At 35.4% G+C, this 72,089-nt stretch overlaps 3 protein-coding genes across 3 annotated transcripts; all 3 read right to left on the minus strand.

Moving 5' to 3' along the window:
* Positions 1-19,026: 19,026 nt before the first annotated feature.
* LOC123545533 (H2.0-like homeobox protein) lies at positions 19,027-28,018 on the minus strand. The gene is made up of 4 exons (XM_045331859.2): positions 27,236-28,018; positions 23,989-24,171; positions 20,241-20,428; positions 19,027-19,493 (listed from the first exon to the last, which is right to left on the minus strand). Exons 1-4 carry the CDS (start codon positions 27,747-27,749, stop codon positions 19,197-19,199), a joined length of 1,182 nt encoding a protein of 393 aa, XP_045187794.2. The 5' UTR covers positions 27,750-28,018; the 3' UTR covers positions 19,027-19,196.
* Positions 28,019-32,626: 4,608 nt separating this feature from the next.
* LOC123545532 (uncharacterized) lies at positions 32,627-38,769 on the minus strand. Its single transcript, XM_045331858.2, has 4 exons — positions 38,131-38,769; positions 36,243-36,480; positions 34,246-34,360; positions 32,627-33,746 (listed from the first exon to the last, which is right to left on the minus strand). Exons 1-4 carry the CDS (start codon positions 38,691-38,693, stop codon positions 32,776-32,778), a joined length of 1,887 nt encoding a protein of 628 aa, XP_045187793.2. The 5' UTR covers positions 38,694-38,769; the 3' UTR covers positions 32,627-32,775.
* A 21,384-nt stretch (positions 38,770-60,153) lies between these two features.
* Positions 60,154-71,535, minus strand: LOC123545530 (cholinesterase 1-like). The gene is made up of 6 exons (XM_053550752.1): positions 71,531-71,535; positions 67,457-67,558; positions 66,436-66,545; positions 65,429-65,612; positions 62,653-63,969; positions 60,154-60,861 (listed from the first exon to the last, which is right to left on the minus strand). Exons 1-6 carry the CDS (start codon positions 71,533-71,535, stop codon positions 60,630-60,632), a joined length of 1,950 nt encoding a protein of 649 aa, XP_053406727.1. The 3' UTR covers positions 60,154-60,629.
* Positions 71,536-72,089: the final 554 nt, after the last annotated feature.

Genomic DNA, 72,089 nt, shown 5'->3' on the forward strand with positions numbered 1-72,089 from the left:
CTAGGCCGAGTTCGAAAATGGGTCATCGGGGGTAAAAAACTAGGTCACTAGGTCAAATCGAAGAAAAACATTGTGTATGCAATAGAGGATGTATTTTTCAATTGATCTTCATGAAATTTGGTCAGAATGATTGCCTTGATGAAATCTAGGTCAATTTTGAATATGGGTTATCTGAGGTCAAAAACTAGGTCACTAGGTCAAATTAAAGAAAAATCTTGTGTATGCGATAGAGACTGTTTTTTTTAATTGATTTTTATGAAATTTGGTCAGGTTGATTGCCTTAATGAAATCTAGGTCGAATTTGAATATGGGTCATCTGAGGTCAAAACTAGGTCACTTGGTCAAATCAAAGAAAAAACTTCTGTATGTGATAGAGGCTGTATTTTTCAGTTGATCTTCATGAATTTTGGTCAGAATGATTGCCTTGATTAAATCTAGGTCGAGTTTGAACATGGGTCATCTAGGGTCAAAACCTAGGTCATGTCTAAGAAAATGCTTGTTTTATCACAAGAGACCAATTTTTTGGTCCAATCTTAATGAAAATTGGTCAGAATATTTGTTTCCATGAAATCACTAGGTCAAACATGTTTTACACTGTTATGGAGTGTTTCTTAGGTGAGCGACCTAGGGCCATCTTGGCCCTCTTGTTTCATAATATGTTGAAGATTTATCTAATGAGCATACTTGTGTATTCAATACCTATTGTATATTACAGTAATACTAAAATATCTCATCCGTGACTTGTCCTTAATTGCCACGATATCAGATTTGTGTCGGAAACAATTGTGATGATGTTGATGGGCTGTTTACGTAATAGCGCTTTTCTTGAAAGGACTAAAAACAGTATATTTCATTGACCTTTTTCATGTGATATCATCCTATCAAAAGATGCCTCACAAAGTTCAAACCCAAGTCTAAAAGTAACTTCTTCAAACAACGTTTTATTGTGTCGAGAGCTTGTCGATTTTCGAGCAAAAAAGCGAGCTAAGTATTGCTGCGGATTGTAAGAAGATTTGATAAAAGAGCAGTAAAACATATTAGTGCTTGACAGTAGTCTTTTTAAATTCCAATGGACATTCATTGATACGTAAATAAGGAATCACAAATATCAGTACAAGTGGATACAAATAAGCAGGATGAACCCGCCCCCCACGCCAATCATTTTGAATAACTGGGTGTCATTAACACATAAATACTGTCGTTAAGATACCGGTCGCAAATTGGAAACATTGTGAATTATATTCAAGTTGATGCCATCATGGCAAGTTTGAAACACCGCAGCCCATCGAGTGTTCTTGAATACTGAATCGGGAAGAAACACCAGCGAAAGATATTCTCCGAAATAATTTAGAGCATGTGATCATATCCGATGTCCTTCAGAAGAAACAGAATTACGCCAGTATGATCAGTTTTGAATGATGATCTCCAAAATGGCCCATTTGAAACTCGAGCCAAAACAAGGTTCTATCACAAATGCCAGAGGGTACCGGGATGAGAGGGTTGGTCGGAGGTATTAGCACCTAGTGATTGTTTAGTTATACCCGTGTAAGGAAGCAGCGAAAGGACTCCATTTTGAGAAATATTCCCAGAAATGGCTAAATGGATGCACTGTGTGAACGTTTAGTAAGTTTTCTAGAAGCATAAAGGACGCCATTAAGAGAAATGCGTGTATTCCCTGAAATGACCTATTGTTAGCATTTAAAACACAATGAGCATTCAGGAAGCTACCACATATATCAAAAAGCAATCTGTTATATAAAAAGTCGGTCCTTTTGTTGGACCGGTTAGATTCAAATAATACAGTTATTATGACTATTCGGAGACAATGTTTCAGGACACAAGTATTCGTTTCAGTCCGTCCTTCCGTCCGAACTTTGTGTCCAGTCTATCTTTCTTAAACCACTAGTTGTATGAAACTTTGGTAAAGTATTCGCCTCGTAAAAGCTATGTGCAGAACCGATGTCCCATACGCGGCGACCAAAGGCATTTGCACCAGACAGAAATATAATGCCACTGTACATAATACCTTATACCCCTGTGTATAGTATGATAGACATGGTCAAGAATTCAACTTCAATCGCGCATTTCTCACGTAAGACGTGCAGTTCGACAAACAGGTACTATGCATATTGAACAACTGGTCATTATCTTCAGTTAAAGATTTTTGCACAAAGTCCCATTGTTAACTCCCATTATTGTTCAATTTAACTGTTTAATTGTTGAGGATTTTGTCTCGCGTTTACTCGGCTTTCAGCCAGACATGTAATAGTCAGATTACAGTTCTGTTGTAGCTGACTGTTTATGTTGAGCTTTTAGGAATGTTAGATGGCCGCACACCGTGACCGTCCGTAATTGTTAACACTCTGGCACGCCCGTTTCTACAGAAATCGTAAACTTAGTCAAAATGTTTATGACCATGCGCTCTTGTTTAAATACGATTATGGACCAAATAGAACCACTAGGTCAAGAGTCATGGTCCTTATTTATAAAGAAAATGCCATATTTAACAATATTACACTACATAATCATCATCAGAATTAAATCGAGGTCCCAGTTCGATTTTTGGCCAGATCGGAGTAGTACGTGTTATGTGGCCTTGTTTCATAAAATGCCACATTTCACAATGTTTTCACTCTCATCAACCATAATTATATTTTAACATGCTTTGTCAAGTTTTAAGCCGGATCTGACCATGTGCTCTTGAGTGATGTGCCACTGATTAATCAGAAAATAGTTAATTTCACTACGTTAAAACACGGAACTTAGACATAACGTGAACTCCCGATTTTACCATGTTAGAACAGCACACCGAGTAACTTCATTTACGCAACTCCGATGTGTCCTGTTGGTTTACTTTGTGCCATTAAAAGTTCCAACTTGAAGATACAGTCAGAGTAAATGATTTGAAGTACTTTTATTGGTCCATTATGTCTGAACGTCCATACGAATCCCGTGTTTTATAGTTATTATGTACTAATAAAACACACACTAAAATCGCCGTGGGAACCTTCGTCGAGGAATGTGTAGAATAAGATTTTCTACTGCCAACATATGTGTACCGTATCAGTCCAGTGCCCGTTAAGAACTGAACTTCTGAGTGTATATTAAAATTAAGAAATAATATATCTCATTTAGTGATTTGTCGCTGAATAAATCATTGTTTGGAATGGCTGTGACTAAATACAGAGTTGGTGCACCTGTGATATATTACAGACTCCGGTATATACCGTATTAACTAAATTTGAAAGAAAATATCTTAAATGTATATATTTTGTAACCATGGTGATACTAACCCTAACCTCTAGTGAGTATATTATGCATTTGATACACTAGATGCGTGCGGACATGCAAAAAAAATGAGTAATTTTGCCGTGCGCTCCAATAGATAATAATTCCGCGCAGGCGCAGAACGGCTGCACCAACTCTGCAATGAGAAACATTCGTTTGGAATTCAGATGCGAAGGAATAATATCACGAGGGCGCAGCCCGAGTGATATAATAATACGCATCTGAACGACAGACAATGATTTTATTCAAGAGCAAATCACGAAATGAGATATATTATTTCGATTCTAACACGTTAAGTACATCCTTGACGGTATTCATTAAATATTTTCCCGTTTTCAATCGGCTTATTTTCTAGCGCGCCTCTATATGCCGTTTGACGTTATGACGTAATAATTGTGACGTCAGAACAGTGAATTGTTGTATAATAATTCACCGTTTTCGGCCTTCTTTGTTTAATAGGAAAATGGATCGGATCGTGTTAGAATATTGTTTATTCTTCGGAGATTCCGCCGTTGAGGTCACCGCAAATCGACGAATTTTACCGCACGGTCTGCGTTACTACCACAACTCTGCGTCGTTACCGGTTCCACATGTTAAAACAACAGGACCTTCCTGGTTAAAAAACATTTCATTTTATGTTTCCAATGTGTACTGATTATATGATTTTATCCACGGAATATCATCATTGAGTTTGCAATACTGTAAAGTGTGATAGATCTCAACGACTCACTGCACATTTTGACCCCAATGATATTTGTTAATGCCGAGATTCGGATATAGTTCAGATACGTACTACAAACGTCCACATCTGCCTTAATATGCAAATGAGGTGTGATAAAAATCTTTCAAAATTTCGTGGAAATCAGACGCGCCACAAGAAAAAATTTCATACAAAAGTATGGAACTGATCCAAATATACGGTAACTTACCATGTACCATTTCAATATACATCGTTGAGGATACTGTATGTGTAAGGAATAAAAACTTACATGATCTGATGAAAAGCTTTACATTTTAATGTTAAATAATTGCATTTCTTTCTCACGGAGTTTATGTGGTGACTTTATGTAGGTCTGTGCCCTTTGCTCTATTACTGCTGTGCTTCAAAATTTGTAACATCGGCATTTTAATATTTTGCAAGCCGCTAGGAATTTTGTTTCAGCTCACCTAGAATATTGTGGCCGCCCTATGTCTGCTGTCAACAGTTTTACTGTAGGTCACATTTTTTTGGTCATCTGGGGTCAGAAACTATGTCACTTGTTCAAATCATAGAAAAACTTGTTTACTTTCCAAAGACTATAGTTTTAACCAGTTTACACAGAACCTGCAACAAACGTTTGAATATACAATCTAGACAAACTCGTAACTGGGTCATTTTGAACCAAAAAACAAGCTCATCGAGTCAAATAAAAATATTATATTAACACTGACAGAGAATTTATCATGTTGGATCATTTAAAAGAATGGTAGTTATATGAACAATTGCTGAATTGGTAGTTAAAAGAAAAATTGATAGTTATAGGTTATAATGCAGTAATACGGTCAAAAATATGCTTCCGTGGCCTTCCGTGGTGTAGTCGAAAGAAGTCCCTAATAAATAGATCCTAATTTTTCCATTTTTCGCGCATTTGCGCGTAAATCGGGGGCCAAATGGGCACTATTTCACTCGTGGAATGAATTTTACATAAAATAGGACACTTTTCGCGCTAATATTCGCATGTTTTCGAGTTGTTTACTTGAAAACGAAAGTAGGGTGTTTATTCTGCGGACCGCTGTCTGAAATGCGGCAATATGAGGGTACCTGACTTCAGTTGACTTGCATTTCACTGCATACTATTCAACACCCCTTTTTCTTTTCGTTTTCTTGAAGAAAATGTGTGGATATCTAGTGGAAAATAGGTCTACGATGGAGTGAAAATCTAGAAACTGTAACAAAATTGTTCTGAAGTAGCTGAATTTTATATGAAACAAAGAACAATTTCTTTTATTGGTATATAGCCTATAACGGTCCACAATCTCCACCACAGTGTTACTTCCCCTTATCAATGGGGGTTGCAACAGCCTTTATGAAGTTGATGACGTCACTCCTTATTTATCAAAACTCCCCTTGAATGCTGAACTATTATAATTTCTTAAGAGTTAGTGATATTTACCCTTAATGCGTATTTATTCATTGCTTCCAGACTGAAAAGATTTGAGTAAAATCCCTGAATATAATTTGAATATATTTTCAATTTGAAAATAAGTTATAACCGCCATTTTGTTTTGTGGTGACATGGAAACAAAATGGCTGCCGTTTTTAAGCTCACCTTTTAGGGTGACCTATTGTGATCACCCACCGTCTGTCAGACCACACTTTTCTTCAAACGACATCCCTGAAAGCGTCAGGTGGAAGCCTTGATTAAACTTAGCCTTGATGTTTCTTGCATAGTCTTCTTCCAAAGTTGTTCAAATAGTTCCGCTTGGTTGCACATGGGCTAAAAATAGAAGAAAAAAATCTTCAAAATTCTCCTCTTAAACCATTTCTCCGATTTTGAAGTAATTTCACACACATAGTTCTTCCGTGACCCTCTACCAAGATTTTCAAAATATTTTGATTTGTCAAAAACATGGCCGCCTGGTGGGGGTCGTGGTTACTTTTCCTTATATGTATATTGTGGAAACTTTTAAGTCTTCTTGTATGTAACTGCTTTCCCAATTTTGAAATAATTTCACACAAACAGTTTTTGTGTAACCCCATACAAAGATTGTTCGAAATATTCCGATTCGTCAAAAAGCATGTCCGCCAGCGGGGCTGGTCACTTTCCTCTATTATTACTAGTATGTTTATTGTGTAGACTTTAAAAATTTTGTATGAAACTGCATACCCAAATTTTACGCAAGATTATTCAAGGTTTTCAGATTTGGCAAAAGACCATGGACGCTATAGGGCGTCGTCATTTGTCTCTATGTATTTCGTGGGAACTTCTTCTCTAAAAATCTTCTCGTATAAAGCAACAGACTCTGACAGCTTTAGAATAATTTCACACAGAGGTTTCTTTGGTGACCCTCTACAAAGATTGTTCAATTTATTCCGATTCGTCAAAAAACATATCCACAAAAGGGCCATGTCACTCTTCCGTATATGTATAAAGTGGAAACTTTAAAAAAAATCTCCTTTTCGGAAACCGCTGGCGTGGATAATCTGAAAACATCTGGTTTAGTGTTTTCTGAGAAACATGCTTACATGCGAAACGTTTTTAAATTTCTATTCAAAAGGGAGCATAATTTTGACTAAATAAAAGCTAGGGTTATGTTACTTGCAAGGTGAAATCATCTCATAATACAAAAGACAATGTCATGTGTGAAAGTATTCGGCCCTGGTAAGAAACTTGTCATGTTATGTCAACACAACAAAATTTAACCAAATTTCTGACTAAAAGGTGGCATTATTTTGACAAAATAAAAAATAAACAGCGAGCTACGTAACTTGTCCTGTAAGGTAAACTCATGACGCATTGAAACCTTAAAAGCATTTAACCGTATAGTTTTCAGCTCTACTATACGAAGTATGGAGAGCTGCCCTACTCGACCCGGCGTCTTCGCACTCTGATTTAAGTTCTGATGCACTTTCACTTTATCGCAAACTTAAAATATTATTCATCATCATCACCCACATCATTTAGCACAAGGGCCATAACTCTCACACCAATATTTCATGAATTATCCCCTCTCTTTACTTAAAATTTCGGGTTAAAATTTTGATGCACTTTCACGTTGTCTCAAGTATTACTAAATTGATTTAATTCAAACTTAGAATAGTTGTTCCACCTTATCGCCACAAGGTCTATAACTCTGGTACCAATATTTCATGATATTTATTCCCCCTTTTACTTAGAATTTTAAGGTTAAAGTTTTTATGCACTTTCACTCTTGTCTCACTTACTACTAAATGGATTTGATTCAAACTTAAAATAGTTATTCAGCATCATCACTCACATCACATGACACAAGGGCCATAACTCTTGCATCAATATTTCATGAATTATCCCCTCTTTTTACTTAGAATTTCAGGTTTAAGTTTTGATGCACTTCATATCTCAGTTATTACTACATGAATTTGATTCAAACTTAAAGTAGTAGTTCAGTCTTATCAACCACATCATATGACTCAATGTCCATAACTCTGGTACCAATATTTCATGAATTATATCCCCTTTTACTTTTACTTTCAGGTTTAATTTTGGTGCACCGTGCATCAAAATTTTAACCTGAAATCTAAGTACAAGTTTAACTCTTATATCAGTTATTATTGTGATCACGCTGTGTCCGTCGTCCGTCGTGCGTGCGTCCGTCAAGTCGTCCGTCCGTCGTCAACATTTGTGTTTAAACGACATCTACAAAATCAATGCATGGATTTTGATGACTTGGCCATGATGTTCCTTGGGTGGTCCTCTACCAAAGTTGTTCAAACGGTTCCGCTTGGTTTCACATAGGGGCTGCCAGGGCTAAAAATAGATAAAAAAAAAACTTCAAACGACATCTCCTCCTAATCCGATGGTCCAATTTTGAAATAATTTCACACAAATGGTCCTTATGTCACCCTCTACCAAGATTGTTCAAATTATACCAATTCGTCAAAAAACATGACTGCTTGAGGGCGTGGTTACTTTTCCCTATATGTATATAGTGAAAACTTTTTTGAAATCTTCTTGTGTGAAACTGCTGGCCCGATTTTAGAATAATTTTACACAAATTGTCCTTTTGTGACCCTCTTCCAAGATTGTTCAAATGATTTTGCTTCATCAAATAACATGGCCGCCAGAGGGCGTAGTCACTTTTCCATATATGTATAATGTGGAAACTTTAAAAAATCTTATATGAAACTGCTTGCCCGATTTTAGAATAATTTTACGCAAATGGTCCTTGTGTGACCCTCTACCAGGATTGTTCACATTATTTTGATTCGTCAAACAACATGGCCGCCAGAGGGCGTGGTCAGTTTTTCCTATATCCTTTCCGCAGCCTTAACGTACTAAAACGTATTAGCGTCTGATGGCCCTTTCACGCTTCCGTAGAAACAACATTTATTACACGAAACTTATTTTGAAAATATTTCTGAAATGTCTATCTCAAATACGGTTATATCTTACATCTGAGGCATATACTGACACTCTCAGACAACATCAAAAATGACATTTTGAGCGATTTGATGAAGTTCCAAAATTATCAATGTACCCTTAGTCCGTTACGGACCCCTGTAGGATTTCTGTTTATCCAGAGCTCAAATATTTTTTCATAGATTAAAAGCTGACATGCTGTACTAAAGCCCAGGTAATTTCAACTCGTAATAAAATGCTGAAAATTGGCTCCCCAATAGCAAAAAAAAAAAAAAAAAAAAAAAAAGAAAGAAGAAAAATGAAGTCCACGCGCATACATTTAGACGGGGTGACCCCTGCGCGTGACCCCTGACTATCTACGAATCAAAATGCGGCTTTCGTTTTCAAGTTTAGCATTTCTACTTTCATTTTATTTACTTCCGGAAATAGCTGAAGGTCGAGTGACGTCATTTTCTGTGTTGTCAAAAACATACATATGTCTGGCGAAATTGCATAAATATGTGCTGACCGTCCTAAGGATATGTAGATAGTGGAAACTTTAAAAATCTTGTTTGAAACTGCAAGCCCGATTTTCAATTATTTTTACACAAATTGTTCTTGTATGACCAAGATTGTTCAAAGTTATTCCGATTCGTCAAAAATATGGCTGCCAGGGGCACTTTTCTTCTTTGAATCAGTAATAGCTAGAGCCTTGAGATTTGGCGTGTGATACCAAATTTGTAATGTCTACCATAATTGTTCAAATTATTGCCCTAGGTTCAAAAATGTGTGTGACATGTATATAATATAGGCTAACATAGAAGAAACCTAACTCTGAACTTATACAAACACACTTGAAGCCTTGAAAACAGATGAGAGCTTTTTGAAAAACCTGCATACATGCAAAACTGTTGTGACGCAGGTGTGGACAGCTAAAGCTATACTGTTTAAAAAAAATCAAATGGTCGAGCTAAAAATGACTTTTACACAGCGGTTACTTTTCTGAGTTGCATTCTAACGTGACAAGGCTCCAGATCCTTCGACAACAAAGAAAAAAGAAAATTTTAATATATCATGAAATTATTGCTATATTTCTCAAACAGGTTTAAACTTAGTTTCTGACAAATAATGTGTTTCTATAGCATGCACATTATGAAGATTGACTTCATTCTTTATTTATACTGCAATCCAACATTTTCAACACATTAAAACCCCACCAACGCCGAATATCGTTTTAAAAGATATTTTTTTTTTGCATTAATTTAGAAACAAAAAGCAATGTTCTATTGTTTATAATATAACCAAACATTAATTTTGAAGAAAGGCCATTTTAAAGCCAAAACCTGTCCAGTCCTTGTAAGATCAGTATATAGCTTTTATTACAGAATCGATTTGCACACAGGAATAAAACACATTATTGCCATTGTGAAAATACGGCATCTTTCGCCAGTGCGTACACAAAACCACGCATTAATGGTTTCTAATCACTAAGATAACGTTTAACCCGCCGGCACATCATCAAAATGATACATTTCACATGGCGATAAAATAAACTTTGCAACTCACTGAATAAATTGCTAATACAACTCTGGGATTTTATTGCCGGCAAGATGGGGAGCGTCTTTCGACACTCCCGATACAGTGCGGTATCTAATTTGATTTTGGAGACGGCGATTTGCCTGTAAATAGATAATAATCTCCCGGATGATTATTGAAAATGCGTAATGAAGGGTTGTGGTTGACGGGATTGTTTATACGTATTCAGTAAGTAATTATCTATTAAGTGGTCCGTGTTTAGCTTATCAGTAATTAGATTGGGACGAGTCTTTAATCGATTATGCGAGGAATGGAATAAAACGGAGAAAAAAGATTACTATCCGGAGACAAATATCCTTTCTTTCAACATATAAAAGACTGCACAGTACAGTTTTAGTACATTATTTTAAGTTAAAAAAATAATAAGATTAAGATCCCCTAGGAAAAGCCACGTATTGTTGAGTCCTATTTTATGTTAGATTTCCTTTTAACAAATCTGTGTAGAAAGATTTTTCAAAATCTTTCAGATAACAATTTATGAACTTTATTTTTTTTTCACAAACAAGAGGGGTATGATGGCCCTGGATCGCTTATCTGAGTTATACCACTTGCTTGAACAGTCTAGCAGAGAGTTATGCAAGGAAAATGTCTATGAAACTATTTTGAAATGGTGCCGGTGATTTCTTACAGGATTATTGTAAAAGTTTCTTCTTGATAAATACGGGTGGGTAGCAAGTCTAACAGGTGGGTAATGACTGTGTGTGCGTGTTGGAGGGCGGGGGTGGGGTAAGAGGTTGGGGGGAAAGATGACATAGTTTTAATGTTTTTAAAGAAAAGTGACCATATCCCTGGCAGCCATGATTTTTGAAATTCTGTATTCTTCGCAATAGGTTACCCAAGAAACATCAGTAAACAGCTCAGAACGCAAAAATTAATCCAGCACCCATTTACTATATATTAGTTAATGAAAGGTGAATAAGTGCTGCATATTGGTGACCTTCGTTTCACACTCGGTCATTTTTCAACCAAAAAAGATATGGCCAAATATCCGCATGCCAACAATACCCATGGCATGTATCTTTCAGTTCCCGGGTAGATCATTTACATGTCTTGGTTTATTTCTGAGAAATAAGTTTTTAAACATTGACAAAATTTGACAGTTGCGTTAGTCGTAACCGATCGTGCCGATTCGAATGTCACGACTAAACACTTAAAACAGCCATACAAAAGCGTCTACAAATATTAAAATACAGCTACGTGCATATAAATTGTAGCAAATACTTAGTGCTGGATTTATTTTTGGGTCCTGAACTGTCTATTGATGTTTCGTATCATATATAGCTTCATTTTTGACCAAACGAGAGTAACGAATGCCTGTGAGTATAATCAATGTTTTGAGTTTCCCATTCTGCCACGGGTAATGACTTTTCCCGTGTGTAATAAGATCTGACAATGGTCAGGAGGAACGTGCTTTAGGATTGGTTATTGTGCTGTAAACAAAATAGATGCACATGTTGCTGACATAACCTCTGACCCTTCCTGTCACTGGTCGCTTTATTTCTCAAAAATTGCAAACGGCATTTTATTCCCTGTGCTGTAAGTAGTACCCGTGAATACTGTTTTGCAAATACTGTTTTGCATACTTGTCATGATATCCAAATTTTCTGTACTTTTCGTTTTTTTTACTCAAGGATCATAATGGCTCATTTTACTTTTATCTCGCCGCCTTAATGGTCTGTGAGCGCAAATGAAAACTTGTTTGTATACATTAGAGACATTTTACTTTCACAAGTGCATAATTATTTGTCATGAAATTTTGTTTAGTTTCTCTAGATCTTCCTTTATCACTGCAGATCTTTCGTCAGCCTGTGCTAACAAACGCTATGAATTTTCGTGCAGATAGGACGGTTCATGTCAGTATCATTATAGGAGGTTTTATCAATTAATTGCGACATAATTAATGTTCTATCCGCCGTGTTTAGTCTGTTCCATGTCTCGTGTTTCTTTGATGGTGCCGATTTGTATCAATAGTTATCACGTTTATAAAACATCCAATATATCACGATTTGAAATTATTAAAAGAGTGGACTAGGTTTCTTCAGTGCTCGGAGACAAGTCCCAGAATGCAAGCTTGCCATTGGTCATGAGTCCGGAAACCAGTCTCAGAATGCGAGAATGCAAGCTTACCATTGGTCACGCGTTCGGAGACCAGTCCCGGAATGCAAGCTTGCCATTGGTCACGGGCCTGGAGACCAGTCCCAGAATGCAACCTTGCAATTGGTCACTAGTCCAGATACCAGTCCCAGAATGCAAGCTTGCCATTGGTCACGAGTTCTGAGACCAGTCCCAGAATGCAAGCTTGCCATTGGTCACGAGTCCTGAGACCAGTCCAAGAATGCAAGCTTGTCATTGGTCACGAGTCCGGAGACCAGTCCCAGAATGCAAGCTTGCCATTGGTCACTAGTCCTGAGACCAGTCCAAGAATGCAAGCTTGTCATTGGTCACGAGTCCGGAGACCAGTCCCAGAATGCAAGCTTGCCATTGGTCACGAGTCCGGAGACCAGTCCCAGAATGCAAGCTTGCCATTGGTCACGAGTCCTGGGACCAGTCCCAGAATGCAAGCTTGTCATTGGTCACGAGTCCTGAGACCAGTCCCAGAATGCAAGCTTGCCATTGGTCACGAGCTCTAAGACCAGTCCCAGAATGCAAGCTTGCCATTGGTCACTAGTCCTGAGACCAGTCCAAGAATGCAAGCTTGCCACTGGTCACGAGTCCTGAGACCAGTCCTAGAATGCAAGCTTGCCACTGGTCACGAGTCCGGAGACCAGTCCAAGAATGCAAGCTTGCCATTGGTCACGAGTCCTGAGACCAGCCCCAGAATGCAAGCTTGTCATTGGTCACGAGTCCTGAGACCAACCCCAGAATGCAAGCTTGCCATTGGTCACGAGTCCTGAGACCAGTCCCAGAATGCAAGCTTGCCATTGGTCACGAGTCCTGAGACCAGTTAAAGAATGCAAGCTTGCCATTGGTCACGAGTCCTGAGACCAGTCCCAGAATGCGAGAATGCAAGCTTGTCATTGGTCACGAATCCGGAGACCAGTCCCAGAATGCAAGCTTGCCATTGGTCACGAGTCCGGAGACCAGTCCCAGAATGCAAGCTTGCCATTGGTCACGAGTCTGGAGACCAGTCCCAGAATGCAAGCTTGTCATTGGTTACGAGTCCGGAGACCAGACCCAGAATGCGAGAATGCAAGCTTGTCATTGGTCACGAATCCGGAGACTAGTCCCAGAATGCAAGCTTGCCATTGGTCAGTTTCTGAGAATAAAAGTTTTATGACTAGTCGCGAAACTGAGTTAGATCAATTCAAACAGGTATTTAGTCATACCCTAGAGTTTGAGGACTTACCTTTTCTGTACTTGCTTCTGCCGGCAAAACGTTTTTGGCAGTAGATTAATAAATGTGTAAATGCGTTCACCAATTTTTGCGCTAATGTTGCGGAGGTGCATATATTTTCTTTATTAGCCCTTCCCTGCTAAATTTCTAAAATGGACCGGTCTGTCATTCAGTTTGGATAGTACCACTTATTTATCAAAGGGGTGTTCAATGAAAATTTACTGACTGAATAGCGAACCATTGAGTGTAGACCTTGTCCGTGCAGGCTGGTCTTGGCTTGCACTGTTCGCAAAGACAGAACCACTGCTATAAGTTAACAATATTTATAGTGGAAATATTTTTAATATGCAACAGTAATTACCGTACGTATTTTCTTAAAAGAAAAAAAAGTTAACAGCGGTTTAAATAAGGACTTGTTATACGTCCAAAGGGACGTATTATGTTATACCCCCGGTGTCCGTCCGTCTGTCCGTCCGTTAGAAATTTCGTGTCCGCTCTGTAACTCTTGAACCCCTTGAAGGATTTCAAAGAAACTTAACACAAATGTTCACCACATCGGGACAACGTGCAGAGTGCATGTTCTGTATGGCTGGTTTCAAGGTCAGTGTCTCACTTACGGGTCAAAGGTCATATGAGTGTGTTTCGTGTCCGCTCTGTAACTCTTGAACCCTTTGAAGGATTTCAAAGAAACTTGACACAAATGTTCACCACATCAAGACGACTTGCAGAGCGCATGTTCTGGATGGCTCGCTTCAAGGTCAGTGTCTCACTTAGGGGTCAAAGGTCATATGAGTGTGTTTCGTGTCCGCTCTGTAACTCTTGAACCCCTTGAAGGATTTCAAAGAAACTTGACACAAATGTTCACCACATCAAGACGACTTGCAGAGCGCATGTTCTGGATGGCTCGCTTCAAGGTCAGTGTCTCACTTAGGGGTCAAAGGTCATATGAGTGTGTTTCGTGTCCGCTCTGTAACTCTTGAACTGCTTGAAAGATTGTAAAGAAACTTGGCACAAATGTTCACCACATCGAGACGACGTACTGAGCGCATGTTCTGGATGTATCGTTTCACGGTCAAGGTCACACTTAGGGGTCAAAGGTCATCGTTCTATAACTCTTGAACCCCTTGAAAGATTTCGAAGTAACTTGACACAAATGTTCACCACATCGAGACGATGGGCAGGTGGCTAGCTACAAGGTCAAGGTCACACTTAGGGGGTCAGAGGTTATACTTTCGGGTGTATATTGGTTCGCATTGCGGTGTTATTATAATAGTTTGGTGTTTTCGGCCGAATATTGTTCGCATTCATTTTACGACAACTGTTTTGAAATCGCATATTTCCTTGAATTTGCCAGGTGTTTAGATTTCAAAAGTCACACGCTGCTTTGAGCATCCGTGCCACGTCATTCGTGGTGATTATTTAGCCTAGCATCAATAGAACTTGACAAATTACGTAATATGTTTAGCCAAAACAAACCCATTCACTTATCATATTCTTTATGCATTAAGTAGATAAGTATAAGATATGATTATTTATGCGCAAATTTACATGGGAAATTCATCATTTAAGAAACGATCAGAGAGAAGGTGCATCATAAGTTATTAAATTGTTCCGACCTTTTTACCCCGTTCAAGTTTTGTTGTGTTGATATTTTCCTGTGCTAAGAGATAGGACTCATACGTGCTATACTCTCATTTCGTTTACTTTGCTATTTTGTGTGTATTGAAATATGGTGAATGTGGGTGCGAATTTTTGAAGGCTTTCGTGGACTACAGATTTTAAAGCCGGTATTACAATATGATTACTTTTTAACAAGACACTTTTTTTCTCTCTTTTAAAAAAAATAAAAATAAAACTGCTATCAAGTCACGTCATTTGATTAATAAATAACATACACCTGGCACTAGTGCTCTTCCGTATTTCAGTCGTGTCGAATTGCATTAATTTATATGCCGTGATACTGGGTATAAATGACACTCCGTAATAGATTTCAACACATTTTTTATTTTGACATGTGTCGTTTCAAGTATCGATAACTGATCAGTTGAAATTTGCTTGGTCTATAGAAGAGAAAGAGGGAAACAGAAAAAGCTAACATGTTATAAAAAGAATTTTGTATCATTTGAATTTATTAAACTCGTTGATTAAATTCAATATGAAAAGACAGACTTATGATATCTTCTGATATGAAATAAGGTACTGCCTCGATTGGGAATCGATCTGACATCAACTCATTCCATAACATTTGAAAAGAACTGTCTAATAACAGCACGGAAGGGCACATTTTTTAATTCGACAGTGAATATCTCATTCGGTATATCGCATGTTACCGCAGCGCGCAGGATCGATTCCCTATCAATTTAAAGGTAGATTTTGGAATAAAAACAACACTGCCCATATTGTATTGTATTACAGGTAATTTCCACCTCTTGGATAGGTGCTTTTATTTACAAGTGCTCACTACGTGTATATATACCATATATCCATATTTGTACGTGCAAGACGTTGCGGTTCGGACAAGTTATGTGGACGCTTATTAGGCACAAGGAAAAGCGTATTCTTCCAAAAAATCCGAAGTCAGACGCTCTGTGCACGTGCCGGAAGTACACATTTTTTAATTCGATGGAATATATCTCATTCGGTATATCGCATGTTACCGTAGAGGGATAGATCTCGATTTTCGTCGCGATCGATTCCCTATTATTGCCATGTTGTCTGTTACCGCTCTGAACTATATTATGTCCAGATGTCCCTGCCATTTTAATGTGGAAGATTATTTTTTTTATTTAAGTATATTTTTTTTCAAGTTTAGAAATATACTTTCAATAATTGTTAGTTATTGTCAATTAAAAGTAAAGGCAAATTGATCAGCGAGTTGTAGGCCGTATATGGTTGTAGCATCACTCATGTAGTGTATACCGTATGTAAAGAATCTTCTACAGCGTTACTAACACAGTAATTGTGTTCTGTAGACGTTATAAGTACATTTTATGAATACTGATATTACGTGTACATCTGGACGTAGTTGCTCACTTTTCAGTTTATCCACCGATTAACTTTAAACCGTATCAAAGACGATAATGAAATACACACAAATACTTAAAAAGTGTATTGTAATCTTTGAAGAGTTTGTGTGCCATTGAATTTTTACGTCATAGTCCTTGATTTGCAGAACATTTTGAACATGCACTGTATTTATTTTTGTATTATATGTGAACAACTTCAGTCAATAATTAATGCAATATTTTCCCTTGCAGCATGTTTCACGTGCATTATGTTTCTATCATCATAGCTTCCTCCATTGATAAGTGACTACATGGTTTCAAAGTGGTTTCACTCCTCAGATGTGATAGCTAAATGCCTTCAGTCTCGAGCCTGATATTCTCCAGCAATTAGCTGGGTGATTTGTCTTCTCTAGTATCTGTAATTTATTTTATCACGTTCTTACGATACTTGGATTGATTCGGCTTTTATGAATGATATTTAATCGTTGTTATTGAAATGTTTGCAAGAAATACTAAACGCTTGAAGCAGGAAGCGGTGTCTGCGTAAATAGTTATTTTCGTGAAAATTGACATAAATTCACAGCTTTATCTTACCCACAAGATAGCCAAATGCCATAGACATCTTTAGAAAATACCCGTAATGACCATTGACCGTTATTGCAAACAGGTCAACTCCGAATGGACGGAGTGTCGAGATACTGCAACCCTTTATTTAAAGACACCGTAACATATCAAGTGAATATTACTTTGTCATGTTAATAGGAATTGTTTTTGGAATGTGGCTGTTAAATAATATATATTCTTCAAATTCATCCAGTTTCTAAGAAAAAATACAAATTTCTGTATACCTCGTATAGATAATATCACTTAGTCACATGACATAGGATTATGTAACGGCGTTAACGTCATAATTATCTCAGTTAAGCGTCATCCACATGATGTTCTTTTTCAATGCGATGGTACACTTATAATTTGGAAAAGAAAATCACAACAACGAAACTATGAAAAATACATTCATGTTCTAAAATTCTACATATCAGTTCAATTTACTTCTTCATTAATGATGACAGTGATAGAAAAATATACCCTACGTCAAATATACTTCTTTGCCTATATATATGAATATCAATTTTTGTTGAAATGAGTTTCTCTTTCGAATGTTTGAAAAATGTATCCGAATAAAATATAACAAGAGATTTTTTATGCAAATGAATAATAGATAATAATATAATAAAAAAAAATACTGTGTGGTTTTTAAGAATATTTGATTGGAACTGAAATATATTATTCAGCTTAGCCGCTCTGTTCGATAAATTTGGAAACACTTATATATTTGATAGTTTTATTTGTGACCTCGTTTTTATATGTTTCATTATTATTTGCATTACCTCATTGGCATGCATTTAGTTGAATAAATAATGCTGAAAGTACCAGATTGTTTAGATAGAATTTACCAGAACATGTCGTGTATTGACTATATAAACAAAGTGATTAGGAACTGCAGTGTTCAAGTCAATAGAAGGCCCTCAGAGACCCATTTAAATGCGCATTATAGGTCCATTATCTTGCCAGCAGGCCCCTGCCTTAATGGATAAATAAAGATTAATTCATTATATTTGTTTAATCACAAACCAGTTATCATCAGTTTCTCTATAAAGGTGTCTAAATTCGGGGTCATGCCAGTTACGATGGCCTTGCAAAAACTTTAAATGTGTAAAAAGATTTTGATGTATTGAAACGAAAAGTGTTTATATTCAGATGAAACGTATAGTTATGTTTGCCACATTTTAAATTACATTCCGGCAAGAAATTTACATTGTGCTCCTAAATGATGTAACTTGTCACCATTATTTTAATGTCCACTGAGTTGAGAGTGTTAGAACTGTCCGTCATTTCCGTCCGTTCGTCACACTTCCTTGTGTACTCAATCCCCTTACAGTTTTCACCAAATTCATTTAAAATTTGTATTCGGCATCAGTATGAAGATGACATGCGCATGTTGTCCGATTATTGCTTGTTTAGTTATGCCTTTTTTTTGGACTTGTTACAACCAACTGAGCCTTGTGTACCAAACTTTTACAGGTTCCGTCCGATTCAAACGAAACTGGGTATTCATAATCAACAGAAAGTGGACATGCGCATATATTCGGGACTTTCATGTCCAGTTATTATTTTTTAATCCTGCCTGTATTTGGACTTGGTCGCTTAACTACCCCTGTACCTTTTGTTCTCATATTCTACAGTTTCCTCCAATAGTCAACTATAATATGGTTTACATCATCAACATGAAGTAGACAATAATGTCTGATTTATTTATGACTTAATCAAATTAAAGCTACACCTGTACTTTATATGCTCAACTCCCTTTGGTAACCCTCATCAACATGAAGTGGGCATGCACATATGTATTATTGGGATATTGACATTTTTTGTTTTTGTTTTGAGTTTGCCTCTTTCTTACTTTATATTTTATTCTATCTTGCATCTTCAGGGGGGGGGGGGGGGGCTATGTTTCACCCGTTGGTGACATCGTTCTTATTACAGTTCAGTTGTTGTTGTTGTTGTTTGATGTTGTTGTTAAGTGATACCTATATATCACTCATTGCATTAGTGATATTTTATGTCATTTTAAAACATTTTCTGGAAAAGAGTTATATTTTTGAAAATGTGTAATATAATAAACATATTATTCTGTTAATTTGCTGAAATGATAAAAGAGAAATGATGAATTCTACTTTTATTTGCTACAGTCGTTTTGTTATGATGAACTAATTAATAGCCAGGTTTTTTTTTTCATGAAAATCAAGGCACAATTTATCGATTTTTTTTCTTTGCTGTACGATTTGTAAGGTTCGAAAAGAATATGCTCCCTGTCAGCGATGTAAGTTTCCTTTTTCAATCATCAGTTGTCCCATGAGATTTGTTATAGGGAATATCTTCCTTTATGTCAATTACAGTTATGTCCTCATCCTCGGACGAGGAAGATAAATCTCTGGAATCTAGATTTTCTTCGTGATTTTCTAAAATGTTTTCATTTCCGGTCACCATGGGTACACTTTTCGGACTGTTTCCGTCTTCATTGATAGGAGACATTTTGTCGTCTGCTACGTGATCGCTAGACTCTTCCTCCGCGTTGATTTGCTGTTGGGCGTGTCGCCATTTCATACGACGATTCTGGAACCAGACCTTTACCTTAAAAAAAAATCAAAGCACCCTTGTAGTAATGGTACAAAAGAATCAGAATGGGAGTTTAAAAAAAGTGAATTACATTTATATGTAACTCTGATAGAGATACAAGATGCAAAAACTGTATTTATCGTCGGATACAATTTTACCAAATAATATTAGCTCATGTGAGCTATTTCCCCCCCCCCGCCCCTTCTTCCCCCCCCCCCCCCCCAACACACACACGCACATCCTCCTCCCCCAACAAAATGCATAAAAAGCCTATTTAATAACGTCGTCTATTTTCAGCTAACTACGCCTTTTTGCATTGTTTTCATAGTTGCCGAAACCTGGACTATGATTGCCTATATTCGATGTCCAATATCGTAATATATGATGACATTACAATCTATCACTAAAATAGACTGGCATTTGTCACTACACTTGTATTACATAAAATTAAAAAAAAAAGCACAAAAATCGAAATTTGTGACAAATTCTTGATTATCGTTTAGCTGACACCCAACAAAAGAATGGTAATAAAACTCTAAGTACTAAATAATTTCTATGTTAAGCATGTGCGAATAATAGAGTAGACAGGATATTCGGCAAACGATAAATGTGGCGGTATCATACCGTGCTCATATATAAAGCAGAATATCTATCCGTACATAGCGATTTTGAATTTTAACTGAATTTCAGATTATTCAGTCAGTATGAACATAATAAATGCATTTTAATTTTTGTTTTTCTCATCAAAGAGTTTTGCCGTACCTGTGCGTCCGTAAGGCCGAGCATGGCGGCTAGCTGTCGTCTGTCTGGTTTGGTAACGTACTTCTGCACCTCAAATCTTTTCTCAAGACCTTTTCGTTGCAGATTTGAGAACACTGCACGTGACCACGAGCGCTTCCTCTTCGACTGTGAGCCCACGTTGACGTCAGTATTTAGTACGGAATAAGGACCTGAAACAGGAAATGGCAGCTATTTTATGCCTTGTCTACAACACATGATAATATTTCGTTTAGGAATATTTAGTTGATACGCCAATATGAATTTTTTGGATATGTGCATGGATTAAAAACATGGATCTAGAAGGCTGGCGTGAACTAAAGAATACACTGGCATCGACTTAGAAAGGTCGGTCTGGAATTAAGAAAGTTTGGTTTTGTACAATGGGTATAGGACACAGGAATATCAGCATGGATTTAGAGCAGTTTGGCTGTAAAGTGGCTAGGATCCAGGAATACTGGCATGGAACGTTTGGTGGATATAGGATCCAGGAATATCTGTATGGATTTAAGAAAGTTTGGTTGATGTAGCGGCATGGGTTTAGGAATTCCTTGATTTATATTTGGAGTTTCATATCCATGCTGCTGTTTAAAACCAAATATTCTACTGGAACGGCTCTCCTTTGAAAAAAAAGAGAAGAATAAAGACACACATTAAAGGAAATAAAGGCAGGGAATCGCATCGGTTTGTCCCATTGGTGACGACCTGTTATCTTGCCAGGTTTGCAAGAAACTATGGGAATACTTGAAGAGGAAATTTTGTTCCAAGTATAATCGAAGACCAAGAATTTGGTAAGTTGTGCTTGTCTCTATTTAGAAGCAAAAAGGAAACAACTTTTTTCGTAAAGGGTTCAGAAAATTTTGTCCTGGCGGAAACGTTACAAAATGTGCATCAATTACAAAATTGTCATACTCTTGAAAAATAGACTGATATTTCATGTTGCTTGTTAACCAAATTTTTTTTAAAAAAGGTTGTATATCACATACGAACAACACCTTACATTTGTCCTTTCCTGGACACTTTCTTTCATATTTAACAAAGATTTTATCTGAATGAGATTAGAGTTCAAAAAGTCCTACCACTCTTGTATCTAATAATTTTAGTGTCTTCCAAAACTTATAAATAAGAAATGATGTAATAATAGGAATAAATTACATCTTTTATTGACGAAAAGATCTACTTTAAAAATTAAAACATTCTTTTGTAGGTTATTTTTAAAATTGAAAGAACTAGATGTGACGGGATTCGTTGTGAATTATGTTATCAGTAAACTGATCTATTTTATCCTCTTCAAAAATTTAGTTGGATTTTAACCACCTCTCAGGCTTAATTGGACAGTTTAAAACGTATGATTTTAACTGAACATGGTAGAACATTGAGCCTATAAAACATTGAAAAAGTTTTCCCGTTGAATGGCTTAATGTCTTTGATTTTTTTTTCAATTACATTTGAAATTGGAAGTATAATTTCAAGTTATAATGACGGAGTTAAAAACTTCAGACACCACTCAACGGAATTAAAACTACTTGACACACTGATATACAAGTTAATGATAATTTCGGAATTATCTCCCTTTATTTAACATTTTCGACGATATCTTTAACCAGGTGGCGTGTTTCAGGTAAAATTTATTAACTGCATCACGATCTTACTCGAAAGTTTCAAATCTCGTGGGTTACTGGACTCTGGTGTACGTCTTTAAGACATCACTACATATAAATTACGGATACGGTACGGCAGAACCCCGCATAAAGATCACCTATGAATAAGACCGCTTAATTGGCAGAACAACTTTTTCCGTAACGGAATTATTTCTCCTATATTCCAATTATCGCAATCCTCTTTAGAAAGTTCACCCGGCTATTCGCTTGAAAGACCACCTGTTTCAGTCCCAAATGACCCAGCAACTTCACTGATATGACAACTTTTTCACATTTCATACATTTCTGTCTGATAAATAAAACCCAAAGTATTTTGAAATAGTGCCATTATAGTGTTCAACAATTAATGTTTTAAACTAAAATTATGATTTGTTTAATGAACTTGTTGTATTTTAATCACTGTATACTACATAGAACCAACTTTAAGGAAGCACTAAAATGTTAAAGGTAATTGTCAACAGAATGTATTAGTTTATAATTATTTGTTAAATTTTTTTCCAAGTATTTTTATTTGGTCCTTTGGAAGTATTTTATTCCTAGCTTACTAAAATATCCAGCAATTTTTGAATAACTCACTACCGTATTTAGTTTGTGTAGGTCAGGAAAATGGATCTTACATAGAGGATATTACATGAGTGTCGTTTCATATTGAATAAACGAGTTGAATTAAATAATAAAATGCGAGGCTCTGCCGAGCATTTTATTAATTTTATTCAACGAATTTAAAAATTTTAATGTAAACAGTCACAAATGTAGAATCTAATATTTTTTATCACATGTTAGCTTTTCCTGTCGAAACATAAAAAAATTCTACTTTCTTTTACTATAGCCTATATAAACAAGTAACTTAAATTTGATCAACGTCCCTTATACTATAAACGAAGTCGACGTCAAAGTTTTATTACACTAGTGGCTTTATTACACTCCTGCTACGTCATATTAAGAATTCTAACACGCTCCGATTCATTTTCCTGTTAAACAAAGAATTATTATACAACAATTCACTGTTCTGACGTCACAATTACTACGTCATAGCGTCAAACGGCATAGCGGCGCGCTGGAAAAGAAACCGATTGAAAACGGGCAAATATTTAATGAATGCCGTCAAGAACGTACTTTAAAGTCCTTGGTAACGTGTTAGAATCGAAATAATATATCTCATTTAATGATTTGCTCTTGAATAAAATCATTGTTTGTCGTTCAGATGCGTATTATTATATCACTCGGGCTGCGCCCTCGTGATATAATTCCTTCGCATCTGAACTCCAAACAATGATTTATTCAGCGACAAATCACTAACTGAGATATATTATTTCTTAAATAATTTATAGCAAAAGAGTGCTTTAACACTATTTATGCACGATGGGTAGTTATACGTTGGGCGTAATAATTTCACGAGGGCGCATCCCGAGTGAAATTATTTGAACGACGTATTACCGCCCGAGTGTATAAAAAGTGTTAAAATACGATTTTTGTATAAATCATTTTGATTCTAATATGCCCTTAATCTAAAACAGTAGATAAAATATAGAAGCGCTCTTTCTTGGTCGCAAAAAAAATTGACGTCACCGCAACATGTTCTTAAAACTATAGGAACCTAATTTATTTATTTCTACATTATGTAGAAATAAACAAATAAGTAACATAGTGTCAGAAGCTGCAGATAAAAGTTAACTATTTTAAAATTTTCATTTGTAAAGGAAACCCTGTTAATAATAAGGTCACCCTGCTATTAAGACCACATTTTAAAAGAACCGTAGGTGTTCTTGCTAGCGGTGTTCTATTGTATACGTGACTAAGTATTATCTTTAGGGTTTATGCCACATCATCATCGACGGTCATATAATCGCGGTGAAAGTCCGCAATGCGCCCTTCCGGACACTATTTCAGGCACAGATCTGGGCCTGCTAGAACCAACCAGCCTGAGAGAGTCTTCACATCAAAGAATTCTGTCCCGTTCAAGGTTTGAACCCGAATCGGCGAGAGGCAACTGAATCACCCCACCAAACAGGAGCTTTGTTTTATGTGAAAAAAAGAGCATTTGTGTACAAGCAGATACAAAATGTACATACCAGGGAGAACATCTGTGCCGGTAGGGGAGGTAGGGTATCTGGGAGGTTGAAGGGCGTGCACAGCAGATAGCGCGTGAGCCGGGTACCGCATGTGTTCTCTATATAGGTTACAGCCGTCGTACGTGCATTCACAGGCCCGCCGTGATCTGTATGTTTCACTGTCATCGTTTCCTGGAGAATTTTCTGCAATGAAGAAAATTATTGTAAATAACATTTTGATGCAAATGCATACATCTGTCAGTAAATAAGGCTATAAGTACTGACGATTGTCAGTGCTCGTATGCTGCAAACGCCTTTGTCGGCACATGAATAAAAACTGAAATATTTCAATTCGTATGTCACCTGCTCTTCAAACCCGACTGCCATCTTTCACTCCGTATATATTTCATAAACAAGGATTTGTAGATTCTAAATGTTTTTTTTTCTTGTAAAATTCTTAAAATTATATAATTATTTTGTAAAGATGTTTCCCTACAAATGATAAAATATATAAGAGTTTTTCCTTCATTTTTATACTTTTTATACCCGCTGTCTTTCTTGTCTAGAAATCGTTAATTCGTAATATCGGGTAATTCAAATGTCCATTTATGCCCTGTTATGCCATAAAGTGGTTCTAACGCATTTTGGTACTGAGTACCAAAATCTGGCCAAGCTGTCTTACTGAGTACCAAATTCTATCGATGTGTGGTATTGAGTACCAAAATTATACCGAGTTGTGGTACTGAGTACCAAATTCTATCGAGTTGTGGTACTGAGTACCAAATTCTTCCGAGTTGTGGTACTGAGTACCATATTCGACCGAGTTGTGGTACTGAGTACCAAATTCGACCGAGTTGTGGAACTGAGTACCAAATTCTACCGAGATGTGTTACTGAGTACCAAAATTTGACCGAATTGTGGTAGTCACTATCAAAATATGTTGGACACAAGTCCTTTTGAAATTACACTGCAAAAAAAGCCTTACATTATGTAACGCAAACGGATAATATATATATATATATATATATATATATATATATATATATATTCACCGTATGTACTAGATTATCTGAACACGCAATGGTTGCCGTGAGCTTTTGTGACCACATACTGCCCTTTCGTGCGTTACATTTTTTCTTCAAGGGAAAATTCCTTTTTATATACATGACCAAGAAAGGCAAGCCGTTAAAACATCTTTACAACCGGAAGGAGCATTCAACCAAATTTGTCCAGAACATGTAATATTAGGATTTTCGCTGGCGTCCTGACTGGGTGAAAATGCGACAACATGACATTTCGAAGGTAAAAAGTGCGAGGGAAATGAATAATTTGTCGAGTTGGTGCCCTCTAATTGTCTTCTTTTTTTTTTAGTTTTCGCCTCGGCAACAACGCGATAATTCAGCAGTTTAACTGACCCAAAACAAACCATCAAAGTCCCTCCCCTACACGTAATATCATCATCATCATCATCATCATCATTTTTTGTCATCATAATATATATGTATATACAACGTACAACCTGACTTTTTATGTTAGGGCGATGGGTGAACACTATTATCCGATATGCCGAGCAAGATGAAAACTGTCATTCAATTCCTTAGCATACATGTTCTATCCTGTATGATGACAGGCAATTGACAGTCAATGACTACAGCACCAACAAGTAAATATCACGTGTCAAACATGTAAATGTACTTAAAAGATATAGTCTAAAGTTAAGAAATAAAATAAGTTATTCATTAAATGAGTAGTTATTTTTACAATGTACACCAAAAATTCGTTTCATTCCATCGTATGTACCTTTTCAACGCATAGCGGTACGACCAAAACTCGGCCGAAGTACCCCTTTGTGGTGTAACAATGCCCTTTTAAGGCTTCCAAGGTAGCTAACTTAAGAAACGTTATCCTGTAAAACTCAAAAAAAAAAAAAAATACGGTGGATATTTTAAGCTGGGAAGGATCGGGTTACTCAAAACATTTTTTTTTTTCAAATTAACGACTGTCGCAGTATTGGTAGCTTGTACCATCATACATCTGGATAACTTTTGGAAAGTTCGACCATATACTGCACATAGCTTTATCTTAAATTTGGGAAAGAAAAATTAATTTTCCTACATGTACCACATTCGAAAATTAAATTTGTGAGAGGGTTTAACGTAACAACGTGCATTTCTTTCCAGTTGAGGTCGAGTTTCGTTCTTTTCCGTTAAGATTTGATGCATTTTTGCATCTTCCCAAACGGGAACATTTTATGCTATTCGTCGAAGTTTGCATGTTATATTTCAAAAAATTTTATAATATGAACTATCATTTTCTTTACAAAGCTTGGAAAATCTGTGTAGATTCTAGTTGTATAATTAACTTTTGTGAGGTTGGCAACGATTATGTACAAAGGCTCTTTAACAATGAAGATGATGTTTTTTTTTTAAACAATCAAGAGTATATTATATTCTCAAAAGATAATAATTGTGTTGGGCCATTGTGTTTGCGTATGGATTAAATAGTTATATTAATAGATGCATAAATATCTTTATTTAATATTTTCTCACGCGTTTCAAAAATAAATATAAAATATATTAAATTTTTTCAGTGTAACATTCTCGAGATATCTTTCACCGAGTGTACACCAGATACCAAAATATGACTGGTGTGCACGAGTGTATTGCGTGTATTTGAAAAAAAATCTTTTTTTATTTCTTTCTGAAAAAAAATTTCCCATTACCAGTGAAAGATATATTTGATATTTTCACTGAAATTACTAGGTATACCTCGCTCCAATATTTCAATAATTCACCAAATATCATGTAATAAAAAACAGAATATAGAAATATAAATTTGCGTGCTTTTATCTAGGATGCAGCTGTATTTAAAATTTCATTGAGAGTTGAAACGCTTTATGCATATGTGTGCACAAAATGTATGACTGATTTGTTAAAAAAGAATTATATAACCTACCAGCTTGTAAAGCGAAAATAACCGCTTCATTCGAAAATAATAATTACATCAATAATATCATGCTACCTTTCTGTGAGTTCATAATGCAATTTTCTCTTTAAAAATGTTCTCTTCTCTTTCGCTCGAGAAAGTTTATAATTTTCTTCATTAAAATTTCTGTTTAGTTATTCCCCAAAAGGTTCAATAGTAGCTATGACCAAGCCCCTTACTGACCCCTTTGCCAACATACTCGCCGCTCTTTTTATTTTTTTTTTCTAAATTACCTGGCACTGAAAATTTTAAAAGCTGTTTTAGAATTTTACGTCATACGTACCTTTGTCGCTCTTCTCCTTTCCAAAATCTTCTGACAAAATTTGGCTGATTCCAAATTTTAGATCTCGTGCCGGCGTTGGTGATGGTTGTTTGCAATGCGACCCTTTGGTTGCTGCTGGACTTGAACTTCGGTATCCGCGAGGTCCTTCACTGCACAGAGCTTGAAGCGGCTCCAGAGCTGAAGGCAATGTGCATTTATCCCCATTCTTTCTGGAAAAGTCTAGAGCACGATTCGAACGTGAATCTTCAAATCTATTTAAATCTCTGTGCGTTTCAGTCTCACACTTTTTCCGTTCGTACAAGTACTCGTGTCTGCCGTAATGCCGACGTTGGCGCAAATGTTCTGTAGACGACCTTTTATCGTGTTTTGAAGTATCCGTCGCCGTTTGCGACAGTTGTAAAATATTGGCGATTTGGAACGCTGAATTTTTTGAGTACGCATGTGCGACATACGGGTTCCAGTAGTAAATCGGGGTCGGCACTTCAACGCACCCGGAACACGTGCTTAAGAACATTTTAAGATCGTGTGTATACAGTCAAATTAATAAAAATTGTAATCACACAAAAAATAATTCCAACAGAAATTTATTATTTTAGATCCATTCGCTCAAATCACCTATTTAAGTTAATATTTTCTTAAAAATCTCGATTTTTTGTCAGTTACAATTTTCTCAGATTCTTCGACCTGTCTACAGTCTATGTAAATCGTACCTCTGAAAATGATTCCAATTAATTTTGACTACGAGATTTTGACAAGAGGGATACTTGTGGAATTTTGTTACCACACAGATGTTGCTTTGTATAAACTATTAGTGTTAATAAGCGATCTGATTGGTCCGCGAGATATATCATTAGGATTTTATGAGGTGAGAAGCGTGAAACAGAGAAATAATTATTTCCCTGCTGTGATCTGGGAGGTTTTCTTATCAAAAGTAGGCGGGTCTGTAACGCGATAATTAAGCACTACGGAGATGAGGAAAATAAAAAAAAATATTTCTTTACATTTACATCAAGTATACAATTTTTATTCAGATAGTAGAACATGCCTTTAATTTTCAACATCCCAAGCACGATCTTGTCTTTTCTCGAATTATTGTATTCAAAAACATACTTTGACAAATCTGATTCATTTTGGTAGAAACGGACCAAAAACAAAGTTTGAATCATCTTTTAAACAATATATCCAATTTGCAAAACATTTATTTTGCGAAACTATACTTTGCAAAGAATGACTCATTTTAATAAAAATTAAAATTTAATGCTGTAGTGCACGATTGTGCACGGAATTTTCATGGTTTCTTATAAATGAAAGATATACCGCCAGCTTCTCTGTTTACTCTCTTTCATTGAATTCATTTAACATAGGAGAAATATTCATAGACTGTCACAAATAAATTCACAATATATTCACATTTCGGCTCAGTCTATGCTGTCAAAGAGCAAATGTGTTGAAATGTTTTAGTTTCGTTTTGTTAATACCTGCAACAAAAAAAATTCATAACATCCTACGAGCTGAAATCAATTAATCAACGAGCCTATTTCATTCTTATCATTTTTATTGAAATATTATACTTGCTATTGTGCAAAAGCAAAAAAAAAAAAAAAACAAAAAAAAACAACAACAAAAAAAAAAAACAACAAAAAACAGCACCATTAATTCTCCATTTCGTGATCAACAAAACTGTACATATGTTTATTTGCCTTATATAATTTGTGTTTGTCAAATTACATGTATTTGATTGGCTTATAGATTTACAACTGCTTTTCAGCCGCATTGTTAGCAATTAAAGTAAGAGAATATTCCAGGCGTAACCTAACGGGTCACATCGTTTGAAAATGCGGTCCACCAAATTGAGCGCCAATTTTGTTCAAACTTTTGTATTTTTGATAGTTACAGAATTGTATTTTTATTCAGAAATATAAATGTCTATGTAGGTTCTATCAGGATTTATTTTTTCAACTTTCCGAAACGTCATTTGCAGAAATGGACCGTTATAACGTGACAACATTTAAATTTATATTCTGCTGTCCTCAGTTGCACTTCCACAGAAATTGCAAGTTCGTCGAATTCATAACTTCTGTCAATCAATTTGACAAGAAATAAATGCAGTCATGAGCAGTGTTACTTTACATATCATCGCTGGCACATTTTTATGACGGGGAAATATTAATTTATCAATGAAATTGTTTTGCTTTACTTCAACATGCTGACACTATCTATACTCGGTACATATTTAATGTTTATGGGGCACGTTTTCATATCATTCTTGAAACTGCGGACAGCTGTGGACCCCAATAAAATCTGAAAATGTATTAAGTTTTGAATCATGCTATATTTACTGCTCTGACAGTTCATATAAATTAATGGAGCTGATAAGCTTAAACCACTTTTTCCAGGTGTTTCAGAAATTACAGTTTCCAAACACTTTCAGAAAATATGAATTTTCGGTTATCTTAATGTTTATATCAAAGCAGGAAGTCATTTTTTGTGGAGTTGAGGAAAATGTTTTAATATTAATCTAATTTATACCCGTGTCAGCGATTAATATAAATGAGGCAAAGAAGTGCAGAAAAAAAAACACCTTACATAAAATCATAATGTGGCATTCCCTCACTGTCAATGATACATTTAAATAAATTTTTGGCCCTGTGTTAAATAACTATATTTGGAGACCAGCCCTAAAGTCTGGACTGGTTGTTTTCTGAGCACACTTTTATAAATTGACCAAAGACAAAACTGTATTCTGAGACTGGTTTCCAAACTCAGTTTTTAAAAGCTAGGAACCAGGTCACATGATCATTTCCCCCTTTTTTACTGATTGTGATGTATACAAATTTTACAATCTATGAATGCCTAATGAACAAATTGACAACAAGCTCCCACGAAAGCAAGAAATATTTTATTTTTATATATATATATATATATTTATATATATATAATCACTTTGAATCGTGTAAAAATGTCTGACGGACTGGCTAGTACATAATAATTATAATTGTTTATCTTCATGAAATAACAATTAGCTCTGGAGGCAGCTTCCTCATTAATATCTCATAGCGGTACCGCTACATTCGTGACACTGTTAATACAAACAGGAGCTACCCTGGCTGTTCCCTCCTGGGGCTACCCTTCAACACCTATATGAGGGAGTCCGCGGACTGCAGGCTGCAGGGAATCGGTATATAGCTCTGACACTAATGAATTATTGAACTGATTTCTGTATATATATTCAAAATTTAAATACAAGTTTCGCATTTTCTGTACAAAAGATGACCATAAATGTAACCAATGTTTTAGGGGTTTTTTTTGTTGGCATATATCAATAATTAAGCTCGATTTTGATAAAATCGTGAAAATTATTTCAGTCACCCTCTGTCCTCATGGTAAAACAGCACTGGTGTTATATGAGGACGCATACACGTGACCTGATCGTGGTTTGAACCCTCTACCTGTGAGTCGAGCGGTAGGCACCAGACTACACTGACATTATGTAGTCGCGGAATAAGCAATAGTTTTCCTCTTTTAAAAATGGGCCTGTTTATTTGGAACTCTTTAGATATTTTGTACGGAAGAGCATTAGTGCCAGGTGCGTTTTTTTATTAACTCGAAATTTCGAGTTACTAACTCTTGATTTTTATCTTTACATTTCGATTGTGCCTTTTCCAAATATGACTTTTGTGAGATTGGTCTGCAAATTGAATACTGTAGGCGTTTTAAATTTTACCTTTACTTTCTCAAGATACCTTTTATTGAAATTTTCCCGGTTGTTTCACTTTTTATTTTCACTTCTTCTCATTTGCAGGTTAAAAGTAGGAATTTGTCATTACAGAGTAAAAATATCAGAAAAAAATAGTATAAAACGTTCTAGAAGTAGCAAACACGATTACTTTTTCGTAATTGAAAATAAAAGTTTACATGACAGATGCTTTCACCGAAAGTGGATGAAAATCACAATTTACACGCTCATTCCCGTTAATTTGACATTTGATTTCGCATTGTTTCCCAGTAAATAGTTCCAGATTGTTTGTATCTTGGCAAGGGTAGCGGCAGAAACTGGGCACATACGGGTCTTTAATTGGTTTCGAATTTCACGGAACACCCGTTATATCTACTATTCGTGTGTTCCGCACGTATACGGTTTCAATCCAATTTGCTCCAGACATTAATTTCTAATGTAAAATTATCATAGTTTGAGATAATGCGATACCTTTTAAAGAGATTGACATTTTAATTGCATCCTTATTACCTGATAATTTCTTATAAAACCTAATTTCTGGCACTCTGGGTTGTTTATGAGCCATAAACGTAATGCTGTCTATTGCAACATTTGCGCGCCGAATCATGAAAAAAACACCGCAATCAAGTTGTGTGAAGGATTTATATTCTTCCTATCCGGTGCTTAGAGTATATCATAAGACGAGCCATCTGCATGCAATTTAGGAAATTATCTATGATACTTGTTCGCAATAGATAAAATTTAGATACGAATTTTCCACGCAGACGACCTTTGGACCACACCAATATTAGCGGTCTATAAACATGTGCTTTAATCAGTCTACATGAATCAGTTTTTAAAAGATGAAAAAATACAAAAAACAGAGACTTATGTCAACTATATTCATATGCAACTCTATTATGTAAAAAAACACTGACCCCTCTGGTGTTCCCAAATTTCGTCCTTGGGATCCGATGTAAAAAAGTTGTGTTTCAGATGTATATGTAACCCAATGCTTAGAATCAAACTAAACTTTCTAACTGGAAGTTAAAGTCTGTAGTCATTAATAATTAGAACAAAAGGAAATAGAAGGTGCATGTCCCTTTACTGTACATGCAGGCAATAAAATCACACGTTCATTTGCAATTGTTATGTCTGATGATTGCACACAATCATCAAAACACTGCATACTATTTTGACCTTGTTCATTTATTACAGCGTGTTTCCTATTTGGATCAACTTTTCTCTAGCAATTTATTCGAGTGCGATTTCGTTTTCAAATTGGGCTGTTACTAGTAATTTTATGGAATTACTATGGCGTTATTTACCTCAGTGTGTACAATATGAATGCCGTTCGTTAGCCTTTTGTGCGTATCAAAAAAAGACACCAATATAAGTTAATACACCCAGGTACCAGTTGTGCGGGTGCAAGTTAAATCCAGAAAATCCCGTAATTATTGTAATGAATAAACAATACATATAATACCATAAACCGGCTAACATATATTATAAAGAAAGCATCTACTATATCAAACTTACCACATAATACAATAGCATAATACAAAATGACGTGATAGTAATAACGTTGAACATAAAAATAAAAATATGTACATTTGACAGGACACAGACACGAATAAGAAGGTGTCCTTTAGGATGCAAAATATTGAGGCAAAAGCTGAGGTGTTACCGCATTTAATTACTGAAATATATACATAATGTTGCGAGTATGTACATCTATACAATATAATATACGAGTGTAATTTACTTTGCCTGCACTGTTATATACATTGTTAAGTATAAAAACGTATATTTTTCACATTCTACACTAATCATATGCATGATTACATTCGTAGGAAACTCCCGACTTAAAACTTGTTTTCTGTGGGGAGACACGGCGAAAAGGGGACTGCCTCTTTAGCGGAGACCGTCGTTTTCCAAATCCCAAAGTTACCATGTCCGGGGACTTCTCTGTACCTCGCTTATTAGGCGACACCCTTCGTGGTGAAATCTGCGTCGAGCCGTGTTTGTACAAACAAGAAGAGTATATTTTAGGTGGATTAGTTTCATGTAAACATTTCGCTCTTTGTGGAGATCGGCTAAAGGAATGTGTCCCAATCAGACGTATACGTTCAGGATCTGTATGACTAGGTCCGGAAAACGACCTCTTTAAATAAGGAGACATACCCTGGGCCATATTGATAATGTATGTATCCTTTGGACTGCTAGTTTGGAAAGTCGGACTTGGAGGTGACCGTTTTTTCACGCGTAACCCTTTGTGGCGTTTTCGGTGACTTTTTGGTACTTTTTCTGATGTCAAATGCCGAGTTGACGCACACGATGAATTTGAAATGTTCATAGCCATATAACTGCCATAGTTCGATCGAACTTTTGTAAGACTCGGTCTTGATCTATTAAAATTAACATCCGGAGGCGGGGGAGGAGGAGGAGGAGGAGGAGCCATGTATGCAGGGGGTATTTCATCAAATTCTGATTCAGGAATATGTTCAAATTTTTCCCTGGAGTGAGCAAACTTGCTGGCAAGATAATCTTCAACATCACCTTCGTTATAAATGTGTTCTTCATCTAGCCCAGTTTCAAACGGGGCAACATTTTCGTAGAAAGGTTCTGCACTAGCTCCGTCGATATCAACATTTTCGTACAATGGCTCTGCACTAGCGCCATCCATGTCAACATAGCGTTCTCCGTCAAATTCGTCGTCATCAAAAGTTAAGGTTGTATCCGCTGTTGTGTCAAGAAGAGTCTCGCCCTCGGTTGATGTGATGGTGGTGTCTAAACCTGGAGATATCACAGATTTGAGAATCTTTAAAAATGGTCACGATTTCATGTACATGACATTGTGTAGGCAAAAAATATTTTATTAATGAGCAAGTTGCCGTATAGATTGTGCTAGACTAGCCACTAGAGTAAAAAGAATTTGCCACAATATTTCAGATTTGCTACAGACTGAATCGTATATGTATATATGATACCAGACCTAGGATATAGACTGGCTATATTCACAACTAAATATATATAATAATTATATATATATACATCATAGTCTAGGAGCTAGTCTAAGATTGTGTCACAACAGTCAGGAGTATTTAAGATTTATTTTTTAAAGAAGAATATATATATATAAATAACGACATACTAGTATTTTGTGATAAATATGATATATTTGTACTATATCATATCCAGCAACACTCAGAACTTGTTGTTTTGTTTTGAAACAAAGTTTTATTGCTATGGCATTTTTTTCCTTAAATTTATATTTAAAATAAAATAAAAATACCCGATTGTTTTTTAGGACCGCTAAACAAATATCCTACGGACGGGCCTTCTGGATCATCGGCAGACACTGAAGTTACTGCTGTTTGCAGAAACCGCAAGCATATGGTCAACACCAGCTGAAAAACAGAAACACAGTAGTTCACATATAATCACTGCACAACATTATAAGACTCTTTCACTGGTTGCGGTTAGAGATGGGAATATCCGACACGAGAGTACTGTTTAGGTGGTAACGAGGCTCCTGCCGAGTTACCGCCTAAACAGTTACCCGAGTGCCAGATATTCCCATCTTTACCCGCTGCCAGTGATTGATTCTTTTTCTTGCATGCCTTATTCTTCAATTTGTAGAAGACATAGAGAAAAACGAAGGTTTTTCTTTAAGGCGCTAATTATAGTAGCGTATGAATTTACGCATTCATTCATATATTACAGCACGTGAGTCATCTTACACCCCTGGGTGTAAGATGCGTTTTTCTAGCACCGGAAAAGCACGTGAAAATCCTGTCCGGCATACAAGAATACTTATTCTAACATAAAATTGGGGGTGTTTTAACAGGAGAGTAATATAAACAGAGAGATTCTCGCACTTATGTGTTGTTAAAACACCAATTTATATACACGCGTTCCGTGGCAAAGGTTGAACGTATTACGGCCTCATAACGGATAATTCTAAAGGAAAATGACGTCAACGTGATAAAACAACGCTAATAATGGAAATTTAATAAAGTTGATGGACAAAGTGTTCACTTTTTAAGATTTGTTTACACGTTTTATGCTAGAATAGCATTTGCGCATGCTCATTTCGTGTTGAAACATCTTCAGAATACATCAGGATACGGTTGGTACCCTTGCCATATAACAGGTCCCTCGGGATTCTGCAGAAATAGCATTCATTTTCAAAGGGAGACAACTTTTTCTCGACGGATACTTAAAATATTCAGAAAAAGTTGTCTCCCTTTGAAAATGAATGCCATTTGTAATTAAAATATTCGGAAAAAGTTGTTTTCCTTTGAAAATGAATGCCACTTGTAAAGAAATAAAGATAAACAATTGCTGAAAACTGTGTGTCCACCTTGTTATGCGAAATTTCACCACTCGCACGCTATTGCAATTGTATCAAAACGAACATGTGTAACAGTTCTTTGAAAATGGTGAGTTTTTAAAGACATTTGACTGTCCGGAAGTGGGGCCCCTTTAGGCAGTCCTTTCCCGGAATGTAATGTTTATATCAGTATACTGACACTTGTTTCGTAAAGTAATATACAGGTTTTACATGCTGTTCAATTTTCATGTTGAACAACTCTTTCTTTCTATGATTTGATGTTGTTTGATTTTTGTTTCTCAAAGCGTAATTCTAAACCTTAATTGTAATTAATGATTTGTCGTTGAGTACGATGGCGATGACACAGCAGTACGATGGCGAAACGCGACAATACGATGGTGACAGTCCAACTTACTGTTGCGCTTCGCCATTGTACTGTCGCACTTCGCCGTCATACTGTCGTGCTTCACTAACGTAGTGTTACCATCGTACTGCCGCGCTTCTCCATCGTAGTCTCACCATCGTATTGTCGCACTTAGCCGTTTTATTGTCGTACTGTCGCTCTTCACCAACGCAATATCACCATCGTACTGTCGCGCTTCGCCACCGTAATGTCACGCTTCACCATCGCAGTGTCACCATCGCACTGTCGCACTTCGCCATCGTATTATCGTGTTATCGCCATCGTACTATCGCGCTTCATCATCGTAATGTCGCGCTCCGCCATTGTGCTGTCACGCTTCACCATCGTACTGTCGCACTCGCCATCATATTGTCGTATTATTGCCATCGTACAGTCGCGCTTCACCATCGTACCTCCGCGTTTCGTGTTCAAAGGGAACAGGCGCTAGCCCTAATTGAATACCGTACTATGACGTTTTAACTGTGACGTACAAAGTGTGATCTATAACTGTCATAGAGTACCCGGAATAAATGCACATTTATAAAATACCTACCTGTATAAATGAAAGGCTCAGCACCAGAGATCCAGCCATCAGCAAGACTGAATGCTCATAAAACGCCATCAATTTTTCCGTGCATCCTGTGGTATGTAAAGTTGTGCTCTTGCGATAGTCATAATTGAAGTGTAAATCGTTGTCATGCACGTGATGGCGAATGCACGGGCGTAGCACGTGCGGGCTGCAACAACTGAACGGAACGTCGTCATTGATCACTCTCCTAAGGATCTTCATGCTGTTAAAAGATTGAATAGTTTTACAATTTCAGTGTTTAATTAACAAAAAGTACAGAGCCCAAAATCAATGCACTGATTTTAAAATTCAGACATATACTGAAACTCCATAGAACTTTGGTTTTTGTGGATAGTGTATTCGTGCAAAAAAATAAGACAACAACATTTTTTTAGCATTTCAAATTCCGCTGTCCTAATTTCAGATTTTATGGTTTGATTAACAAAGTCCTTAAACAGTTTAAAGCGATTTTGTTATCGAAATTTTGAGCAAGGAAACAGACACAATATTTAAAATTCAAGAGGTCAAATAAACTTATATTGAAAACATCTTTCCAGACATCCAGTACTCTATTTAGCGAACAGAAATGGTTAACTTTCCCAAACAGGATAACATACAATATTGCTGTTTTGGTTTATAAAGCATTTAACAAGCTTGCATCTTCTTATATTTGTGACACAATTGCAATTTGTGAAAATACATGTATAGCCTTTGTTCTAGAACGAGTTTTAACCTACAGCACATTCAGCCTAAAACTAATTTTCCCAAATGTTCGTGTAGGCTGTAGAGATTTGGAAAGACATCCCTTATCCTCAGTTAGAAATGCTAGCACAGTAAAATCTAAGTATTTACTTAAAACTGTCTTTTAAATGAGAGATTCAATTTGTTTACATGTGTTTATTTCAATCTACAAGTCTTTATTTGTATGAGAGAAAGGTTTTGTGTTTGTTAGAGGGCCTCATTGAAAATAAGATTTGTAAGTTATGTATAAATCTTCATGAGTTTTACCCTCTTTAAAAATATTTAATTTGCTATTATTTATTAACATATTTTGAATTGTTTACATTTTTTTAATGAAAATTTTTGCTCAGTAAAATTTTGATAATTATTTTTCCAACTACATTTACTGATCAGTTGCTTTTTACTAAAACTACTTTTTAGATATTTTAAAAAAATCTGGCATTTTAATGGAGAGAAATTGCAAAATTCCATGATTTTTTTACATGATGGAAAAGACCCATTTAGAACGAGTTCTCTGAATATAAACTACAAAATTGCACAAGCTATTTTTAAATATTTAAGAGGTCTTGTTCCCTTTGAGTTCTACACAATGATTTGTACCCAAATTTGATAAAATATTTAATTTAATACTCCATAACTTTAATTATCACCGAGACAAGACAGACAAACGAACGATTAGGGGACAAAGCATATACTGCCCCACAACGCCCCTGATATATTTTCTACTATTTTTTAAAATCATGGTTACGGAAAAGTATATCAAGCATTTGTAAGGTGACACGAAAGAAGTTTATAATTCTAATGAGCCGAAATTGCAATTTAACAAAGTTAATGTCCATAATGATTAAGTATTTCAATTGCAATTTTCACAAATTTCTTTTTCTTTTTTTCTTCTTTTTTTCAATTTCGCTGAAACCATACGAAATTTCAGAATTTTGATTTTTCAATTTTCTTTTCATATGCCTAAATTTTATAAAATGAAAAATATTTTTTGGATATAAAAATGACATTTTCATAGATATGTCCAAAATTCTGCGTACCTTTAACATGATTTATTCTTGCATGATAAAGTCGCAGTTCACGTAAAACACTTCGGATTTGAAAATATATATAAATCAGTAATTACAAGTACCTTGCATGTGTTTTAACGGAGTTCATGTAGTCTGGATGAATCCATGCGACAGAAAACCACTCTTGATAAGACTTACTACCACAACATTCATACGCCATCTGCAACTTGTCCATTTCCTCTTTCGTGGTCATATCGTCCTTATAAGCGACCATTGCAAGTCTAATACCGGAATCAAAGGATTCCTCCAAATTTTGAATATGAGCAAAACACATTATTCCCGAGATGAATTCTGCTAGAAATATTATCGCTGTCGCGATAACTGCAGGAAGCAAACATCTCGTCCATTTTGCCCGTTTCTCTGGTATCCTATTGGAATATGCCACTTTACCACATAAAATATGTGTGAACAGTCCGAAAAATCCGCTAAATACAAGGAAACCGGGAAGAATTGCGCCATTGTAGTCTTCGATGAACGATATTTTGTCTTCTATAACCAGCTGAATATATAATGCTAACAACAGACAAATGAAAGATGGCAATATACAAATCCAGTGCGAGATTCCGACAAATTTTGCTAACTTTGAGCGCTTTTCTTCTGAAAATTCAATGACCATTCCTGCCATGATATTTCATTTCAGGAAATTATCTTTCTTTTTGTTTATTTCTGCTCTTCAGTGGATCAGCCATTTTGTTTCACCGTTGAAGCACATGACGTCACATAACATCGACATATTTCGCGTACAATCCGACGTCAACGTTATTCATCATTCATATTCATAGACAAATTTCTGCAGGATATACCAGACGCTCAAATGTTCGAAAATCGTATTTGTAATAATAATAAGAATGCCGATAATTAAAATTAGTATTAGAAAACCGTTTAGACAGTGAAATTAGAACAAAATATCAATTTCGGAAGCTAGCTGACTGACTACTTTAAAAATAGATGCTTAATACATATGACTTTTTAGGCAGGTTCAACTGTAATCACATACTATTTATACAGAAACCTGTATTATTTTGCTGATATGAAATGACGCATTTAAGAAGGGACAGTGGCGATACATGCAAAAAAAACAACAACAACAAAAACAAAAACAATAAAATATATATATAAAAAAAAAACAATAAAAAATAACGAACTGGACTTCGCTTTACCGTTCTCTGAAGGTGATGCTTGATTGGCTAGTTCTCATAACAATATAAAATAGAGGAGAAGTATTAAGTTTTTGTGTTGTTTCATTTACCGAAGTGCAGTGTTTATGTCTTTTTCATATTCTATTGCCTCCATCAAGCGAAATCTAAAACGATGACCCCCATTTTTCTTTTAAGAATCAATAGCGATTGAAATATTGTATGCTTGTTCAAAATACCATCTGGCAGTTTCTTTTTGTTGTATATAAAATGTTACTTAAAAACCCTGTCAAGTGGGTCAGGTTGCGTTCTGCTGACAAAAAAAAACGACGTTAGTGGTCATGTTTGAAGATTTAAAGCAGCGAAATGGGAGAATAATAGACGACTGAACAAAATGCCAGTCCGTCGGAAATACCGTCGTGTGAAAATTTCTTAACATTCCGTTGAAAATCGGTAGGTGGCGCATTCTACCTTTAAAAGAAGGTACAAAATTATACTGTTATACTGGAGGATGATGGTTGACAAACGCCAATGCTAAAGAATAAATATTGTAACTGGTCAATTGGAAACATTTTTCATCAAAGTAATGATATATTTTATCATGATATCATCATGTCGAGATCAACACTGCAGTCATCATCATTATCATCATCATCATCATCATTATAATTATAATTGGTTTCATCTAATTGATCATAACCACTACCATTTTCATTATAATCATCCTTATCTTCAACTAATCCAAATTAGCAACATCATCTTATTCTGATGTAAACAAAACGGTATTAATGTAACTGAGCACTTTTTAAGAATAGTTTGTTTGATTATTTTTGTAATGGCAGAGTTAAGGCTCCGGGTTCGAAACCTCGCATGAGGTGTATAATTATTCAATTCAGGAAGTCATCAAGTTGGATTATGAAAGGTCGATTATTATACCCAGGTGCCCGCCCGTGCCCGGTACATTGTCCAAAATATTTCCTGTTGTCACTGAATGAATAGTGAAACGGCCTCTGACTACTAAAAATGTTAATATATATGGACTACAAAGGATTTTTTTTCTTGTTTTGTGTTTAACGTCGCACCGACACAATTATAGGTCATATGGCGACTTTCCAATTTTGATGGTGGATGAAGACCCCAGGTGCCCCTCCGTGCATAATTTCATCACGAGCGGGCACCTGAGTAGAACCACCGACCTTCTGTAAGCCAGCTGGATTGCTTCCTCACATGAAGAATTCAACGCCCCGAGTGAGGATAACTCACGTCGTTGAGGGGCAAGTGATTTGAAGTCAGCGACCTTAACCACTCGGCCGTGGAGGCCCCTAGGACTACAGAGTTTGATAAATGACAGAAATTATCTAACAAGAGGGCCAAGATGGCCCTAGGTTGCTCACCTGAGAAACACACCATAACAGTGTAAACATGTTGGAACTAGTGATTTCATGGAAACAAACTTTCTGGCCAATTTTCCTTAGGATTGGACCAAAAATGTGGTCTCTTGAGTTTAAACAAGCATTTTCTTTGATAGGACCTAGTGACCTAGTTTTTGAAACCAGATAAACCATATTCAAACTTGACCTATATTTCATCAAGGCAATCATTCTGACTAAACTTCATGAAGATCAATTGAAAAATACAGCCTCTATTGTATACACAATCTATTTTTTGATTTGTGCTAGTGATCTACTTTTTAACCCCAGATGACCAATATTCGAACTCGTCATAGATTTCATCAAGGCAATCATACTGACCAAATTTCATGAAGATCAATTGAAAAATACAGCCTCTATCGCATACACAAGGGTTTTCTTTGATTTGTGCTAGTGACCTACTTTTTAACCCCAGATGACCCGTATTCGAACTCTTCTTAGATTTCATCAAGGCAATCATACTGACAAAATTTCATGAAGATCAATTGAAAAATACAGTTTCTATCGCATACACAAGGTTTTTCTTTGATTTCACCTAGTGACCTAGTTTTGACCCCAAGATGACCCATATTCGAATTCGGCCTAGATTTTACCAAGGCAATCATTCTGACTAAATTTCATGAAGATCAATTGAAAAATACAGCCTCTATCGCATACACAAAGTTGTTTTTTTATTTGACCTAGTGACCTAGATTTTGACCCCAGATAACCCATTGTCGAACTTTGCCTAGACTTTATCAAGGTAATAATTCTGACTAAAATTTATGAAGATCAACTGAAAAATACAGCCTCTATCGTATTCACAAGGTTTTTCTTTGATTTGATTTAGTGACCTAGTTTTTAACCTAAGATGACCCATTGTCGAACTTGGCCTAGATTTCATCAAGGCAATTATTCTGTTAAAAATGTATGAAGATCAATTGAAAAATACAGCCTCTATCGCATACACAAGGTTTTTCTTTGATTTGACCTAGTAACCTAGTTTTTGATCCCAGATGACCCATTTTCAAACTTGACCTAGATTTGATTAAGGTTATCATTCTGACTAAATTTCATGAAGATCAGTTGAAAAATACAGCCTATATCGCATACACAAGCTAAATGTTGACATACAACAGACGCCGGACATCGAGCGATCACAATAGCTCACCGGAGCTAAAAATGCATGTTACATGTGTATGTTTTTATATCTTTCAGGTTATTTCTGCTGAAACTAATGTTAGCAGTCTTCAGTCAAAGAACAACATCCATCATACTTGATGTCCATACAGGGACAAACAACTCAGATCCAGAAGAGATCGGAACGCAGTCGAAGTATACTCCCTTTATTAAGTATACAGTACCGGTGTTCCATTAAGGCCATCGTTGTTTCTTCCCCAGCCCGGTAGATTGCAAAAACGCGACAGATTATGATCAATGGACATTGGACCTGTATTATGAGAATATGTGTAGTTTTATGTTTAATCAAAAGACCAATCACGTTTCTTCTTAACTATTTTAATTTTTAAGGAAACCTCTATTTTATTGTAAGGTTCTTGTAAGATATTACATCCCTGCTAGCAACAGTTACCCAGATGACAGATAACCAAACACAACACCTTTACATGAACAATCGTTATTTTATTTTCTACACGTACTATAAATAAATGCACAATTATTTCTTTGATATAAAGATTTGGTCGATGTGATATTATCCTCAGACACATTTTTAAATCGTATTTTATCACTGGGTACTCTTAATCAAAAGATTTTCATATACAAACAAAAAAAAAAAAAAATAAAAAAAAAAATAAAATAAAATAAATAAATAAACACAAAGAGAGTTCATTACAAAACATGTTCGAAAAATTTTAAAATCATTTTAAGATAATAATCAGCATCCTATTTGCGAAAAGAATCACATAAATTCTAAAATGATTCGACTTTTAATGTTATTTGTAAAAAATACGCTATTTCTCTGTTTAAAGTAGGAGAGATCTTATTCCAAGACCCATAATTTCATATATTGTTGTCAACCTTTCCCATAAGCGATGCGGTTTGTTGACGAAATTCCGTTAGATTTCGTGAAGCGTTTCGTATGGGGAAAATGTTCACTGTCCCCTGATAGCCTTCACAACACTGATTATTTTTGTTCACTGTACTGTGAGTTCTAATCACCCAGGTAATATTCATGGCACTTAGTACTAGTCACTGTGTAATTTTTATAGTCACTGTGCAATGTTTACGACACTGTGAGTACTAATCACCCAGGTAATTTTCATGGCACTGGGTACTCGTCACTGTGTAATTTTCATGGCATTGAATACTAGTCATTGTCCTCTATTTATACCCAATAACAATTGCTAATGCCCATAGCGGTCACAACACTGAGTATTTTTGTTCACTGCACTGCGTGTACTAATCAACCAGATAATTTTCATGGCACTGAGTACTAGTCACTGTGTAATTTCATGGCACTGAGTACTAGTCACTGTGTAATTTCATGGCACTGAGTACTAGTCACTTTGTAATTTTCATGCCACTGTGTAATTTTCATGATACTGTGAGTACTAATCACCCAGGTAATTTTCATTGAACTGAGTACTTGTCACTGTGTAATGTTCACGCACTGTGAGTACTAACCACCCACGTAATTTTCATAGCACTGTGAGCACTAATCACCTAGGTAATTTTCATGGCACTGAGTACTAGTGTTATGTTTTATGTCATTTTTCCCTGAGGCAAATCATTATTTACTGACATAGTTTTAAGACATCATGTAAATTTTAATTCAGAATATTCTATTGTGTTCTGTCACAATACCGATAAACAGTGTATGACAGTTATTTTTGGAAAAGATTGTCCTTTTTTTCCAGAATGCACTCAGTCACGTGACCTTCTATCGTCACGTGATGCAAATTAGTACACCATCGCTGATGAAAGCAGTGAGATACTGCCGAAATATACGGTAACAAAAGTTAGTTTTTCTTCTGTATTCATGGATTATTACTCTAAAATTAAAATTTTGTTATTGTAAATAGTTGCTAGTTTGTCTTTCTGTTACTTTTATATACTGTAACAACAAATTGTTACCCTCTAAGGTAACACTAGTCACTGTGTAATGTTCATGGCACTGTGAGTACTAATCACCCAGGTAATTTTCATGGCTCTGGTTACTAGTCACTCTGTATTTTTCATGGCACTGAGTACTAGTCACTGTGTAATTTTCATGGCACTTAGTACTAGTCACTGTGTTATTTTCATGGCACTGAGTACTAGTCACTGTTATTTTCATGTCACTGAGTAATTTTTCAATGGCTCTGAGTACTAGTCACTGTGTAATGTTCACGGCACTGTGAGTACTAATCATCCAAGATACAAGATACAAGAAGATACAAGATACAAGAAACTTTATTTAACGTCGGATACTATATATAACAAAAACATTAGCTTAAAGCTATTTCCCGACAAACATATGTAAAAATAATATAACTATTAAAAAAGGCTGTAAAAAAAAGTACATGGTTAAAGCATAGCATAAAAAAAAGATAAGCATATTATATTGGTACATGCAAGTAAAAATACAAGTCTATGGGCATAAAATAAGAAATTAGTAGTTGACAGTCGGGTGTGTGACAAGTGTGAGACAGAAAACCTAATTCCCCAAGTAAAGTACTTATCCCAACCTACCGAAAGAAAGATGTAGAGAGGGAAAAGGGGCCTGAGAGGGTCATACACAGTGCCACACCCGCCTCTGTCATCTACAAAGTTATCACAATAAAAACAGATTGGCATCATGCATGAAAGAGAGAGAAAAAAGATATATATAAAAAAATATATTAAGAATATACTAAATTATGACTTATATTACTATTTAAATGTAAGTACTTAGTTAAAATGAAAAACTATTGTTAAGATAATGAGTAAATGGATAGATGAAGTAGTGATAAAAAGTTTAAGATATGTTTCGCCTGGTTTTGCCAGCTGTATGGCCAGTCCACACGCGCTGAGACTCCACCAGGCGACACCACAAATAAGAATAAAAACCAAAAAAACATGGAAGCAGACAAACAAATTAAACTGATAAATGCAAAAAAAAAAAAAAAAAAAAAAAAAAAAAAAGTCTTTAGCTAAGGACGAAACTAAGAAGCACACAAATAAATAAATAAAGCAACACAACAAGCCAAACAGCAAAGAAAAGTATAAAAGCAACTATAAGCACATGGCACATTTACATTTGGGACCAGTCCAGGTGCGGATCAGCCTGACAAATTCCTTGTATTCCTGTGCAGTCCTTATATCATTTGGCAGACTGTTCCACACCCGAACGGCCTCAAACCTAAAAGAGTTCTTGCCATACCTGACTGTTTTTACTGTTGGTATTTCTAATGTGTTTTCATATCTGAAATTATAAGAAGAAGATTTTACATTTACTAAGGATCTAATATATTCTGGTGAGATGTTGTTTATCATTTTATAAGTTTCAATAGCAACTGTTCTTAATCTGCTTAGGTGAAGAGTAGTTAGTTTAACTTTGTTTAATAAGGTTTCATAAGATGATTCATAGTCATTATAAACAATTCTTAAGCCACGATACTGCAATTTTTCAAGCTTTTCAGTATTTGATTTACTACAGAAATGCCACACGAGCGGACAGTAGTTGAAGTTGGATCGGATGAAGGATTTAAAAATGACCAATCTTGTTTGAAAATTTAGGAATTTACTTAGCCGTTGTAATACATTTAACTGTTTTGCTGCTTTGCGACATATATTAGTGACCTGGCTGTCAAAATCAAGTAGGGAGTCTAGTGTAACACCTAGTAGTTTGACCTCATCTTCACACGTAATTTTCATGGCATTGGGTAGTAGTCACTGTATAATTTTCATGGCACTGAGTACTAGTCACTGTGTAATTTCCATTGCACTGTGAGTACTAACATTCCAGGTAATCTTCATGGCACTGAGTAGTAGTCACTGTGTAATTTTCACGGCACTGAGTTCTAATCACTGTGTATTATCATGGCACTGAGTACTAGTCACTGTGTAATATTTCAATGGCACTGAGTACTAGTCATTGTATAATGTTCATGGCAATGTGAGTACTAATCACCCAGGTAATTTTGATGGCACTGGGTGCTTGTCACTGTGTAATTTTGATGGCATTGAGTACTTGTCACTCTGTAGTTTTCATGGCACTTAGTTTTAGTCACTGTGTTATTTTCATGGCACTGAGTACTAGTCATTGTTATTTTCATTGCACTGAGTACTAGTCACAGTGTAATTTTTCAATGGCACTGAGTACTGGTCACTGTGTTATGTTCATGGCACTGTGAGTACTAATCACCAAGGTAATTTTCACGGTACTGGGAACTAGTCACTGTGTTTTTTCATAGCACTGAGTACTAGTCACTGTGTAATGTTCACGGCACTGTGAGTACTTATCACCCATGTATTTTTCATGGCTCTGGGTACTAGTCACTGTGTAATTTTCATGGCACTGAGTACTAGTCACTGTATTATTTTCATGGCACTAAGCACTATTCACTGTGTAATGTTCACGGCACTGTGAGTACAAATCACCCGCCAGTTTTCATGGCACTAGGTACTAGTGTTAGTACTTTTTATTCAATTTTTTGTAAATTGATATTTCATATGTAAGCTATATAATTCTATACTGTTTAACTGTGATTAACGCAATAGAAAGCTTTTCTACACATTCGAATGACTTGAAAATCGTTATGTTTAATACATTCTACCAAGTAAGCAGTTACTTCTTCTTTACAATTAGCAGATAAAAAGTGCGTTCGCAGTTGTGGCAATTCCGACATGTCCCTGTACTATAGTGTATTTCTTTACATTGACAAAAACTACTTGATTACCTTAATATGAAGAAGAAACACAGTTACTGACAATTCTGATGCTAAACTTTTGAAATGATTGTAAAATTCTTCCATTTGTATATCATCACCAGAACCTGTAGATTTATTTTGACGGAACAACTTCCAAAAATCTTTAGGTTTTTTATTTCTCATTTCATTCATAGCTGAGGCTTGTTTTCTATTAAAATTTCGTCTTACTTTCCTACAGTGATATTTATAATCCTTTTTTGTTAAATTCAACATTTCTCTATTTTCAATTTTTTGTAAGCATTAAATTGTGACACTGCGTTTTTATATAAAGCATATTTATGCTTACAATGCATTTTAAAGTCTTGTGTTCTTTTACCAAACAGCACTTTGAAGTATGGATATTTCAAAGCTATATTGTTTTGGAAGAGTAAACTAATAGCGTTGTTATATCTTCTGGTCCTTTTGGATCATGGAGTCCATTCATCATGTGTGTAATAGAGCTCCGCTTAACCCGGTGCTGGGGGTTGTATTCTTTGCTTCCAAAGGATCTTTTTTGCCGATTTTATTAACTATCACAATCTTTAAGTGCCGTGAGGCGGCTGTAAAAAGTCTCCCCGTACTTAGATTCAGTGTTGTTATATTTTCTGGACCTTTGGGATTATGGAGTCCATTCAACATATGTGTAATAGAGTTCCGCTTAAGCCGGTGCTAGAGGGCGTGAGATGTTTTGCACATTTTATTACCTCTCATGAACAGACTCAGTCAAACCGAGTCTACTATTATTCTTCTTGGTTGTATTCTTTGCGTCCAAAACTTCTTTTTTTTTACAGATTTTATTAACTATCACAACAGCAATCTTTAAGTGCCGTGTGGCGGCTGTAAAAAATCTCCCTGTACTTAGATTCAGTGTTGTTATATTTTCTGGACCTTTGGGTAATAGAGTTCCGCTTAAGCCGGTGCTAGGGGCGTGAGATATGTTGCATATTTCATTACCTCTCATGAACAGACTCAATCAAACCGAGCTATTATTCTTCTTGGTTGTATTCTTTGCGTCCAAAGGATCTTTTTTTACAGATTTTATTAACTATCACAACAGCAATCTTTAAGTGCCATGTGGCGGCTGTAAAAAGTCTCCCCGTACTTAGATTCAGTGTTGTTATATTTTCTGGTCCTTTGGGATCAAGGAGTCCATTCACCATGAGTGTAATAGAGTTCTTGGTTGCATTCTTTACTTCCAAAGGATCTTTTTACAGATTTTTTAGTCATAATTTGTTATATGTTTTCAGTAATAATGTAATGTGTCGCTTTCAGATCAACATTGATTAGAAAATAATTATATGCGTAAGTTCCATGCATTACCAACTTTTAAAAAAAAACATATACTCTAGAAGTTTTATGAACTTAGAAGTTTTATAAATTACACTGCTTAAAATCACAACTTTAAGAATTCATCAAGCAACAATTTTCAATGATTATCATGATTCAATGAAACTGAAAATTCAATATTTTGTATACTCTTTCAAATAAAGTTAGCAAATTCACAAATTTAAGTACTTTGTGGCACATTAAAAATACAGAATTACATAATTTTGATAAATACTCATGTGAGTGAATTATCTGAAAGGAAAATGTCGACAGTCTTAATAATTGAATTTTACGGATGTTGGTGATATACATAGAAGATCTGTCTTACTGAATTAACATAATCAAACGCGAGCCTCGTGACGAGCATTTTATCATTAAAGCGGCATGCCTCCAGATCGTTCAATAACAAATATATATGTATATATATATATTTTTAGATATCTTGAAATAAATGCTATATTTCTTAAGAAGGCTTTAAAACTTGGTTACTGACAAACTTTATGTTACGAACACACATTAGAATTTGCTGTTTTTACTGCTTTTTACGATGAAATCGAAAAGCGTTTGTCACGCTTTTACTCTATAAATATCTATATTTGGAAGTCATTCACTACTTCAGCTATATTTTTCAATTTTTTCAATTTCTTTATTTCACTCAGATCATGCAAGTAAACATGACAACATGAGGTAATAACACAATTATAAATGATATTCGAGGCTGAAGAAAACAATCATTACAGTGCATATATATAAATATAAATATTGCGGGAGAGCACGTAATACAACATATTTCTACAGAGAAAGCTAAGGAGAGAGGTTACAAATTACTTCAAGTAAAAAGTAAGTGACTTCATTTGAACTTTATGATAATTTCTTTAACAAATAAACAAAGTTTCTTATATTCTGAAACGTTTGCAGGATCCGTATTCATTAAAAAATCTAGGCTATGTATATTATGTTTCTTTACATACTTAGGGTGTAAATAGCGTTTCCGGCTAATAGCAAAAGAGGGACATTCAAATATGTAATGAAATTCATCGCCAATAGATTTTTGACAAGTTGTACAAATACGGTTGTTCAGTGAAATATTATTCCAGCTTCCAGTTTCTACTGGCAACTTGTTGTTTCTAGTTCTAAATTTGATAATATATTTCAAAAATTTAGATGGAGTTTTCACAAGATATTTTTCAAAACAAAACTGGTGCTTGAAAAGTCTATAGTACATACATTTACTTGATTGTTCTACAGTAGAATACCAGTCATTTAAAAATAAGTCTGACAGTTTCTGTTTTACTGATAATGTCAACCATTTATGGTTAGGGAATTCATGACTATTCCAAATATTGCACATTCCACATTGAAATAGGATATTCTGAACACATTTTAACCACTGAAATCGTAATCTTGACACTGTTTGACAATTCTTGAAATCGTTTAACAGAAAACGATACAATAAACATGGTAATTTATGATATCTTGGTATAACTAAATTAGACCAATACGAGATCACTCTGCATTTGATATCTATTGACAAAGGTTTAACACCGGTTTCACCATACACCATACAGTTAGGTGTGCTTGACTTTAAACCTAATATGTATTTTAAAAACTTAAGCTGAACTCTTTCTATGCATTCAATGTTTCCATATCCCCATATCTCACAGCCATATAGTAGTACAGGCTTTACAAGTTTGTTAAATAGATCTATCTGCATGTCAATAGGTAATTCTAACATTTTACTTTTCTTAATAAGGCTATACATAGCTTTAGATCCTTGTTTAGCAATAGATAATTTTGCTTTGTAAAAAGAGCCACTTCTGCTAAAAATAACCCCTAAATAAGTATATTCATCTACAATTTCTAACGATTCATTCCCATAGGTAAAATTATATGGCATGCGTCGACCATTTGAAAAAACAAGAACTTTAGTTTTTGTCGTATTAAGTATCAATTTCCATGTATCACAATATTCTTTGTAAATATTTAACGCTTCTTGTAAGTCAGTGGCTGTTTCAGCAACAATTACAGTATCGTCTGCATACAGTAAGAAAAAAAGTTTTACAAAATCTAAAGTAGCATCATCTGATTCATGCATGTTGCATGTGGTACCGGAAACATTGCTATTGTTGAAGTAGTCATATAAATCATTTAAGTACAGTGAGAATAATAAAGGTGATAGATTTTCACCTTGACGTACTCCAATATTACATACAAAAAAATCTGATTTATTTCCATTTGTACATACACATGATTTTGCATTTTCATATATATTTCTAACAATATTTATGAATTTGCCATTAATATTGTATGACAACAATTTTGACCATAGACCCGGCCTCCAAACTTTGTCAAAGGCACTTTTTAAGTCAACAAACGCACAGAACAATTTTTTTCTACTATTTCTAAGTAAGTCGATAAGTGTATTTAATACAAACATGCTATCAATTGTTGAGTACCCTTTTCTAAAACCTGCTTGGTATTCATTGATTATATCGTGATTCTCTGTAAATTTTTGCAAACGTACATTTAAAATAGCAGTAAATAGCTTTCCTAAACAGCTAAGTAGTGTTATAGGTCTATAGTTTGAAGGGTCATTTGCTTCCCCTTTATTTTTATAAACTGGGTTTATAACACCTATTGACCAATCTTTTGGGACACAACCTTTACTAAATACAATGTTAAAAAGCTTGACATATATATGATTGAATATGTGAAATGACTCTTTAATATGTTCGTTCACAATATCATCAACACCGCATGCTTTATTATTTTTAAGTGTTTTAACAGCATTTTCTATCTCTTCTAGTGTAAAATCTTTGTTCAGTTCTTCGCATATATTACAGCATCAGGATAACTATCACTAACGATTTCATAATCATTTCTATTTTCGGCATTATCATCATGATTTATAACTTTAAAGTATTCATATAGGTCCTGCAGGTCTGCACTACATTTATTACCTTTTTTCTATTAAGTATTTTCCAGTATTTTTTAGGATGAGACCTACCCAGCGCTATAGCGCTATTGGTTACTGCGACGAGAAAATGCCTTTATTGCGCGGCGGTCCGGGGTTCGATCCCGACGCGGTCATCATTTTTTCTAGATTTGGAACTTTTAAAATATTTTAGAAACAAAAATTCATATTCTACAGTAATGTTCATAACATGACCAAACTTCAGTTTGAAAGAAAGTTTACTTTTTAGCCGAATCTGGAGGCATGCTGCTTTAAATAAATAAGGCAAGTGTTTCTTTCTCGTCTTTATAAGTGAATCTTTGCTGTATAATTTCCAGCATGTCATTTGTATAGTAGTCGCAACTTCACCACGATGGTTGACCTTAGGCTGATTATTCATATCGATTATTTCATAATAGAAATCAAGGGTGCTTGGGGTAGCCGTGTATATTTATATGCAATTATTTGTATACAGTGCAGTATCAATGTATATATACTTACATTTTATCAGTTAAAACTTTCCAATACACTGATTTATACTTACACAAATTTATATTTCCTTTTTCTCTTGCAGCTCGTGTTTTATGTACACTCCGTTTCAATAATAGGTTGTGCCTCGTTTTGTATTATAATGCAAAGGTCAACCATCGGGGTAAAGTTGTGTCCACTATATATCGAAAAAACAAAACAACAACAACAACAACAAAAAACAACAGCCAAAAAAACAAAACAAAAAAAAAAAAAAAAAAAAAAACACGACAATTTGGAGAAATAGAACACAACCAAGAAAATAACAGCAGACTTGTTTTGACTGAGTCTGTTCAATGTATGTATCCCCCACACCTCCTAGCAACGGCTCTATCATACAAATATTAAGTGAACTTGTATGGCTAAAGTGTGTGTAAAGTGTAATATTCTAAACTTTAGCACATAGACGCTTATTAAAATAAAGAATGAAATCCTACATGTACCACCTCTCAAATCTAAGACTACTTACACAAGAAATACTATTTTCACATACACGTGCACCTTGTGGACTCTCTGGAATAGATATTGCACGGCTACTTTTGCACAGGCGTGATCGGAGCCGGACCCGGAAGCCGTCTCGCCCCTATACAAACGACAGTCGATGTAGAGCTTGTCCGTTACCAGAGAAGCTTCTTTCCCAGCCTTCCTTGCATCGAGCATGACCGGAATCAGTTTCAAAATCATAAGGCCTACTTAAATTTTGGCATCCATGTGCAATTTTTCCCTATCTGGAAAATATGCAAACTTTGCAACTATAGGCCTTACGCTCGCAGGCTTGTATTTTCCTATTCTGTGAGCCCGGTGAAGCCTAAGCTGCATTTGTATGTCCTAACTTCTTCTATAAAAGACAGCACCTTATTTACACAATCGGGAGTCCTTCTCTCCCATCTCTTCTTCAATTCCAAAGAATAACAGGTCTGTGATACCTGCTTTTAATTCCTGCTCTCTTTCACTTTGCTCTTTTTCTAGTTTTTTAAGTTTCAACATCACTGAATCGAGCTCTTTTTGTTTTTTACTTAAATCTTCAATACAACTGCTGTCATGGTTACGGCTGATCTCCATTTCCAAAATTTTGGTTTCCAGTCCGTTGACTCTTTGATCTAAACTGTCTAGACGACTTGTATTAACAAAACGCGATAACTGTGGCTTTTATCTACTAATACCGGATCAATCCATAACAATTAGATAGGGAATCAGGTTGACACATTTACATTATATAACAAATATGACAAATATCTTATGTCGTAAAACCGATGTAAGTAGCGACGTGGTCGTGATTTGTAACCTTACGATGCTGGTTCGAATACAGGACAAGCTACTTTTTTTTCCAGCATGTTTTTACCTGGAGAAGGAATACAGATAAAACAAATTGTATCGGGATTTTCTCGTACACTTATACGGAGTACTTATTGACATTTTTCAGAGGATCTCATATAAGAATAGACATTGAATCTGTCGTTGCAAAATGAATAAAGAAATTTAACTCTTAAAGAAAAATAATAAATACAAAAGACGACATAAAAAGACCTGCAAAAATAGAATAAGTAAAAAATCATTTGAAAAAGGAAGGGCTCGAACCTTCACCATACAAACATAAAAAGAATAGAGGTCCGACACTATTCAATAGACTACAAACCTATTATGGTTAACGCATCGTATCTAGAGTTAAAAATACTACAATATAAAAGTTAACACCACTTATCGGATAATACACCTGCTTTACCTGTTTTTGGATTTTACCAAGTACCGTTAAAAAAATTATCGCGATCCATTAATAATACCGCTATTTAATGGTTAATGTCATATACTCGTCTAGTCTGAGTTTTCCCACCTCGAGTCCCTCTATATTTCATAAATCGAAACTCTTTTAATGTTTTGATAATCATGGGATTAATTCTCTTTTGTGAACTTGCTAATTATCCAATATTGTGCAACTTTGATCTTTTATAAATAATCCTCGGTGTCATTCGCTTACTGGAACACATTATTGCTGCAGGCTATGCTGATATATATAAGATTTGAAATTGAAATTGCAACAGTGTGTTTTTTTTAAATCAAAATATCTTTAAAATCACGGTTATGATTCACATTAATTTAAATCAAATTATCTTTAAAATCACGGTTATGATTCACATTAAATTCATAACACTCCAATTACAACAAAATAATTTTCGATTTATCCAATTTTTAGAATTCTGAACTAAGTATAAATGTCAGAAAACTATCAATATTTGACAGCACTGAAAAATGCTGCCTTTGCAGCGCCTATCAATATATAATTCATGTTTTCAACTGAAATGGCTCATCCAAAGACCCGTAAAATAAAAGAAACTGATATTTACACCGCTTCAATAGATATCTAAGAACTGTTTTCCAGTATTCAGTCTCTAATACATTTGTTTGACAAATTTACTTTGTGTTATTGCACCGGCATTGAAGTGTACCGTAATGGAACTTAAGTGTTATTACTGTTCCATCTAGATTCTACAGGATTAAGCAATGCAAGTGTAACCGTTCTATCTGCTCAGACTTTAATTAGTGTCAACCCAAGCTGATCCTGTAGGATGCTCTTAAATAGCAACTCTCAAGTTCACGCAGCATGAACCTTTCCAGTCATGTTTCAAAGAGCAGATATTTCAACAGGGCGGTTACTACTCTAGGTTCGTACACTGGGTATATCAAGCTTACTCTAAAGTTATACCAACTAAAGACCAAGCTGAATAACGGTTTTCAAATTTATTTACAAAGCCCTTAACAAGTTAAAATGCTGGAATATAGCCATTCAATAAAATGTTACAACAAGTATAATAAGCTGGTACTGTAAGTCAATAATCCTAATTATGGAGAGCCAGAAGGGAACCCGCGGATTGCGACGGAAGCCGCCCGTAACCCGACTTTATATAAATCTCACTAAAGGATCATGACAGAATATGTTGGAGATGTAAAAAGGTATATAATAACAGGGATCCACTGGGTTTATGACAGAAAATGGCTATCGGGAACCCTATTTGTGACTAACAAACGTCAGAATTAGGTACAATAATTTCCTAAATTATTTGCTGAACCCTTGATGAAGGAAAGGAAGTGTATGCAGTATTCTGCGATATTTCCAAAGCCTTTGACCGGGTGTGGCATCGTGGACTTTTACAGAAACTGTCTTCACTGGGTGTAAAAGGTTCACTTATTCAGTGGATTTCTTCCTATCTGTCGTCCCGTAAACAACGTGTCGTCTATGCAAACGCATCTTGTAGTTGGTCTCAGATTAATGCTGGCGTTCCTCAAGGGTTCATACTCGGACCTCTTCTGTTTTGACCTATATCAACGACATTGTCTCTATTACCAACTCTAACATTCGTCTTTTTGCTGACGACACCAGTCTGTACATAGTAGTTGAAAATCCCAATCAGGCATCAACTGCTTTAAATTCAGATCTCCAAAGTATTCATTCTTGGTCTGAGTCCTGGTTAGTATCTTTCAATCCATCAAAGACTGAATCAATGGTCTTCTCACGCAAACACTCCAGACCACATCATCCAATGTTATCTATGAACAATGCAGCAATCAAAGAGGTATCTACTCATAAACATCTTGGACTAACTTTCTCAAACGACCTGAAGTGGTCAATCCATATTTCCATCATACTGAAAAAAGCATGGCAGAGGATTGGAATAATGAGGTCGCTGAAATTTGTGCTTAACCGCTCTAGCCTTGAACGAATGTATTTTTCATTCATTCGCCCTCTTCTTGAATACTCCGATGTTGTCTGGGACAACTGTAGTGAAGCTCTGAAAAATGATATTGAGGCAGTTCATAACGAAGCAGCTCATATAGTAACCGGTGCAACAAAATTATGCAATATCCAAAAGCTATTAAATGCTTTGAAGTGGGAGACCCTCGCAGAGCGGAGGAAAAAACATCGTCTCATCTTATTCTACAAAATGCTTTATGGTCTATCTCCATCTTACATGTCTGATCTCATTCCAGGTCGCGATCAAATTAACGATGAAGGGTACAATCTTAGAAACATAAGAAGTGTAAACTCCAGGACACAGTCTTACAATTCTTCATTTCTGCCCAAAACAATCCGTGACTGGAATGCATTATCACAATCGACAAAAGAAGCAGCTACCCTAACAGCTTTCAAATCAGCACTAAGCAAAAACTTATTGAAATCTTTTCCTCTGTTTAACTGCGGCTCACCTGTGGAAACACTGAAACTGTCGATCACTACCTGCTTCGTTGTCGTAAATATCAAACAATTCGTGAAAGGTTTTTCTCAAATACTCCATGTCCATTGTCAGTAAACAATCTTCTCAATGGCAACGATAGGCTTTTTTTCGAGCAGAATAAATCTCTAATCGTTGATGTTCAGCGTTACATTCTCGCAACAAAAAGGTTTACTACCTAATTCGGTGGGCCCTGCTCTGTCGATTTGCACTCCGGTACCGTGAGTATATATTTGGTTCAAGCAACACTCCTTTTTATTTTACAAAATTCAGATCACTAGCCATGATTCCTGACAATGTGGTATTTGATGATTTGTAGTTATTTCATATATGGAGAGGAATTTATATAAGTTTTAAATAACTTGTTTTCCGATCCATTAATTTCATGCATTTATTGTTGTATACCATGTATGTCAAACTTGCTGAAATAAAGTTTAAACCAATTTGCTAAGTATCTATGTAAACTTTCAATAACAATTAAACTGGTATAAAATTAGCATATTAACATATTTATAAACAAAAAATGGCTTGCTTATATCATAAATACAATTGTCTTTCATCTTAAAGATATATCAAATTGCTCTAAGAAATAATTTGAAATTTTAACAAACTGTAGATTTGCTGTGAAACAAGTGTAATTTAAATGTTCAGAATAAAAGGGAATTAATTCATGTGATTACTGAATTAAGTTAGAGTTACTAAACTTCTAATTAGCATATAGAAAAGTCAAAAGCGTTATATTCCTGCCCTCTATGTACAAAAAAGACAACATATGACGAAGGAATATATACTTTTTTTAGATAAAATTATGAGTGATGAACTATATATGCAGCAGAACAATAAACATGGTATCTATGTTTCATAATTATGCTAACATGTCCAACAATGCGGTAACAACATGAAATTTAGATTATTAAAATTGATTCATACCTTGTAACCAAACCCTAACTATCAATAAAGAGCCAAAGCTGACACAAGCTGCACGAGGTCATACTGGGCAGGTATAATTCTTTAATGTGGAGATTTTAGGGGTCAATCATCCCGATATCAAACTTAAAGGAAAAGGCAATGTTGTTTTTTTTTCTCATGATAATTCCGTCTGCTAGGGTTTCTTAAATCATTTAAAGAAGTGAAAGAATTTTTTAAAATCGGCTTAAAAATGAGAAAGTTATAAGCATTTAAATATTTAATACATATGGCAACCATTTTGTTTCCCTGGCAACAAAAACAAAATGGCGGATTTATTCAGTTTCTAGGTACATGTTTAAACTGTATTTACGTATTTCTGAAAATAATGTCTCTACTTTTTCCAGCTATAATGAAAGAAATTACCACGTTTTACATTTTACACTCAAGAAACATAAACATATGAAATTAATCTATTTAAAAAGTTATTTGCTAAATAAAGAATTCAGGAGTGTGTAAATGACGCCATACACTAAAATAGATGCCTCCACTGTCTGCCATTTTCTTAAATTTTAAACTGCCATATCTTTTTCAATAGTGGTCCGATTTTAAAAATTCTTTCAGCGTTATGAATGGCTTGAGGATGACTTTCATTTGAAATTAATTTACTGTCCGGCTTTCATTGCCCTTTAAATATCTGATAAAGAAGTCAAAGCCGACACCGAAGTACCAAAACCAATATGACCTAGCATCTGTTCAACATAAATCATTTACAATTAGTCAAAGCCGCAACCGATCAGCACTTCAATCATACTGTCCGGCATAGTTCCTAATGGAACCTGAGGAGTTTAAACAGTCAGCTAACTGAATATAAGACACATTCATCAAATAAGCAGCCCCAGCTGTTTCGACAGCGCCCAAACAATACGACCAAGCGAGTGTCTCAAAGGAACCTTAGCGGACATTTGACACAGTTTTATAAGTGGACCTCCTATTCCACCGAATATCACTCAGATGTCAACACATCTTGATATCCCATCATTAGATGTCGTCACATCTCTATACTGGTATCTCTCTACATCAAACTTCAACATGAAAGACATTGAAATCACATTAAAAGCTATTTAAAGTTGTAGATACCAATATATTTTACGTAATAAGCAAATGATAAAAAAGATAACTAACCTTACATCAAAGACAAGATGTGTAATTTTAACAAACTGTAGATTTGCTGTGAAACAAATGTAATTTAAATGTGAATTAATTCATGCGATTACAGAATTTAGTCTGAGTTATTAAACTTCTAATTAGCATATAGAAAAGTCAAAGTCACAATTAAGGTATACAGGCGCTACGTAGGAATCTGGCTCGAAAACAATGGTTCTCCTTTTTTGCTCTGTAGAGCTATTCTCCTTTCTTTCTTTGCAATGTTTTGCTGAAATCACAAACAGAGTTATCCTTGATATTTAGGAAGCATTTTCATAATGCAATGATAGCATGACAGAATTTATCATGGAAACTTAGGTCATACACCACTACTACCATTTGGGGAATATTTTAGCTGATTTGCAGTTTGTGTGTTTGGCTGAAAACATGACCCCCATTTTTCTTTTGATTTTGTTTCAGCTCTGACAATACTCTCCAAAAAATGTGATGGCATTTAGCATGGGTCTTGCTGTGTGCTGCAACCATTGAAATTTGCCAATTTTTTTTATAGAAAAAGGTCAGCTATTTCTTATTTTATTTATTTCGAATAGTATGAACATAACAACTGGTGTCGATAATATATTGATTATTTCAAATATCGTATATCCAAGGATTTTACAACCATATCATATGATCTTGATTACACATGTCCACATTGGCCATCCCTTGGTTAAAGTTTTCTGAAGAAGAAATTTTGCATAGATACGTCTCACAAGAAACAAACCGCCCCAAGTGGCAAACTTAAGTAGAAACACTCGAACAATAAAAGTAAAGCAAGTGTATTAATGCCATAGAAAATATGCACGTAGACTATAGCACGTTTAGAAAGTTTAGTATAAGATGATCAATCGAAGTAAACCTGCAATATTTGTCTCAAAAGAACTATCCAGCTTTTAACAGTGTTTAATGTTGAGAGGAAGACCCCGGGTGTCTCCTTCGTCATGAGCTGGTACCGGGATAAAGCCATGAATTGTTCATAAAGCCAGCTTGATGGCTTACTCTTATAAGAAATAATAGACACCTCTTGCGTGGTTTCGAACATACAAATATACGAGCGGATACAAACTAAAGACCATATCTCAAAGGAATTTGCATTTGAAACTATGAACAATTACCCAACAAATCTATTGTGCATACAAGTTTCTACGGCTACGGCCGAGAGTTCTACAAACATATGTATGTCCTACTCAATTTGGCCATGTCGGAAAATTTGTTTGCACAAAAACAGGACACATGTCTCACTCTGCTGTTCTTCAATATCAAATGACATGTGCTTTACTGGTAAATCAAGAGAGCTGCAGGAGAACAAAAATTATCAGAGATATCTCGAGTGAGAAAAAAGTCACTCCTTGTGTGATATTTAAGATTTTTTAATGGTCGCAATTCAAGTAAATCTATCAATCTATATCCAAATCTGGATACCGAAATACCGCCAATATTTGATGTTCTTTAACAAACTAGAAAAAAAAGTTAAGTTTCCTGTGAGAAAACTTAAAATATTTGCAGTTGATGCATTTATCAAAAACCTGTCAACATGCATATGCAGAAATCATGCATTAAATTAACCACTGACAAAGATTTCAAAAACGATAACAACAAAAACTGGTATATCCCTAATATGTGAATTTTGCCTATGCAACGAAAGGATGAAAACTAGTATTGACGGGTCATGCATCGTGTCAGTGCGATCAATCTTTTGAAGCACATACTTTCCAAGGTAAAGTTACATAGAACTCTACGAAAAATGGTTACGTATACTCCTCAAAATATCCGGGACTGCTCCAGTTGCTATTTTAGCCACTGTCACGATTCCTGCCAGTAAGCATGAGCGGTATGAATCTAAATATTTTCTTTGTAATATGTAGAACAAATGTGACAAACAAAATATATTAACGCTGGGATATAGCAAGAGAACGCATCTCTCGGTATTTTTTACAACATTTTCAAGGGGAACCCCCAAAACCCCAATCCGCCTGGAGAAGGAGATCCCCTCCCTCACCAACCACACTCGCAGCATCTCTGCTTGGTTCGTAGCTATGCTGCTCATATCTGGGGTACAACGCCCCTGTCTGACATATAATGTAAAATTATTTTTAAAGTTGAAAGCCTACCTATCTTTCAACTAATTCTTTGGGCATTACCCTGAACAAAGCAATTATTCTAGGCCTTAAAATTGCGCTAATGAATGGTATTCCTAACATTACATTGGACAAAGAGCTTATATCGGCTATGATTATAACTAGGACGGCCTACAATAGTAATTTTACCAGTGTTGAATATGCTTCGTCGGCTATTCAGAGATGCAGAATATTATACTCAACTCTGACCCGCACGTACAATGTCTACATGGTCATTTCTTATTAGAGACATGGTATTAGTATGAAGGCCGATTTGAAACCTAGGATAGAAATACACTAGCTGTTTCCTTATTTGTCCAAATCGGCTTATGTAGGTTAAATGATGCTCAGTTATTTAAAGAAGATATCAGTTATTTTAAGGAGACATGGTTTATAATTTAATCGTTTAATGATCTAATTGGCATAGCTTCCTTTTATGTATGTATTATTATTATATTCATATGTAGCAATTTTTATATGTAACTATTTGCGTTCTTGGGGTGCCTGAAGTAAATCACTGCACTTTAGAAACGTGTATAATTATAAACATAAACCTACAAATGAGTGATGTGATATTCTAAATAAAGATATTTAAACAAATTTTGCACTTTAGGGCCTAATCTATGTCATTTGTCTGTGTCTTATATATCAAATGTATATAAAATGTAACTGAATAAATATAATCTCAACAATTGTAACTTAATCAGGTCATAAATTAACTTCCTTATAACGTATACGCTATATACATTTTGCATTTTGTACGGAGGAAAAAACTTTTATATACTAGTAGTTGCACGATATTTACGGAGATAGATTTGTGCGAATAAGTGTAGGAGCCTATTTTACTTAAAGTAATCATTGTTTTGTTAATCGCATCCCCCTTCCGCATCACATGTGTCAAACGACTTTCTTGAGAATGCAGATGATTCAGCGTCATGACATTTTTCTTCCACCATCGGAACTATATTCCGCCAAAATTCCACTTCATCTGCGTGTAAGTATTGCCCAACGTAATCTCTTCTGTCGAAATTTAGATAATGCTCGTGATCAATTGTATATTTCGGCCAACTGTTACTTCCATCCTGTCCATTTGGATTGCTAAAAGTAAACAGGAGTTAGAAATATCAATTTGATTAAAATATATTAAAATTATACTCACATTATCAAGGTAAATGTTTTCTTTTGAAAATCGATAAAATGTGGGTGCCGTGAATGTGAATGTGAACAGCGGCAAAAACTTACTCACATGTGACTTTTGCAAGATATCCTAATAAATTACCTAACATATTCTGCAGAAGGGAGTAAAACGTTGTAACGTTTTAAGATAATGGATAAAATCAACACGTTTTGTTTATTTTACCATTATCCGACACTTATTTCCACTTACTTTATCATTTTTCAGTGTCATATATACACTCTATACCAAACTTGGTGGAAATGAACCTTTAACAAAAAACACCCCAACTGCTGGCGAGAAGTTTTAAACTACTGGCAAAGTCTATATTCGCTGGTATTGATGCTTTATGTATCACCTTTCGAGTGAGGTCGGTGAGATACAAAAGCTTTTTACTGAGATTTACTTAAAACTAAAATGTCGAATCGAAGAAAAAAATCAAAACAGATATTTTTGGAATGACATGCAGGCATGTAACAGTCAACTGGATAAAGGATTTGTTATAAAGTTGTAGTAAAACTAAGAATTAACTTATGGTCGGTTTATAGGCAGCAAAATTTGACATGGATTGATTATCGATTTACCGCATGAAATATTTCAAAGTATTGATTATCGGTTTACCGCAAGGAAACCTGCGATGGATAGATTTTTGGTTTATAGGCAAGAAAACTGGACGTAGCTGACTGTTGGTTTTCAGACCAGAATACTGGACGAAATCAGGACATGGGTTGATTTCTGCCCATAGATAAGAAAACTGGACACGAACTGATTGTCGGTTTACCAATAGGAAACATAACACGATTTACCGTCAGTTGAAACATCAACAAGAGCACCGCCTTGCGGGTGCAGACGCTCATCTGATTTTTTTGTCTCTGTATTATAGAAATATTGTCCTACCCGTGTGTTTTATGATGGTTAATATACAATTATATACTGTGAAATCTGTATAGATGTGGTATGTGGTAGATGTATTGACTAGACACTTAACTGTGATGAATACTGTATTCATGTGAACAAGTGTTGCAAGCAATATCTTTGATAGTTTAGGAGAAAAGCTGACCTAAACACAAAACTTAACCAAGAAATATGATTTTCTGTCCAAAAGGGTCATAATTTTTGCAAAAAGCAATGTAGAGTTACGGTACTTGCTGTGTAGAATCAGCTTTTAATGGCAAATAACTGCTCCAAGTTTTAAAGCAATAGCTTTGATCGTTAAGGAGAAAAGTTGACCTAAACGCAAAACCTAACCAAGAAATCTTATATTTTCTAAGTCTAAAAGGGGTAATATTTTTTGCAAAAAGCAGGATGGAGTTATATTTCTTGCTGTACAGAGTCAGCTGTTGATGATGAACAAGTGTTGCAATTTTTAAAGCAATAGCTTTGATAGTTTAGGAGGAAATCTGGCCTAAACACAAAACTTAACCAGGCAAAGCCGACGCCGACGCCACGCCGATGCCACGCCGATGCCACGTCGACGCCGATCAAGTGATGACAATAACTCATCATCCCCTCCCCACCCCCTTCCCCCAAACAAAAATATCAGATGAGCTAAAAATGACCCTTCACTCTTCTGAAAATTACGAATCATTATGTAGAAATAACAATCGATTCCATAGGAACATAGAATGTCTAATATCATAACTTCGCTGACATGTACTCAGGATGTTTGAAAACACTTAAGAAAACATAAACGAACCTGAAAACTTGGCGATTACCTGTATTTGGCAAAATTTGTCCAAAACGTCATCATTCTTTCAGACAAGTTCCATTCCCATTCAGGAGGGGAATAATCACCCTTTATACCATCAAACCAATCATAGTCTAAATGATAGCCAAATACCGGTCCAATCTCATCAGCGTGGTTACCCGAACCAATCCAGCTTGGAGTAGGTATGAGATGCCGTTCGACCCCTGCAGTAAACCTGTACAGATAACTACCGGATTTTGTATCATTAGCATGTAACCTGCCAAATTCAATACCTGGAACGTTAATGTATATGTCTCCCAATAGTTTTATAGCTTGTTTTCCAATGTTTTTAGGCTCGTAAGGGGTTTTCCAGTCTTTATATTTCGAACTTATTAGTGACTTCAACACGTACGACCCCTTTCCATCCGAGGCCGTAACCAGTGGTATAACTTTATCATCAAAGCCGTCTTGTGACAGCTTTAAATCATCATATCTTTTATTTGTACCATCAATCATTTGAATCCACATTCCACCTTCGTCTCCATTTAACCCGTTAATAAAACTCAAGGATCTGAAAAATTCTACTTCAGCTGGAGCACCAGTTTTAGCCTGTTCTACAAGTCTTGAAGGAGAACTTTTCACAAATTCGCCATCTAGTGTGGGTGTGAAAATGACGTTCCAAAAAAACCTCGGATCTGTTAAAGCATTTTTAAACGCTTTAATCATAGAATCGCTGTCACTTTTCTGAATGCACTCAAACACTTGGTCGTTGTTTTCAGTACTACAGTTTAACAGTTGTGCCAAGTATGCTGCAGGTTGTATGTTTTCGTCAATATTCTTGACAAGGCTCATGACAGTTGGGGATCCACTCTCTGCGATAACATTTTGGAAAAGTCCTTCATTTTTAGGATAAAGAGCATGTAAACCAACACTTATCGCACCAGCCGATTGTCCAAATATGGTGACCCTATCCTTGTCCCCTCCGAAAGATTCAATGTTTTTATTCACCCATTTCAATGCCATCTGTTGATCCCATAACCCCATATTTCCTGGAGCTCTTTCATCATTAAAATCCAAAAATCCCCATATCCAAAGTCTATAATTGATAGTTACAACTATAACGTTACCGACAGACGCTAAACGGTCACCGATAAATCTGTTTCCAGTGCCAAGCGAGAACCCACCGCCATGTATAAATACCATCACAGCATGTCCCGTCTCTTTGTCTGGTTCTTGATCTGGGACGTAGATATTTAAAAATAGACAATCTTCTGTTAGCGAATTTTCTGCTTTTTTTCTGATCAAATATGTCAACCTGAGCGCAAGGTGATCCGAATGTATCAGCCTGAAATGGATTCGGTGATAATATTTCAACAGGTTCCGGTTTCTTGAATCTTAACTTTCCGACAGGTGGCATTGCGTATGGTATACCAAGAAATCTCTTAACTTTGAATTCTCTCTCTTTAAATGACACTGTTCTATATACGCCATATATATCTCCAAGTTTAGTTGTCACACTAGGAAATTCAGCTGAGCTGATTTTCCTTCCAAGAAAAAAGCAGGTAACAAGAATGAAACAAACTTGCATCATGATTTGCACAAAAATCTTGATATAGTTAATCTTAGGTAGTCTTACATATGTACTTTCAGGTCTATCGCTTTCGAGTGTAAATCATCGAATAATTTAATACCAGGTAATATACTACTACGTATATTTGCGCAGTATTTAAAATAAGTTTTAAACAAGAAAAAAACAAAAACAAAACATGTATGGAGGGTATTAACCGCCATCATACAAATTGGTATATATGAATAACCTACTTTAAACTGGTTATTACAAATTCCATTCACCTATATGACAAATTCTTATTTCCTTGTATGTAAATTGATTGTTTCAACTCGGAAATCAACTCTGCATATGCGCAAATGTCAAGTTTCTTACTCCCGTGTATTATATGTTGCAAATGGATAACTATAAATTACACTCACTCCAATGAAGAGAAAATAAGAAAGGTAACTTGCTCTCCGGCTACATTGAAATTGCGATGTTGAGGGAACCAGAAATACAGGTTTGCGAGGACATTCAGTGGTCTGCTGTAAGCTACAATGTTCTGTTCAAGTTCATCACTTGCTCCTAATGAACGATGGTACAATTACGAAGTATGATGGCGGAAATATTATCATTTGGAAGGGTGGCCACCTAAAATTTACTAACTGAATAGCGAACAGTGCAGACCATGATCAGATGTGCAAGCTGATCTTGGTCTGCACTGGTCGCAAAGGCCGAATCACTTGCCACCAGCAGACTTAAGGTTAAACACGCATCCAAAAGAAGTTACTTTACTGCAAACTCTGGCGTATGCCATAAAATTAGACTGATAAAGAGAACTCATGAACTTTACATGGAAACAGTAACAATAACATTAAACATGATGCTTTCAAATGCAAAGCAGAGTCGGATGCTTATGTAATTGTCATATCATCACTTAAAGTGGCAAACGTCCACAGCTAATATTACAGGTATATTCCTTTTAAACAAGCAATTAAAAATGACAATATTGAATTACTGAGAAATATATTATGCTATATGTTCAGTCTGAAACACTCCCTACACTTAAACAGTGTTAACTGTCTAGAAGGAAAATCACACCAATAAAACAATTGTCGTAACGGTTAAAATCCAGTTAATTTTCGCAAACATTCACTGGACCTTACACAGCTGAAGCACTGTTCACCATCATGTAACAAAGTGTCATAAAAACTTTGGTAGCTTCAATTGTTGCAAGTGCCTATATTTAGCGTACTTGATTTTCGCCGGATTATTTGATTCAGTTTTCAGTTCTGTGTCAAAGGGAACACCGGCGCGTGTAAAACGTCTTTGCATTTCCAGAAATTGATCACTGTAGTGCAGCTTAAATTCTATTATCCCTGATCGGTTGTATTTCAGCACTCCCAAGTCTGTGACAACATGATCCCCGGCATTTACCCCTGGACGTATTGAATTATAATATTTCAGTGTGCTGTACGTTTTGAAGAGGTCGTATGCTAAATATTTGATATCTCTGTTCTAATCTAGCGTAACATAAACTGCTGGGACAAAAATATCTCGATTGCGAATTCTTCGTTCAATTTTACTGTGGATACTGTCCACCGCCATCTGTGTGTGACCTTTCTCCAAATATTTCTGGTAGATCATGACATTATTTTGGACTGGATCATAAGCAACGCATTTGCAACAGTTATATTACGATTGTGGTAACCACATCCGTCACCGAAAATTATCATTTCTTCTACTCCGGGTTCAATAAGTGTCTCCAAAGAATCTGTCAAGCATGACGCAAATGCATCGGCGGATAAATCAACTCTCCCCCGTGCCAGAAATAGCATGCAACATCTTTATTAGCTGCATTGTAAACAGCAAAATTGTGACCTGAAGTACAGTGCACTTGCTTTTAATTTTGGGCTCAGTAAAGCGGACTGCATGTCAACTGAAACTAGTTGAGCTGTTTTGTTCAAGCACTTTCTTTGTCATAATCTTTGTCAGTACGTGCTTTGTCTTTTCGTCTTATATGCTCTTGGTATATATTTTCTTACATATTGCCACACTAACATAAATCACACTGGCTGAAACAGTGCAAATTTAGTGAAAGATACACTTTTCTAAAACTACAGATACCAACAATATCTTTTTTTTTGACAAAATTGAATTGTTTGAAAAATGGGTTTCAAGATATGTTTTTACTCGAAGAATGATAATAATGTGAGGGTATTTTTGGAAGCGAATCTAAAAATTCTTGAACATAACTCATACCCTCGGACAAAAAAGATTTTGTGTTTGTCTCAACTTCGTCAAGTTTCTCCTCTAACCAGTCATAAATTCTCTCGCCTGTTCCTAGAGTTGCTAAAACAGCTGTTTGCACACTACAAATTGTTGACCATCTGATTTTAGAATATGCTGCAACCGGTGCTTTCTATTAATTCCTACAGTTTGTAGTTGTAGTATCTGTATTAGCCCTTTTACATATGAGCCGTGCCATGAGAAAACCAACATAGTGGCTTTGCGACCAGCATGGATCCAGACCAGCCTGCGCATCCGTGCAGTCTGGCCAGGAGGATCCATGCTGTTCGCTAACGGTTTCTCTAATTGCAATAGGCTTTGAAAGCGAACAGCATGGATACTGACCAGACTGCGCGGATGTGCAGGCTGGTCTAGATCCATGCTGGTCGCAAAGCCATTATGTTGGTTTTCTCATGGCGCGGCTATATATTCTTTTCTTGACCCAATTCAGACTTCAAAACTGTTAAAATATTTTTTTCTTTGTCTCTTATTTATATTATTACACATCTTTTGTCTGTCATATCTTTTGGTACAAGTTTTCCTGCCCATTATTCTTTCATTCTTATCTTTTACATACTTTAATTTCCATCATTACATTTCGCCACTCCTTTGTAACTTTTTCCTTTTATTCTTTGAAGTTTATGAACATTCTTTTCCAGTTTAACTGAATTACTTTTTCCCTTTGTAATCTATCTGATTTACTTTTCACTGGTTTATCAGCCAACACTGCGATATAATCTTTCTCGATACTCGTACAACATGTAACGATCGTCATTTGTCTGTATGATTTCTACTCTGTCAATAACTGCTATTTGTTGAGGTTTATTTATTTGACTCTGGTCGGAATTAATTTCAGCTGTTGGATTTATATCAATCTTGTTAGTATAAGTCTCTTTCTAAGATCGAATTTCTCCCAATCCTATTTTATTTTCACTGAAGTCAAATTCTTTTTTCATCTGCTACTTTTAGTTTTTCTGTTGTTTCTTTTCTTTACTTCTTCAGAGCTACTGTCTGCACAAATATCACTTTGGAAACTTCTTTACGTTTTCGTTTTCCACCCTTATACTCAAATGCATCCCACTCCGGATCATTTCCACTGTTAAAAAATCACAAATGTCAACTTTTTGTACATCTGTGTCACTTTTAGAGGATCATGAGGAAAAATTGATCTCATGCCCGATATGGCAGAAAATCGATATCAGGGAGACAACAGCTATATGGTATTTTAACGGGTGACCGGCATTGCGATGTCGATGTCTATTGCCTCCGGGTATTATTACCTGGATGTTTATTTCAATTTCAAGAGGTTTTCCATAAGAAAGCATAATTGACATGCACATTTTGTTACAAGAAGGGACTTTTCATAAGAAATTAAAAAAGTCATTTCTACAATAACAATACTTAATATGTAGTTTCTTAAATACCATTTCGTATTTTTGTCTTTCAAGTCACAAAATGTCAATAAATAAAACAAATAAATTTTAGAATCATGTCGTTTATAAAAGTAAATACTGATCTTTCTTTTGTTTGTTACATCATAGCATATGTTATCAAATGTTTCAGACTCCAGGTTAAAATCCTGATAATGACTTTGTAAGATTTTTACAACCACGTCCATTTTTAAGTCGCAAAAATGCATGAATAAAAACGTGTTTTTTTTTTGTCGTTGTTGTTTTTTTGAAAACGGTTGATTACAATTTATACTATTACATGTGTAGATTTTAATTTTTGGTTGAACTTTGGTAATATTTTTGCACCTAGGTTTCTTGTTTTTAGTAATTTTGTTATTAAGTAAAACGTGTACATGCCCTTCTTATTTCCACATGATCCAGTTTTCTCTTGTATATGTTCAGTATCATTTAGATCTCATTCCTGACAAAACAGGTCCTTGGAATAACTATTATATTCACTTGTCACACTATTTTGTTCACGAGTCACATCTGTTTAAAATACTTGTCCATCTTTAATTTTGATAAACACTTTTGTAGATGATTCTCTAACATTCTCTTCTTGAATCTTTTTCATTATTGGATTTATCTGTTATTTCGGATACTTTTTTTGCAATTTGCATCAGAAGCTTTCCTGTTGATACTGACATCTTAATAGTTCAGTGGTTCTTTCCCTGGCTCATAAATATTACAATGTATGCCATATGCTCGTAGAAATGTGAAAAATTTAGCCTTTCGTCTGGAAAATTAACATGAAGGCACTTCAGATGAAAATATTTAGCACAATTTTCGTAATAGCATCTAATGTAGAACTGTCCATTTGGTAAACTGACAAGGTATGGCCAAGTATCAACTATCTGGTGTAACAAAAGAAAATATCTGAATCAAAGTATTCAGTAAAATCGGGTCTGTAATGGTATATATGACATTTATAACTTTGTACATTTGATCCGTCAGTGGATTACGTTTAGGACATGTTATAAATGACAAAGATTAATTAAAGGACCTAGAACTATCACTGAATGTAAATCCCGCTCTCCCCCAGAATACCGCTTGGGCACAGGAAAACCATGTACTTTATTGTAAAACAAGCTTTACTGAAATTGTCAAAGGACTGGAAGATGCCGATGATATTTACAAAAATTATAGTTTAATTGGTATCTGTCCATTGATTGCTGAGATATAGTGACGACAAAATGTGCACGGACGGGCAGACGGATGGATGGACATTCCTAAAATTGATACTTAAATAGCTATATTTTAGCCATGTAAAAGAAGTTATAAAACAACACAAGAGTCAATAAACTTACGTAACGAATGGAATTTACTGTTATTTATTTCCCTTATCAAAGTGTCTGTTTGTAAAAGCGGACAGACAGACAGACAAACGGACAGACCAAGTGAATAGTATACTCGTCTTTAGGTAGACACGTTTGGTAAACCGGAAGTGATGGCGTAACGTCGTTTATCCGGAAAATGTACAGTAAAGTCTGGTTTCGGCGTACGGAAATAAAAAATCATGTTATGAATTAATGCCAGCCAGAGAGTAAACTACTATGGCATTGTTACTATCTTTCTAAAGTTAAAACAATATATTAAAACATCTGACAAATTAAGATATTAAATTATTCAAAATGATGTCTTAAAATAAGCGAAAATGTGCGGTTTACTTTAATCGTGGTCAAATATCTCAGCAATAAGCACACGAACCTATTATTTTTATTTCAACACCTTATAGGCCATATGCTACGGAAGAGCATTAGTGCCAGGTGTATGTTATTTATTAAGTTGAAATTTCGAGTTATTAAGTCGAAATTTCGAGTTACTAAGTCGAAATTTCAAGTTAGTAACTCGAAATTTCGAGATAAGTAACTCGAAATTTCAAGTTAGTAACTCGAAATTTCGAGTTACATATCTTGAAATTTCGAGTTATTAAGTCGAAATTTCGAGTTACTGACTACAATAGTTTACGTTGATGAATAGGTCCTGGCCAAGAGTAGGTACCTGGTGTATCCATTGGGTAGCCCTACAGGGTTTGCTCATTGAAAATATCACTATTTAAACCATGTTTATTTATTGATTGATTTTGTTGGGTTTAACGTCGCACCGACACAATTATAGGTCATATGGCGACTTCCCAGCTTTTATGTTGGAGGAAAACCTCAGATGCCTAAACCATGTTTAAGTTTGGAAGGTTTGTTGACCTAGTTTGAGCCCATATCTAAATGAAAGTGTAGTTATAAGTCCGACCAAGATTGGATACCTGGACGGATCTAGATTTTGAGGAGAGGTCATAGAAGGAAAGCGGGAAGTATTCAAACTTAGAATATTTCACTAATTTGACCATATCTGGATGGTTTTCGACCTAGTTCGAGCCCCTACCACATGAATATACTATACATGTAAATGGTGGGTATATATCCTGGATAGGCCTACAGTTTGAAATCTAGAGTAGCTATAGAGGCTATGGTAGGTCATACAATGTTGTATGGTAGTAAAGGTACAAGTCCCTACATGTTCGGTACAATATGTGGATGTGTAGATAAATGATTCCACTTCGAAGAATCAAAAGTCGTCCATTACATTGTTGGCCTTTGACAGACAAATTTTGTGGATAAAAGGGCAAGATAGTAACTCGAGTTACTAACTCGAAATTTCGAGTTAATGAAAAAACGAAATTTAGTAACTCGATTACGTAACTCGAAATTTCGACTTATTAACTCGAAATTTCGGGTTAGTAACTCGAAATTTCGAGTTAATAAAAAAACACACCTGGCACTAATGCTCTTCCGTAGTATAGTCTGAAATTTTGAAAACAAAAACAGAGTTTAATCAAATTCTACATTGTAGAAAAAGTTTCGATTTAAACGTGCAGACTTACCTTAAACTTCGTTTATGGTGATAAAATTAAATAAATCTTTTTGATCAGGCCTACTTATTTTGAATTCTAAGATATCGTATAATTTTGGCGTTTTTATTTTTGTTACCTATTCACTGAAGTTCAATCAATTCACGAAAAGCTTATATGTTTCCGCGAAAACTTTTCTTTTTCTTGAAAACTCGATATATTTTCGCGAAATTTACCTGGTTATCAAATGCAGAAATATGCCACCATAGGAAGGCCTACTTGTCAACCTAAAAACTATAGTATAGCTGTATGTAAATTACCTGTATTATAAGAATGATTTTCATGAAGTTTTGTTTGCGGAGGAAGAAGGTCACTAGGTCGTGGTAGGTCTTTAAACCGATACCATTCATACAGCTCCTTTGATTTTAGAATATACCAATTAACGGATCTAATATAGATAAACACTGGGAAGTACGTTGATTTCGTCATCTGCTTTTTTACATTTAATTGAACCAACATGCCATAATCCTACGGCCTTGAAAATATTCTCTAGTTAAAATTTGATCATTTTCACTTTGTGCTGATTTCTACCCTTTGTGACTGTGCTAAATTTCACCCTCTGTGTGACTAACCATATGTACATTAAAGGTTATCAATACAGCTATGAATACCCCTTTATCAAATAAGGTAAAATAAACAAACAGTTGTATTCCTTTCGATGTTTTGAACACATAGATTATATCAAATATTAATAGGAGTACCCTAGTTGTACCTCATATTGGCTACCTCATATATATTGTCCTACATTTTTAGGGCGACTGTTCAAAGATTAGGTAGACCTATTGGACTCACCCGTGCGTTGGCGTCGGCGTCCTGGTTTGGTTAAGTTTTTGTATGTAAGCTGATTTTTAGTTACCACTAAGTCTTATTGGAATAAGTTTTACTAATACACTTATTCATTTTTAGCAGATTTTTGTTAAGTTTTTGTATGTAAGCTGGTATCTTTGTACCCACTTAAGGGAATGGATGTAAACTTCACACACTTTCCACTGTCGTGAGCTGATATGCACTATTCAGGTTCCATGACCCTATTTTAAATTTTTACCAAATTATGCCCCTTTTGCGAATTCTATATTCATACAATTTACAAAGCAGTTGAATAGTCGAGCGTTGCTGTCCTCCGACAACTCTCGTTTATAAAGAATATACATTTTACTTATTAACAAAAGACTATTCTTGCATAAAAACTACTTTTTTCACTGGATCCGCCCATGTTTTAACGGGAGAAAAATCGTGTGCAAACAAGGCAATTCACGTGCTGTTAATACATG

Source organism: Mercenaria mercenaria, chromosome 1 (genome assembly GCF_021730395.1).
Source record: "Mercenaria mercenaria strain notata chromosome 1, MADL_Memer_1, whole genome shotgun sequence".
Lineage (NCBI taxonomy): Eukaryota > Metazoa > Mollusca > Bivalvia > Venerida > Veneridae > Mercenaria > Mercenaria mercenaria.

Coding starts and splice junctions, on each gene's coding strand:
- LOC123545533 (XM_045331859.2), bottom strand. CDS start 27,749: ATGTTCTTAAGCACGTGTTCCGGGTGCGTTGAAGTGCCGACCCCGATT. Junction 24,172..27,235: donor AAAGGAGAAGAGCGACAAAG/GTACGTATGACG, acceptor TCTTCATTGCAG/AAAATTCTCCAGGAAACGAT. Junction 20,429..23,988: donor CGGCACAGATGTTCTCCCTG/GTATGTACATTT, acceptor TTCCTGTTTCAG/GTCCTTATTCCGTACTAAAT.
- LOC123545532 (XM_045331858.2), bottom strand. CDS start 38,693: ATGGCAGGAATGGTCATTGAATTTTCAGAAGAAAAGCGCTCAAAGTTA. Junction 36,481..38,130: donor TCCGTTAAAACACATGCAAG/GTACTTGTAATT, acceptor ATCTTTTAACAG/CATGAAGATCCTTAGGAGAG. Junction 33,747..34,245: donor CGGTCCTAAAAAACAATCGG/GTATTTTTATTT, acceptor TGATATCTCCAG/GTTTAGACACCACCATCACA.
- LOC123545530 (XM_053550752.1), bottom strand. Junction 66,546..67,456: donor CAGACAGTAGCTCTGAAGAA/GTAAAGAAAAGA, acceptor AACAATTTGTAG/TGTGCAAACAGCTGTTTTAG. Junction 63,970..65,428: donor AATAATCCGGCGAAAATCAA/GTACGCTAAATA, acceptor AATCCATTTCAG/GCTGATACATTCGGATCACC.